At 38.7% G+C, this 57,329-nt stretch overlaps 1 protein-coding gene across 1 annotated transcript; it reads left to right on the forward strand.

Moving 5' to 3' along the window:
* Nucleotides 1–8,923: 8,923 nt before the first annotated feature.
* On the forward strand, nt 8,924–38,739 carry LOC122069628 (26S proteasome regulatory subunit 8 homolog A). Its single transcript, XM_042633686.1, has 9 exons — nt 8,924–9,271; nt 9,623–9,720; nt 16,297–16,521; nt 16,990–17,052; nt 17,164–17,327; nt 17,672–17,828; nt 17,954–18,052; nt 37,939–38,049; nt 38,429–38,739. The coding sequence occupies exons 1-9, from the start codon at nt 9,073–9,075 to the stop codon at nt 38,567–38,569; spliced, it is 1,257 nt and encodes a 418-aa protein (XP_042489620.1). The 5' UTR covers nt 8,924–9,072; the 3' UTR covers nt 38,570–38,739.
* Nucleotides 38,740–57,329: the final 18,590 nt, after the last annotated feature.

A 57,329-nucleotide genomic window follows, 5' to 3' on the forward strand; every position in this document is an offset into this window, starting at 1 on the left:
GGCAATCTTGGGGCCCATTTGATTTTGTTTCTGTTGTTTCTATGTCTAGAAACAACAGAAACAGGTTTTTCTGTCTATGCTCCAAGAAACAATTTTTGTTTCAGGAAACGTTTTCATTAGACATTGGTATTTGATTTCACATGTTTCTGAAATAGGTTTATTATGCATGTATCATTACTTATAGTTATGACATTAAAATTTTGACAAAATGGAAGACATTTGATATAGGATTAAAAATGAAAAACACAATGTGATAGAGGTTCAATAGGGAATATCTTTTTAAATGTGACACAAGTAAATGAAACATGGAGTTGCCTATTACATAACATGTACTCTAACAACTAACATAAAATCATTAACAATAGTAACTAACATAAAGTCATTAAAATCAAAACATCAAGGTCCATCACTAGGAATCATAGGCATTCCCTTCGGCCTTCGATATAGCCATTTGATTTGCTATATTTATCCTCAACATTGACATATGTTTTGCTCTTCTTTGATTTGTACTGGTAGTTGGAGCAATGAAGCCTTGATGATTAGGATTTAGTTGATCAATTACATTTTGTTCATAGCCATATTTATCAAAATGGTCATATATTAATAGCTTGTTCTTTTATATAGTTGTAAAGCCCACAACATGCTACTACGATACTGGCTTGGTCCTCGATACAATAATCCTTCATTTTTTGTAACATTTGGAATCTATTCTTCAATACGTCAAAGGTTTTTTCAATAACATTCCATAACGAGAAATATTTGCGGTTGAACAACTCCTTCGGCGCTCTTGTACCATTTCTCTCCCCAATAAAATCTAGGAGGTGATACCTTTCTTTTCGAAAGAGTGTTGAATACCCAAGTTGACTTGCGTAACCTATGTCCACAGCATAACACTTGCGTTCAAGTATTATGGATAACATTTACGTAAGTGAGTATATTAGTTAAAAGAGACACTTAACATACAAGTGATTTGTTTGTTGTGAATTGTCTAGAAGAGGATGAGGAAAACCTAAGGTAGCATTTGATCTTACCTCTTCAAAAACCCGAGCATCATGTGCACTGCCTTCCCAACCCGTGTATACAAATGTGAAACGCAAGTTGAACGAACAAGTACACATAACATTCTATGTGATCAATCCCTTCCGATTTCTATATTGGATTTGCTATGATTTGGATATTGTGGCACTAATATGAGTGCCATCAATAGGACCAATGCAATCCTAAACGAAACACATAGTATGGATATCTGTTAGAATTCATTAATTAACTAGTAACCAATAATATTTGCACTTAGCATATATCATACAAGGTTACCTGGAATCTCTGAGGGGAATACATCAAAATTAGGTGGCCTAATTGTTTCATTTGCTAGTTGAAGCATAGCGTGCAACACTTTCTGAAATACGACACTAATTGTCTATCCAGATCGCTAAAATTTCTTTGCAACCTATCTATTACTGTTACCATGCACTACTATCACAATAAAAATTGCAAGTTGTTCATCTACCAATATATGACAACTATCATCTAACCATCCTTTATGTATCATCATATCATGTAGATTGAGGAAGACATGTCTTTCAACTCTAAATTCAATGTAGCAAAGATTTGAATGCTCATTCAATGTCTCTGCAATCATGATAGCTCCTGTGTAGTAACTATCCATACATGGTTCTCTAATCCGAAGGTAATCTAAAAACATTTAGAACGTATGTAGGATGATATCATCATCACTGGATGAATCATCTTCAAAGTTGGTAGGGTTCATTGTATATAAATGAATATGGATATCAAAATACTACGTAGGTAATAACTAAAAAAATGCATTCATCATTAAGACAATAACAAATATCAATGTTATCCTCAAAAAATCATGTAAACAAATCAACATATGGAAGAAACTCCCATATCCTACTTTTAAATCAAACCATCCATTAAAATCAATCAAGCAAACAAATATCCATGTCATCCTCAAATAAATTCTCATATCCTACTTTTAATTCAAACCATCCATCAAAATCAAACAAAAAAATATCCATGTCATTCTCAAATTTAAAAAGAAACCTATTGTTTTCAAGAAAGTCCTAAATTCTACTTAAATGCTTTAATCATCCACATCCTTTTTTCAGCAACAACTTCTACTAATGATATTCTCCAAGTAGCACTCCTATGCATCTTTTGTTGAGCTTTCACCCACATCTCTTATGTTAACGATGTCACGTTGTCCAACAATATCTGACATGTTTTGATGCTGTACATTCCATCCACCAGATTATTGACAGTTGAAAAAACTATTATAGAAGTGGGAGTGCTACTACCCCCCTCCCGGTTCCATTTTCCAGGCCACATATGAGCTGAAGTCATGTGCAGATTTAGTAATGACTTTTGTAGTACTTTTCTTCCTTCGGTCTGTGGGAGTTCTATCAAGCTTCCGCTTTGTTGTGGAATGGTTGACCACTTCGTCAACATTTGTAGGCTCTATATCATTCAGTCCTACTACATCTTTAGGGGAATCATGTGTATCGTTCTCATCCTCAAAGTCAAGATCAATGTCGATGGACTTTTGCTTTCTAGTAGCACTTTGAGATACTCCTCTATCACCCCGAGCACTTGAGTCTGAGAAGACCTCTAACAACTCTGGCCACCATATAAGTCCATTATTTCAGAATTTGACCCAAGTTGGATTTGCATATAATCCAAAATAACCGATATTTTACACTATAGGGAAAAAAAAAAAAAAAAAAAAAAAAAAAAAAAAAAAAAACGTATATATATATATATTGACTATTACTTCGAGGAATGGATTATCTTTATAGCATTTTCCCAAACAGAATCTTCAGCTATAGTAGTCATGGTATTTGAATCCTAGCCAAATCTCGTAGTGTCGAGCAACCGCATGAAATTACTATAGCCACCTCGTAGCTTATTCATCTTATTATGTAACTGCTCTTTTCCAAATGAACGCTGAAAAGTTGCTTCTAGTCCTACTTTAATGTTAATCCACCCAACCTTATTGAATGTGGAGTTGGACTTCTGACCATTCCTTACAGTATCAACCATTAAGTTAATGAATTTGTTCAACTCAGTAGAATTCCAAAGGATTGTGGTTGGAGTAAGAGTAGGGTTTCTACTATATGACATATTGTCTACACGAAGGAAACATTAATCATGTAGAATTCAATAATCATCAGCTCACAATCAGGTATGCATATTGACATTCACAGATTGACATTCAATAATGACAAAAGGAAATCTCTCAATAGAAATAAACAAAATTTCCAAAGTGAGTGTAAACAGTAACAATAAAATGGAAACAAATATCAGCAAGAATCCTATTTACTGCAATTAATATAAAAGATAACTACTGCAATCAGCCTAAGGTGTAGGGTAGGCAATCAGTGATTTTATTCCTTAACCATAACTGAATTACAATGAGTTAACAAATTGCTTTTATAGGCCACTAGTTCTTTTGGGAGGAATAGTGACAACTTCCTTGAGATTATTTCTCTCATTGGTATTTTATTACCTTTTGTTTCCTTCTATGAAGTAAACCTGCTTCCCAGACTTGCCTCATCCCATAAACCAAAATTCTCAATTGAGAGGGATACAAAACCAACATTCAATGATAAACATTTACTCATGCTATTCATGAATCAGATATAGCCATATAGGAGAAACTGCACTTTTCACACTTGTTACATTCCAAATATAAGCCCTAGCCTGTATTGTCATATTTTAAACACTATCTAGGAGGTCATAATTCAAAATTGACTCTTCGTACAATTATTGCTTGCAGTAACATTGTGTGCCTGCAACCAAGAAGCCCCATCAGTTTCTGTGTGGTCCTGGAACCACATCAACATTTAATGCACTGCAAGAGCCAGTGAGGTGTGATATGCCGCAACTTTATGCAACCAAGAGGCCATAAAAGGACAGGGGACATTGTGAAGTCCAATGTTGAAGTGGAGAACAGATAGCCTAAGATAGGAGGTATGGTTGAGCAAGATTCATGTAGTCCATTGAAGAAATAACAGAATAAATGATCTTTGTAGATGCTTAAAACTTGCAACCACACTAACCCTCTAGGCCTCTACTTCTCACAGAACACTTGAACATAAGAAGTTGAGCGTTCCATCAATTATACCCTAACAAAGAAAGCATTTACTACTCAAAGTCATCAACAGAACTTTTAGCAGTTCTGATCAATAGGCAACAACCACACACTCAAAATAATAAGGACACATTGCAGTCATTGTTAGAGGTTATTATTACAATGTTGAGGCAGCATAAAAGCATCTGATTAAACTTAAAATGATAAAATTTTAGATCAATACTTTACATCAGAAGTTGTTGAATAATTCAAATTTCTAAGCAATTGGTATCTCTATTTGGCACTTGATTGTCAAATTCAAAACAAGGAAAGAATATAGGTATCCAAAGAGCCACAACCAGTTTCCCTGTTAAGCTACACATGGAACTTTAGCTCAAAGGTTTTGAAAGCTAGCTTTTAATTAAAATCGCGGTGCAAATGAAAATCTAATGGAAGAATGTTTAAGTCCTCATGAACAAATAACAAGTGGTCTTTGGCACACTTCAATTTGCTAACCATTTTCTAAAAACAAGGGAATTAAAAAACCATACCTATGTGTTGTGTACTGCTGGGCTGAGGCAAGTCCAATATGGAACTATAAAGTGGATCTCCAAACAACAGAACAAAGTTTTTACACATCATAGAGAGGTATATTAGTTAGTTGAGAAAATTATAAACATAAAAGTGTGAAACACTAGGGCACCATTTGATAACGTTTCTGCTGTTTCTATGTCTATAAACATCAGAAATGGATTTTCACGTTTTCGGAAACAAAAACATATTTTTTTGTGTTTGATAAACCTATTTCTCGAAACATTTTTTGCTGATATAATGCCACTAAAAAACCCATTAGTATAATCGGATACCCAAAAGGGAGAGAGCTTTCGGTTGCCTCTTTTTAGGTTTAAATAGTTGAGAGATTTATCAGGCACAACAACCTTTTTTTCTTTCTCTCAAAGTCGTTTCTAAAAACGACGAAACAAGTCGGACTTGTTTCATCAAAGTCGTTTCTAGAATTGTAAATAGGCATAAATTTTGATTTATGTTTCTAGAAACAGGTGAAACAAAACAACTTTATCGAACATTTTTAGGCTATTTTCCGTTTCTGGGAAAAAGAAAACACATAAACAGAACGTTGTCAAACGGTGCCCAGAAAAACAATAGAGCTCCTACCGTTTTTGCAGAATGTCAAAGAGCTCCTACGGTTCTCAGGTCTATGTATAGAACCTTATCCTAATGCAACAAACAATAGTTAAATTGGTTCTTTGAAAATTTATAAAAAATTAAGAAAGATGGTTGTACTAGCTGATAAAAAAGGAATTCAGAATTTTATTCCTGCAAGCACTTAAGGATTCAAAGCCCTAAGCTCATCATTTGGGGGTTAGCGAGTGAGCAATCCCCAAATCTTTAGATTCTTAGGGTTTGATTCTACCTTAGAAATGAGAGATCAACAAGAAAACCCCCAATTCCCCACGTTACAGAGATGAAACTAGATTTGTGAATTAGTGCTTGAAAATTTTCCTGAGCTTGACAATCGAGATTGTCGCTGCAATGAGAGTTTCAAAGAGACCGTTGCTTGACCAGAGAGAGAGGGAGAGAGAGACAGAGAGAGAGGTGCCTGAGAGCTTTGCGAGAGAGCAGAGAGACAAATGCCGAGCTTTGTGGAGAATTGCAGGGAGATAGGAGAGTTGGGCTTGGGCAGGGCGTTGGGATTTCATGATTTTCCCCCTCACTTTGTTTCAAGAAATAGAAAAGCAAGTAATATGTGTTTCTTCATTCCTGTTTCTGGGAACAAAAATAGATATAAATTTCAATTTTTATTTCATTAAATAGGTGAAACGGAAAAGAGGATGTTTTTCTGTTTCTGAGCATAGAAAAACAGAAAAACCATTTATGGAAACAAAATCAAATGGGCCCTTTTGGTACTTTAATAATCATATAAGGTTTTAGTTAATTGATAAACTAATTGTATAAGAAACAATATAATAACTTTTAATAAGATGAAATTGGTATAATAAAATCTAGGAAAATTTTCTTGTCCCACCCATGTATCTTTTTCGAATGTCATGTACCTCCAAATTTTTGAGATATATCTACCATAATCAGTTTTGATAATGGTGTTAACTTAAAATAAAGAAAAAGGAAAAAAAACCTTTTACCCCTATTATATTATTTCATATAAATTGGGGACAATTGTTTGAAACCACGATCATACCGTTGGACACCCAAGTTAAAATCTAGAAGACCCAAAGTGGTGACATGAAAGTCCCACCATAACGGCTACCAGAGCAACCATTGAAGGAGCTATTTTATAGGGAGACAAAGGTATTAAACCATTCCACTATTCTCGTTGCAAATATTATCTTTGTTTTCCCACAAACTTGCTGATAGGAAACCTCTATTTTACCAAAAAAAAAAAAAAAGGAAGAGTGAAGCACTAGTAGTTCGCAAGCTATGAGTTTCAAACCAATATCAGTAGTGTGAAGAATTCATCATCGTAGTCCAACACCTTACGAAGGAAAGGTCTTCTAAAAGCAAGAACCTACATGTTCACACATTATCGTATGAGTTCACGACACTGAACAAGCATGATCAAACAACACCCCAATAATAATAGTAGCAGCATTAGAAATTTAAACTCCGAAACTCTCAATAAAATTCAATTCTTTTTTTCCTCTTATGGAAGCATATGATCAATTTTTGAGACCTCATCACACCAATAATGTGGAATTTTAAGCAAAAAATGATTAACTGATAAAAGAGAGCAAACAATTTGCAGTGGTTGATGAAAGCAGAGAAAAATGGAAAAATGTTTAGAAGTCCTAAACAAAGAGGAGATGGAGAAGCAAAGTTAGACGAAGGGGATGAAATAATTATGCCGGCAAAGTAGGTAAAAGCAGCCCTGAGACTGGCGGGAAGTTGCTGAGCCGTGGCCATTACAGAAAGTGGGGCGAGTTCCATCCCCTCCCACCTAAAACATCTTTCACTTTCTATACTCTCTCTCTCTCTCTCTCTCTCTCTCTCTCTCTCTAGCTCGCTCGGTCGCCTACTAGTGTCTTTGCAAGTCAGTGAAATTTAGAGAAGATAGCTCCAACAAGTTTCTATTTCACAACTTCTTGCAGGGAAGAAGCAATTGTGTGACTATAGAATGACCTAACATTCAGAAGTTAGAATTTAGAAATGGGCAGTGATTGCTAGTTATCAAGATCAAACTAGGGGATATTGCTTTTAAAAGAAAATTTTGTAGGGTTAGTCATAAAGCCACCTTAACGTCTAATAGGTGTAATAGGCAATCTCTATTGCAATTTTGCTTGGATTCTCATGCATCATAAAATTGAAATCATTATTGAATGAGAGTTCCCATTGTTGGAGGTACTTGATTGGAGATTGAAGGGGTTGACATGATCGTCGTCGTCATTATTCATCCAAGGTTTGCAACAAAGAAGAAAGTAGGTTTAATAGAATTGGGGGTTTTGCAATGAAGGCTATGGGGCCATAAGGGTAAACTTACCTCACTTCAGGGGGTAGTTTGGCCATTAAAAATTTATAACATTGTGACATAATCACTTAATTGGGGATATTTAAAAATAAAATGGCTTCATCACTATTAGGAACTGACAAACATATTGAAGGTGCAAGTAAACTTATCAACTACTAAACATTAGAGCTCAACTCCTAAACATATAAAGACCCTAGTTGTTCGGTTCACCGAATTATTAATGATTCGTCCAAACTGATTTTTTTACACTTTTTATAGCCGAATCCAAACCATTGGCAAAAGTCAGAAAAAAATCCCAGTCTTTTCACCTTATTTTACAAACCGTATTATATTCGATAAAACCCAAATTTAATATGATTTATTTGGCATTTTATTAAAATGGAGTGTAGACTTTCATCTTTTCTCAGCCATAGTTTTGCACGATACTCTTCATCTTTAAGGAGGAGCAAGAGTCTTTTATACGATCTTTGCTACTCTTCATCTCTCTCTCTCTCTCTTAAAATCCTATTATTTTTTATGAGTAATTTCCAATGTCACCCCTAGAGAATGCCACAATTAAAAAGATACCCCTGCATACCGTTTGGCTCCTTGCGAGTATAACTCATATCCAAACATATGATTGGGAAATGGGGCAATGCACATGAAGCTCTGGTGGAAAGGGAAAGCCTGCCAAGCCGTATGCCTATGGGTGCAAGATTATTTGAAAAAGCGTGGGCTGACTTGGAGACCTTAGTAACGAATGAAGGGAAGCTCTTCAAGTCTTGCACCCCTGCCATCAGTCGTTGTTAAGTGAGGAGTTGAAATGACGGTTGTACCTTTTTGACTAAACCATATGACCAATTCATATTTCGCCCAAGTCTCTCATTACCCCCTAACCTCCACTCACCTTCACCGTGGGGGTTCAAGGAGGGTTTTCTATGCACAGGAGATGTAACACAATCTTTCATCGCCGCCCGTCACTACTACTCTTCACGGAGAGTAAAGGCTTTCGGATGAAGAGCATAGCTTTGAATTTATTATTATTATTATTATTTTTTAACTTTCCCATAAGACTTAGGCCATTCAATCAGCCACGTGGCAAATATTTAAGCAGTTATTATTATTATTATTATTATTATTTTTTTGTTTTGGTAATGGTTAAAAAAAAATTACCCCATAGAACCTATACAAATACTCCTAATGTATATTGCTGAAATATATATCTAAAAATAAATATTTCTAAAACACACTGAGATACCTCTCTTAACCAGCGAATTGGTTGGCCAGTCACTAGCAGCCCCATATGTACCATCACCCGGTCACCCGGGGGTGTCACAACGATTATACATTCCCCAAAATTGAAAGGCAGAGGACACGGGAAAGGGATTAAAATTCATCGCAGGCTCAGCAAGGGCCATTCCCGGAGGCGGTGCCACTACCATTTAAAGAGGAAGAAAAAGGAAGAACTCCTTAAGACTTTGCTTCGAGTTTAAAGAACAAAAGAATGGCAACGGCAGCGATCGAGACGAAGCAAGCTGAAGCAGCAGCAGGAGATGAGATGTGCACTGCAAAGACGATGAAGCAGGGAGAAGGTCTCAGACAGTACTACCTTCAACACATACATGATAATCAACTACAGGTTCGCCAAAAGACTCATAATCTTAATCGCCTCGAAGCTCAACGTAATGATCTCAATTCCAGAGGTATGATGGCCTTTAACCTCAAAGCCCTAGATTTCCGGTATATATTCCTTGAGAATTATGTTTTTTTCCGAAGGCATACTTCTAGATTTCAATTTTTTGTGCTCGTTACCGTTGATTGAGCTTGTCTGTACTCTATTTTCATTTAAATTGGTGTAGGGTTTGGGTAGAATAGCGGATCCTTATCCGCAAATGGTGGTTTTCGATTTCTATTGGGCTTTCTTGCTCTGCGTTTTTTTCCTCGGGGATTCTTTTTGGTCCACCCATTTGTTTTTGTAAATTTTAGTCAAGAACCTTTTTTATTTTTGAAGTTGAATCAGTTGGTGATGTTATGCGGATTTGTGAATTGGACAGTGAGAATGCTTAGAGAAGAACTGCAACTGCTTCAGGAACCTGGATCATATGTTGGAGAGGTGGTTAAGGTCATGGGGAAATCAAAGGTTTTAGTCAAGGTGAGTCAGTGCGTTTTGTTGTAATCAAAGTATGCGAGTGGAGTCCCTTTTTGTTGGTTGCCTATCAAAAGCATGTTCATCTCTATTTGGTTCGAGCTGTTCTATTATGCGTTCTTCCTCTTCTTGTTAAATAATTGCTCTACCATATTCCATAAACTGGAAGATGGATTGCTACACTTAATGAATCAATGGGAAGATTATATTCCATTTCTATACTCAATACTGATAAAATATGCAATTTTTGTGATATTTTGTTCTCTCGATTCATTATTCTTAGGTTAGTTGTTTTGGGCTTCTTATTGTAAAAGTTACTTTCCAGGGCATTGCTTGGTGAGTAGTAGCTCTTAAATTAAATGGAACTTAGTTTCAGATATAACATGGTTTTTTATTTTTGTAGATAGTTAACAAAGAACGAACTGCTTGTTCTGTTGTCCCAATGGTTGGGCCCTTTCATGTGTTTGGAATTGGAAATTGAAACTTAATTGGATACTTTAGTGAGTTTATTCTTTGGATGAGGGAAGTACCCTTCCTGATTGAGTGTTCATGTTAAAATATATTTGGTGATGTATATGATTATAACATGACAATAAATTCCAGAAATCGATATCTGGAGTGTTAGATGGGGTAATGACTTGTGTCTAATATGATACCAATCCTCTTTATTTATAATAATAGAGAGAAAGTTCTAAAATATTACAAGGATCATTAAACCCCTTAAGGACCTAAGGACCCGTTTGGAATCTGACACTTTCCCTAAAACCTATTATTATAATACTCTCAAGTTGGTGTATAGATATCACATATGTCTAATTTGCAGATAATAGGATGAAACATCTTATTATTAAGACCTTTAGTAAATACATCAGCCAGTTGTTCACCACTGGGAACAAAAACCACAGTGATAAGACCCATATCCAGCTTCTCTTTGGTGAAGTGTTGATCGATCTCCATATGCTTGGCTCAATCATGCTGGATAGGGTTGTTAGCAATGTTAATGGTAGATTTGCTATCTCAAAAGAGCTTCATAAGAAGGGTGGCAAAGACAACCAAATCTGTGAGAAGACCATGAAGCCATAGTAGCTCACAAATGCTATAAGCTATAGCACAGAACTTTGCTTTAGCATTTGAACAGGGAACCATGGCTTGCTTCTTGCTTCATTATGTATTAAGGTTACCACCAACAAAAGTGCAATAACTAGTAGTAGACTTGTGGTCATTAGGGGAACATGCCTAATCAGCATTTGTGAAGGCCTCCACCCTAAGGTGATCATGAGGAGAAAAAAAAATGCCAAGTCTTGAGGCAGATTTCAAGTAATGGAGAATATGCAGCACAACTTCTATATGAGTCGAGTAGGGATCATGCATGTACTGACTAACCAGGTTGACGGCGAATGCTGTGTCAGGGCGTGTATGAGAAAGATAGATCAAGCGCCCCACTAATCTCTGATATCTCCCCTTATCCACAGAGTCACCTTCCTTGCTACTCAGGTGACTGTTAGCTTCAATAGGAGTGTTTGCCGGCTTACACCCCAACATGCTTTGTAGAAGGTCAAGAATGTCTCAGAAAGAAGTATGTGTTTGACCTTCTTTCTGAAACAAGTATATCCCACGAGAAGATCTAGCGACTTCAATGCAAAGGAAGTAACGAAGCTGTCTTAGATTTTTGATCTCGAATTCCTCACCCAGGTATCTCTTGAGGCGAGAGATCTCTGCCATATCATCACCAGTAACAACAATATCATCTACATTGACTATTAGGATAACAATCTTCCCACCATGTGATGCAGATTAATTACCAAAATAGGCTTGTTTTATTAGGAATAAGCCTAAGGTTGGGTTTCATACATGATAGGCATTTGATCCTATGTGTTTTGAGTGTAATATATCACTTTTATGAGTCTAAAAGGGGGGCTGTAAGATTGAGTACGGGATTACTAGTTAGTTTTCATTTTCATTAATTTCCTTTTTAATTGGGCTTGATTTGAGTTATATTTGTTTCCTTAGGAGTCAAGTTATTAATTGAATCAAGTCATTAGTAGTTAGTTTCCTTTTTTAACTAGTTTTTAATTTTAGTTTTTAGTAACTATTATATTAGGAGAATATTTGGTTTCCTTTTTGAGGAACCTTCTATTTTGTAATTCCCTCCCCCATTAACATTATAAATAAATAAGAGGAGGCTCCTAGAAGCCTAGAATGATTTTGATAAAAAAAAAAAAGGCTGTTGCTATTGTCTTCTTCATGAAGAGTTGTCTTGTGTTTGATCAAAGTTGAAGGAATTGGTGTTTGATCCAATTGACTCTTTGCGGCGTGAAGTCCAAGAGGTCTCTTTAACTATTCTTTCTTTCTTTTCAAAGTTAATTGCAAGGTTCCTCAAACCAGGTAAGGGATCTGAACTGCTTTTGATTTCTGGTTCTGGAAATCTCAAGTTTCTCTCCTGCTGCCCCTATATTGTTTTGAAGATCCAGCCAGCCGATGGCCCTCCCCTTTTGATTGATTGTTGGGTTTATTAAGAGGGAGGTTTGACCTTAATTTGAGACCAATTAGACCATGGGTTTGTTTAATCTGAGGTGTTAAATACTTCTGGCCGACTGTGTTTTTGCCCAGATTTCAGATCTGGTTTGACTTACCTGCTCCTGTGGTATTTGTTTCTGATTGTGGCTTATCTGGTACTTTATACTTGCTGCTGGTTAGTCTATTTGTTTGGTGTAATCTCTGTTTCAGAAATTCCAAATTCTGGGTTTGAAAATTCTGGTTTACAAGGACTGTTTGACTCATACTTCTGGACTGTTGTTCGCTGCCTAATTTTGGGTGATTATTGGTTGTTCTCTGGTTTATAAAATCCTGCAGTTTTGGGACTGGTTTGGTTGTCAAATCCATTATTACATTAAGTGGTATCAGAGCATGGCTGAGAACACCCCCACCCTAGCTTCTATTATGGAGTTTCTACAAAAATGGAGAACTGAATTGAAAGCTGAACCGTAAGCTTTGCGGACTGAACTGAATACAAGGTTGTTGGCTGTAAAGACCCAACCACAACAACCTACCGGTGATTTACATACAACACCTAAAGTGGAAGCTCCATTGAATGTAGCTGCTCAGTTGGCTAACAGGAGAGCAAACCATAATCTGAGAGCACCACAGAGGGTTCCTGTAGTGCAACCTACTTTTGAAGAATATGTAAGGTGTTATTTTGAGATTGAATGCCCCACATATCAGAGGTACTCTGGAGATTCACAGAAAGTCAAGCTCGATCTGAAGGAGTTTGATGGGAGATATGACGGCTCAATTGTTCTATGATTGGGTAGCTGCTTTGGATGATTATTTTGATTATTATGACTTGCCTGAGGAACGGAAGATGAAACTAACTCGTGCCAAGCTAGTTGAGACTGCCTGTGATTGGTGGAGAACCTATGAGTATGAACTGGAGGACCGTGGTAGAGAACCTACTTTATGGGAAGAGATGAAGCAAGAACTATCTGATAAGTACTTGCCACGTAATTTTAGAGCTCGTATACAAGACCAGCTGAACTCTCTTCGTCAGGGAAATATGACTGTGGTGGAGTATATGAATAAGTTTGATGCACTTTATTCTTGCACAGACATTAAGAAGAATGAGAGGCAAGTACTTTCTCGGTTTCGACTGGGATTACGAGCTGAAATTAATAGGGGAATTGGTTTTGCTGATGTGTATACAATGAGAGATTGCTTTGTCAAGGCTCTTCGAGTAGAGGAACTTATGGCACAACCAAGTAGAAGGTTTGGTTACCAAGCTAGGGAGGTCAAGAAAATTTTTTCAGCCACTAAACCTAACACTTTAGCACCCCCAAGAGCCACAACTCCTTTATGTGAAGTGAAGATACCTCTATTCAAACCAAAAGAACTTGAAGTTGAGGTTCACATTGAAGAGATGGTTCTTGAAGCTTCAAAGACAGAAGGTCAAGAGATAGAAGATTCAACTGAAGAGTTCTACATTGAAGAGAGCATAGTAGACAAGATTGAAACCATGGAAGAAGACTCTAGTGAAGGATTCTACATTGAAGAGAGCATAATAGACATGACTAAAGATGTGGAAGATGAGGTAGTGATTGAAAGAACTCCACAACAAGTCTTTGAGATTCATGATGAAAAGGAAGCGTTTGTTCCAATCCTTGATGAAAAGGTTACCAACATTGACGACTCTAAGCATACGACTTTCACAGTTGGTATTGATTCAGAGGTTGAACATATAGAGTTTGTTATGCCATCATGGTTCTTTGAAGAGAAAGCTTCACACCTTGAAGACTACCTTCCAAAAGTCTACAAGCAATCAGAATTTTGTTTGGGAATGGTTAAAGCTGCTACGCACATGTTGTTTCCTCCTTATCACTACAAAATTCAAGGACGAATTTTTTCAAGATAGAGAGTTGATGCAGATTAATTTCCAAAATAGGCTTGTTTTATTAGGAATAAGCCTAAGGTTGGGTTCCATACATGTTAGGCATTTGATCCTATGTGTTTTGAGTGTAATAGACCACTTTTATGAGTCTAAAAGGGGGGCTCTAAGATTGAGTACGGGATTACTAGTTAGTTTCCATTTTCATTAGTTTCCTTTTTAATTGGGCTTGATTTGAGTTATATTTGTTTCCTTAGGAGTCAAGTTATTAATTGAGTAAAGTCATTAGTAGTTAGTTTCATTTTTTGACTAGTTTCTAATTTCAGTTTTTAGTAACTATTGTATTAGGAGAATATTTGGTTTCCTTTTTGAGGAACCTTCTATTTTGTAATTCCCTCCCCCTATTAACATTATAAATAAAGAAGAGGAGGCTCCTAAAAGCCTAGAATGATTTTGATAAAAAAAAAAAAAAGGCTGTTGCTATTGTCTTCTTCATGAAGAGTTGTCTTGTGTTTAATCAAGGTTGAAGGAATTGGTGTTTGATCCAATTGACTTCTTGCGGCGTGAAGTCCAGGAGGTCTACTTCAAGTATTATTCTCTTAAGCTTTTAAGACTTATTAGGGCTGCAAATACTAGGTACGATTCCTTCTATTTCTGCCCAGAATTTTCTGCAAAACAGAGCTTTCGGCCCTTGCTGGTTTAGTTAGTTCCAGCTGTCAGAATGACCCCATTTTTGGTCGAAGATCCACCTCTGCCCAGGTTAGGTTCGACTCAAGTTGGAGCCCTATCTGACCTCTGAATAGTGAGATATAAAAAATCTCCTTTTTTTTCGTCTTTTAGTGACCTGCAGGTTCTGGATTACATTCTGTAGAGTTAATGCCTGCTGCTGGAAGTTTCTGAACTGCTGAATTTAATTACTGTTAGTATGAAGTTGTTAACATTCTTAGCTAGTCTCTGTTTTGGTTCTAAGTACTGTTGCTGTTTTTATTCCCATTCTGTAATGTTATTTCTGGTGGTCGAATATATTCTGGACTGTTGTTTGAGGGTGATTTTCTGCTAATATATTCAAGACTGGTTTTGGTTGTTCTTTAGTCTAAAAGTTCTTGCAGATTTGGGTTTAGTTGGGTGTTCAATCTAGTCCTACATCACCATGTCTCTTGATGAACAGAATGTGGTCGGCATTGCTTTGAGAGTAGCTTGTAGCAATCCTAGCCTTGTGAAAACACCTGAACCAAGCATGAGGGGATTGCTTTCGCCCATACAATGCACGTTTAAGTTTGCGCACCTCAAAGTAATGAAATGAAGTTAGATTTGCTCATTTGCATCACATTAGTCAAATAAAAGTATAATGCTCGCCAATAACTACTGTTGTAACATCACAACCTTTTATAAACAATTGTTTATAAAGAAAAAAGCCTCACATGAATAATACATTTGCTGTTTCTACATTCGAACATCATACCAAAAAAAAAAGAAAAAAAAGTCAGTTTTCTATATTACCAATTGCAGAAATCCTCAAGTTTAGATTGTTAGAAGACCTCGGGGGAACTTTAGAAGTATTTGGGGGGGGGGGGGGGGGGTGTAAAGTGTAAACATAGTCGTCAGGCCACATAATTGGTCTCTTGTGGATTTTCCCTTGGTGTTTAGTTTGTTTGATTTGAGTGTTGGCAGAATTTGAATTTGCCAGACTTCTTTGTTTTTCTACTTGTGCAAATAATGCCCCCCCCCCTTTTAATGATTTCTTACTTTGCTTTTTTCCCTGGTTTCCTGTTGATGTATTTTTTCTAAAGCGCCTTTGTGTTTAATGTTATATAAAATTGCAATTCCCTCATATCCTTAAAGAATTGTACTTTGACGGTAAATCGAACAAATATGTTGAATATAGTGTTTTTTTTTTTTTTTTGTTTTTTAATTATCTCAGTGGGGAAAACTCTCCATCCATTTGTAATTAGACAATGAGGTTTCTTAAAAATGGAAGGTAGCTTTATGTAGTGCAAATTGAAAAGGTAAAGGAGGAAGTGGTGTATCATCCTCTCATTGTCATATTCATTTGGAAGGATGCAAGGTGGAAAGAGTTCTTATGTTGATTTTGGATCTATTTACTGCCAGTAAAGTAGTGAAACTTCGCTCTTCTATTTGTAGTTGCAATATATGGATCCTGCAGTTGTGGTTTAATTTACTGTTCCTCCTTTTCTGTATTTTAGGTGCACCCAGAGGGGAAGTATGTTGTGGATATTGATAAGAACATTGATATCACTAAGATCACACCATCAACCAGAGTTGCTCTTCGTAATGATAGCTATGTACTTCACTTAGTCTTGCCCAGCAAAGTAGATCCTCTGGTGAATCTTATGAAGGTTGAAAAGGTTCCTGATTCAACTTATGATATGATTGGTGGTCTTGACCAGCAAATCAAAGAGATCAAGGAGGTTTGTCTGCTGAAAAACTGAAATCCATTATCGGCATTGAAATTGTTATCGTTCTTATTCTTGGGGAATGAAATTTGTCTGGAAGGGTCTTTCTTTTGTGGCTCTTATCATCATCTATACTAGTCGTTCTGAGTTCCGTTGAGGGTAAGAGAAATCCCCCAAATGAGGCTCTTTACTGTACAAGGCCCAAGTGTTCCCCAAGATCACAAAAGCCCAGGGGGTGGGGAGGGGTAGGTAGGGGTAGTGTCTTCTGCTCATTCAGGATGGGTGTGATCCCAAGATTGCTAAAGTTTGTACTGTTTTGTCCTAAATAACTTTTGCTACTTTTTTAATTTAACATTGTTGAATTTTGGGTTGGTTAAATATATGTACTGATGTCCTATATCTTGATGCATTTCATTAAAAAGCGTCTCTTTAGGCTATGGATCTATTAAAATTGCTATGTTTGCTGTGTCTTGATCTTAATAGGTGATTGAGCTTCCAATCAAACACCCTGAATTATTCGAGAGCCTTGGAATTGCTCAGCCTAAGGTAATTCCACCTTGCCAAAGTTTTTCAACTTTGCACTTATAAATTTTTTATGACTTCATGTGCTTTTAGAGATCTAACTAATTAATTTTCATGGTGAACTTGAGTTGATAGGGAGTTCTGCTTTATGGGCCACCTGGTACTGGGAAAACACTGCTGGCAAGGGCAGTAGCTCATCATACTGATTGTACGTTCATCAGGGTTTCTGGTTCTGAATTAGTTCAGAAGTATATCGGTGAAGGTTCTAGAATGGTCAGAGAGCTTTTCGTTATGGCCAGGTTTGCTTGATTCCTCTCCTTGGACAACTTTATATATCTAAAACTAATTTTAAAAATGATTATTCCCAGCAGCTGTTGACAATTCTTCTTCGTTGAAGTCTTCCTGATTTGACATCTTTTAGTTTTTAATGGTTTTTTGTTTGTTTATCTGGTTATAAGATAGTTGAATGTTATAATGCTTCCATTTCTTTTAGCCACACCTCTGCACCAAGAGAGGCAGTCTTTTTGAGAGTGGTTCTTTCTATCTTTCCAATTGAGTTGCCAATGTTGACGTGTATGCATCTGCTTGACATGATTGCTCAAGTTTATCTTATTTGTGGCTTGTGTGAATCTTGCTTTCACAGGGAACATGCTCCATCAATCATTTTTATGGATGAAATTGACAGCATTGGATCTGCTCGAATGGAATCTGGGACTGGAAATGGTGACAGTGAAGTGCAGCGGACAATGCTGGAGCTTCTCAATCAGCTGGATGGGTTTGAGGCCTCAAACAAGATTAAAGTACTTATTGTTTCTTTAATATTAGATTCTGAAAATTGTTGAGAATCTCAATACCATGACGTAAGAACCAGAATTCATCTGGTGGACCTGACGACCTGTTATAACTAGTGTTTTTCCCCACTCAGGTTCTAATGGCTACAAATCGGATTGATATTCTGGATCAAGCACTCCTTAGGCCTGGAAGGATTGACAGGAAGATTGAGTTCCCAAACCCTAATGAGGAGGTAAGTTCCATGTTCATCATTAAATCCCAATAATGCAGGCCTACTCTCTAAAAAATTCCCAACTTCTAAGGCATTTGTGATTGGTTTCTAGAAACCTAAAGTGAGTAGGTTCTGAAATCCAACGATAAACCTGAATCCCAAAATAACAGAGATATGAGGGTCTGATCTGAAGATATGATAGTATCATACTGAAGTTAGGACACTAGATCAGGGTTTCCTGAATACAATATAGATCTCATATTTTAATGGGATCAAACCAGTGAATGAAGATGATCAAAACAGTAAAGAATCCAGCAATATCAAATTATCAATAGGACATCAATCTGAAACAGAGTAATGCAAGCGTAGATTACAAGAACCTACCCTAGCAATTTATAACCCCAAACAAGACAAATAGGACAAAGAAACAAGAAAATAAGACCATCAAATAAATAAATCTCCAAGGATACAATACCCATATAGGAGCAAAACTAGCCCAAGACATAACCCGATAGGAGAGAGAAAGACCTATTATAGAGCTAGAGAGAGAGAGGTGCGGCCAGGGCTATTGGAGTCCGATTGAGTTACACTCTTTGGCGTAGATAGTCCCTAGGGAGGGTACAAAAACCCCCAAAGTTGGGAGGATTCTGACGGCTGGTTGTGAAGTTACAAGCTTTCTTTATTTTCTGACCTATGAGAGAAAACTGAGAAAAACCTTCAAGAACAGCAGCTGAATGCTTCCAACAGTGACTAGGTAAGGATAGTGGGACCCTTATGAGGCTTGGAATACCCTGATTGAAGATCTGGCTGAACAGAGTACAGAAGAGAGAAAGAGAGGAGATCGATCTCTCTCCTATTCCCACTAGGATTGCTGATCGGTTCTGACTTCTGGAGACTTTTATCAAAATCTGAACTATACCTCTTGAATGTTACAGCAAATAAAATAAAAAAGAAGAATAAAACAGATGGGGGATTGAGAAGGGTGAAAGAGAATAAAGGAAGTGGCTATCTCAGCTTGGGTTTCTCACCTACAGCTATCTCAGCTGCTCTAAGCATTTAGTTGCAAATTTTCTTTCATAAATGCAAACTTTATTTCATTCAAATCTGTCCAATAAGGGTACATATGCCTCTCTATTCATAGAGGGGAAGTTTACAATCATACTAATACTAGGAGCTAGTTTCCCAATAGGACTAGACACTCCTACTACAACTAGGAGCTAGTTTCCCAATAGGACTAGACACTCTTACTACAACTAGGAATTCAAAATAGGACTAGGACTTGTGACTTTATGACTCCAACATGGAGTAGGACTAACTAACTAATAGTCCATATAGGACTTTACAACCAACTAATGGCCTAATGGGCCTTTATTGAATTAAATAGCAATTAATTAAACTAATGAATAAAATCCCGTTTTTCTATTTTCTATCCATATTTTAGGCCAATTAAAGTGGCCAATTTCAAAGAAAACCCATGGGATCAAAGGCCCAACACATACATAACACAACCCAAGGCTTATTTGCAATAAAATAAGCCCAAGTGACTTATCTACATCACAGAGACTATTAACCGATTCACAAATAAGTTAAAACTGAGAGTCAGACACAAGGTTGGACTTTGGGAAATCAGTAGCAAGATTCAGTTTTGAAACCAGAGATCAACTCATCACAAGGTGTGATGGCTATATATGAAGTTTGATTTGAAATCTCAGATCTAATAACAGAGAAATCAGATTCCAGAAAATTAGAGTTTGCACAACAAAATAAATAGTTTTAGAAACTGACCTGGTTTGCTGGAAGAATAATCACGAAGAAGATATGAACCAAGCCTCTCGCCTGGAACTAGATTGGAATTCCACCAACCTGTCTAGGCATCCCACCAAGAGCCTGCGGCATCTCCCAACAGAATTTTGATTCACACTGTTATAAGCAAAAAGCAAGCTTTCATTCAACTAGTAAAATCTCAAGGGAGACTGTATGGCCTTACATTAATATATACGATTGTCTTAGACTGAATCTGTATCAAAAAAGGAAAGAAAATAAACTAAATCAGACTAGGAAACACCTTCACGCATGATAGAAAGAAGGTGCCCCAACAGTCTTGCTCTATCTTATTAAAATAGAAATTGACTTGTACGATGAAAGAATTTGAAATAAAATAAATAAAGTCCTAATCTAATATCTCACAACTGGTTTTGAGTGATCCAGCTAACACCCAATCCGTATGGCTTGGCCTGAACTAGAATATGGTTCAGCTGGTTCAGTTGAACCAAAACTAGTTCTAAGGAATGACAGGCTTATTTTTAGCCACTGCATGCCTGTTTTTAGCTTTGAAGTACCTCATCTAATTTACATCAGTTCTTCCTAGCTTGAAATCATTCGTCACCAATGAATGAATAAGGAACATGCAACGTACAAATCTTGGTTGAGCATTTTAAAGTTGTTGGTGTGTATCCATGTGATGTGGATCCAGGGGGGTAATCGGATTGCTTAGGGCCCACAGTTAACAACTAAAACAGTTTTTAAAGAAGTAGGGGCATTCTTGTAAATTCAGGCTCAACTCTACCACTTAAAAGAGAGGAAAATGGATAATAGGGTCAAACTGAGATAGAAATTAAAAGAGGAGGGTATTTTGGTATTAGTAAAGGAATAAGGAAATATTAGAACGAAAGTCTTAAAAAAGAGGGGGTTAATTGTAAATAGAACAAACTAAGTTACTTAAGAATAAAAGAGAATTCATTTTCTACCTTTAGGTCACGTTAGGGAGTAAAAACCCAACGGTAAGGAGAGGCTTCAGATCGATGGAGCTCAGTTGACAGGTCTCGGTCTGGTCTGAGATTTCAGGCGAAGCTTCTCAGGAAAAGGCTCTATCGATCCCATGAGATAATCACCTGAATTTGCAAGCTGGGAGGCTGCGGGAAGGACCAGAAGTAGAACCTGGCGGTAGAACAGAGTCGCTCTCAGTTGCAGGTATGATAACAGATGATAAAGGAACTTTTCGGCAGCTGAAATCTGATGATTTGTGTCGCCTAGGGGAGGGCTTCTTGCGATCAAATCCTTGGCCCAAACAACTCACATATAAAGGAGCTCGAAACACCTCAGTAGGGCAGCAACTGTCGCCCAGAACAGGGGCTGGGAAAGAGAACCAGCAAGAAGAAGAATGAAAGAAGAAAAAGAACTGTAGGAGAAGAAGAACAGAGGGAAGAAAAAAGAAAGTCAGGGGAGGGGAGAACAACTCACGGCAGCCGTGGTTTCATACCAAAATTCCTATTCTTCAAACTTCAAATTCTAAAACTGAAATTTCTCATCGATTACGTGTCCAATATAAAGAAAAAAATCAAAAAAATTGATGGAAACTAATCTAAAATTAGAAACTAACTAATTTCAAAGAAATTGTTTGTAAAACAAAAGAAAATCAAATCAAAAGATTTTTTTTTTTCCTAAGTCCATCGTGCAACTACATCACCATGTGCAGTCAGTTCTTGGATGGCCCTTCCACTTGACAAGGAAGGAATGGTAATCACCTCTCTTCCTAGTGATATTGTATTTGTTTACGACATCCTCGATCTCATCTTTAATGGGTGGTGTGAGTTGTAGCAATCTCAAGATGTGCTGTATATCTCCCTTGTCTGAGTGATGATCCATGTATACCGTAAGATCAACCACGTTGAAGATATTGCTTATGGCCATATCAACAGGAAACTCTGGCACATGAGCATTAGGTTAAACCTTCTTAAGGACCTTATAGGGACCAATTTTGCAGTGGTGGAGCTTCCTAATTGAGTTAGAAGGAATTCTCTCTGGGGCAATGAGAACCATAAATCTTGTTGATAGGATGAAACTCCACAAATTGACGATAAGAAGAATCATTGCTAAGGGCTATATGCAGTCATGCATTGGCATGGACCTCGATAGTATTGTGTATGAATTCATTTACTTCAATGTTGACGCGTGCTTGAGGCTGAAGGGGGACAAGATTGACAGGTCGTTTAGGCTGATTCTAAGAACAATCTTATCACTAACTGTTATACATGAACTCGGTAATGTCAAGAATGGATGATCGAGTTTTCTCATCATCACGAACAAGGAGGAAGTTGCCCAAACTTTGGTTAACAACCTTCGCCTGACCATATGTCTGTCGATGGAAAGTTGTGGAGAACTGAAGGTTAGTGGTTAGTGTTGGTCTTCATATACTACTGTCCTCTAAAAATGGCTCATGAACTTGACATCCCTATTAGATACAATCGACTTTAGTAAGCAATGTGGCTGGTATCAAATGTCTTGTGGCATGGTATAAAGTGTGCCATTTTATAGAACGGATTGATCACCATGAATATGGAATCGTGCTTTCCCTTGTAGGAGGCAGACCTAGCACAAAATCCATGCTGATATGTACCCATGTTGCATGTGGAACGACAGGTAGTGCCGTAGTGGGGAATATAAACCCATGTTCTGCTTGGTCCCTTTTGCTAACTAACAAATGCGACACCTTTTGATCATGTGCTTGGCATCCTTCTGCAAGTGTGGCCAATAGTATTTGTTGACTACTTGTATATGGATCCTTGCCATCCAATCAGCTCTATTCGAGGTCATACTTGATACAAGCTAAGCTATGCATGTCTTTCCTCACCACTTCTCCTAGAATCATTTTAGGTTTGGCTTTGGCTCTTTTAGTTCCTTCAATCTGAATCATATAACTCCTCCGACTTTGAACATGGCCGTGCCACCTCAAGAAAATTTCTTATAGCTTATCATGTATTGGAGATACTCCCAAATCAGCTCTAACATGATCATTCCTTACTTTATCGAACCTAGTTTTGCTACACATCCATCTCAACATCTTCATCTCTGTTGCACTGAGTTTATCAACATGATGCTTCTTAACTGCCTGACATTTCGTTGCTCTGCACCACAAATCATTAGCCTGGTTGTAGGACTGTCCTATAAAATACAGTGCCTGCGCCAATCATCACCTTTAGTTTTAGCAATCAGAATGCGACTAACCATCATTAGCCTCAACTGTTGCAACTACATCATTGCTACCTTTTTGTCTCACAGGGCAGAATTTTGCAGAGTGTCCATATTTATTGCAATTATAGCACTAGTTGTTACTGCTACTGATATAGATGCTTTACCTTTATCTGTAGGGTGCCTGAGGCGGTAAATTGTTGACCCCTAGGTCTTTCAACTGCAGGTGGTCTTTGGTTCTCCCCCGGCTTGAGAATTAAATCTCTTAGCAGGAGTCTTCAAATTTTCTTTTGCTCTCAATGCCCTCAGAAAATAATCCTGAACTTTGTATGCATAATGAACATCCAACTCCTTCAGAATATCACCATTCAATTCTATTTTAAATGAAAGACCAGCTGTGTGTCATCTTCCTCAATCCCTATATATTCAACAAGAGCATCAAACTATTCCATGTACTCTTCCATTGATAAGCTACCCTATCATAGAGTATTAAGTTTATTGTGTAGTCGAGCTCTGTAAGTTTTGGAAGATGCTTGTTAATGCAGGAGTATATTACAAGTAACTAACTCCGCAGTTTATAACCCCAAACAATACAAATAGGAGCAAGAAACAAAGAAATAATACCATCAAATAAACCCTCAAGGATACAATACCCATATAGGAGCAAAACCAGGCCAAAACCCAATCCGATAGGAGAGAGAAAGACCTATATAGCTGGAGAGAAAGGTGCGGCCAAGTCTGTGGGAGTCCGATTGAGCTGCACTTTTGGGTGTAGATAGTCCCTAGGGAGGGTACAAAAACCCCCAAATATGAAGGGTTTCTGACGGCTGGTTATGGAGTTATGTGCTTTCTTGATTTTCAGACCTAGGAAAGAGAATGTGAAGAATTCTGCAGGAATAACTTGTCTTCTTCAGATAACCTTCAAGAGGATCGATTGATCTTCTTAGAGTATAGAACCAGTCCTCCAAAGGATCTGCAGATCAGATCTCAAACTTGGCAGCAATGAGGGTCGATTGGCTTCAAGAACAATAACTATTTGGCTGGCTGATTCTGATTTTGTATGCTTTAACAGGTCTGAACTTCTAATAACAATAAATAGAAAATAAAAATAGAAAAAGAAGAATCGATGGAGGGTTGAGAAGGGTGAAAGAGAATAAAGGAATGGGTATCTCACCCCTCAGGTTTTGGGTATCACACCCCTCAAAGGTTTAGGCATCTCACCTCTTAATAACAATTTTTTTAGCTAAAGAGTAATCACTCAATAATTCATTCATTCAAATATGAAATTATAAGTACATAGACTCCTTTATTTATAGAGGGCAGAATAGCAATCAAACTACTACTAGGAGCTAGTTTCCCAATAGGACTAGACACTCCTATAACTAGGAGCTAGTTTCCCAATAGGACTAGACACTCCTACTACAACTAGGAATTCAAAATAGGACTAAGACTTGATTTATGATTCCAACATGGAGTAGGACTAACTAACTAATAGTCCGTATATGACTTTACAACCGACCAATGACCTAATGGGCCTTTATTGAATTAAATAGCAACTAACTAAACTAATGAATTAAATCCCGTTTTTCTACCTTCTACCCATATTTTAGGCACATTAAAGTGGCAAATTTCAAAGAAAACCCATGAGATCAAAGGCTCAACACATAACACAACCCAAGGCTTATATACAATAAAATAAGCTCAAGTGACTTATCTACATCAACTCGCCCTCTTTTAGAAAAAATTCATTTTCGAATTTCGTAGAGTGTGAGGGTGTTATATCATGGTGCATGTCCCTCTTCAAGCCGTAGAAAAATTCAGGTAGCTCTTTGATAATAAAGATGTCTAGAATGTGAGGAGCTCGATCTTCAAGATACTTTAATGGGATGATGAACTCTACATGCTCAATTTCAATATCTTTGGATGTATCTATATGGTCATTTACATATGCACCTTTGATCTCTTCTAACTTCAATGCAACATAAAGCTCTTTTGGTTCATCTACCTAGTGGTTCTCAATCGGTTCCATTGATGGTTCAAACACTTCATTCTTGAACCCCTTAGGATCTTCTTCTTGGTTGTTCACAATCATCACAGTTGTTGTAGTGTCAAGTTCTTCAGTCTCAACCTCATTGTCCATTGTGGCAACCTTGTTGTTTTCGACTTCTCCCACATGAGTCTCGTTGATGGGAACATCAATGATTAGTTCTTCCTCAACAATAGGAATGGCTGGAAAAATTTTAACACTAACCTCAATTTTTGACTCTAGTTCACTGGTCAGAGGTGTCTCTCTTGTTGTTCCTTCGCAATAGAGGCCGATGATTCATTCATGCTATTGTCAAGTGTGGGTGGCTTTTGGACATCTGGTGGAAGGAAGTACATGTTTCGTTCATGCTCAGATAGGTACATGCCTGCCAATTCATACTGCATCTTGTCCCACGTTCTAGGCTTACGTCCTTGAGCTTGAAGTTGCATTTCACACTCTCCATTGCATTCGAACACAATCACTCATCTGGGAACATGTATATTGGCGTTTTTGCGTCTCTGTTAAGTTGTTGTCAAAGTACATCTCCAATTCCCGTATCCATTTAAGGAATTCCCTACGAAAATAACGTGGCTGACCATTAGATTGGGCAGCAGTAGCCTCCTTCAATTCTTCAAACTTTAGGTCTATAGATGTATTATGATGGGAATCCTGTGGGGGGAAGAGCCTTCTTTGGAAATATACAGGGAGATATTGTGTCACTAACTCGTACTTTATCTCTTCCCAAGTCCTAGGCTTATGTCCTCGAACTCGGAGTCACTTTGCATGGACTTTCCACCAATCTCTAGCATGACCAATCAACTGGAAGCAAACAACTTGAAGCTTTGTGTCTGTCAAATTATAGGTGTCAAAATATTTCTCCAGAGAATCTAACCAATCAAGGTTGTAGAATGTATCAATTTGTCCAGCGAAGTAATGAATTGATGGAACCATCTTCGGTTAGGCACTGATAGATTGTTTGGAGCTTTTTCAACCGTAGTTCTGATACCACTTAATGTAGGAGTAGATTACAAGTAACTAACTTCGTAGTTTATAACCTTAAACAATACAAATAGGAGCAAGAATCAAAGAAATAATACCATCAAATAAACCCCCAAGGATACAATACCCATATAGGAGCAAAACCAGTCCAAAACCCAACCCGATAGGAGAGAGAAAGACCTTCTATAGAGATGGAGAGAGAAAGTTGCGACCAAGTCTGTGGGAGTCCGATTGATACCATTTTTATCAAGGATGTGTGAACATTAACCGGGCTCTGATACCATTTTTATCAAGGATGTGTGAACATTAACTGGGCTCTGCCCAACCTTTCATTGATAGGGGCTTTATATAGCCAAAGATACAAGGGACATGTGAGACCAATGACACATGGCCTTCACATGAACGTGGGACCGTATGTCGAGAGTGTCGGCATACATACATACATACACATCCATACATAAACGTGGAACCGTATGTCGAGAGTGTCGGCATACATACATACTGATACACATACATACACATCCATACATACATACATACATACATACTGAGAGAAAAAACACCCTTGCGAAAATGCTCACACTATTCTTTACTCAGTTTCAGAATTAGACGAACTGCTGTCTGGGTAGTAAGCAGCTTTAGCAATGAGTGTATGGATGTGTATGTATGTGTATCAGTATGTATGTATGCCGACACTCTCGACGTACGGTCCCACGTTTATGTATGGATGTGTATGTATGTATGTATGTATGTCGACACTCTCGACATACGGTCCCACGTTCATGTGAAGGCCATGTGTCATTGGTCCCACATGTCTCTTGTATCTTTGGCTATATAAAGCCCCTATCAATGAAAGGTTGGGCAGAGCTCGGTTAATGTTCACACATCCTTGATAAAAATGTATGTATGTATGCCGACACTCTCGACATACAGTCCCACGTTCATGTGAAGGCCATGTGTCATTGGTCCCACATGTCCCTTGTATCTTTGGCTATATAAAGCCCCTATCAATGAAAGGTTGGGCAGAGCCCGATTAATGTTCACACATCCTTGATAAAAATGGTATCAGAGGCTCGTCCTTCCTCCTCCTTCTCCGGCTAAGGTCCGTCTCCGGCGGCCTTCTCAGGTCGGTTTGAACCTCTGCTAGTTAAAGAGATGTTTTAGGCCACGCCCTATTGCAGGTTACTTCTTGGGTTCTGGTTCTCTGGTGTCGGAAAAAGTACCCTTTGAGCGATGGGTTTGTCAGGCCCTAGAGGCCGTTTTTTGTACCCTGTAACGGCTCGGGTTGATCCTCCACTGAGAACTAGATCCAAGGGGGTCCTGATCGGCCTCGACTAGTCATCTTTTTATCTATCTGAGTTTCGCCGGTGAGTTGTGCTGTTCGGATTTTGGACTTCATGCCCCTGTTCCGGTATGTCTCTTTCCCATCGTTCAAATTTTTCTCGAAGTTCGGCTTCGTCTTCTCCTTCTTCTTCCCGATCTTCTTCTTTTTCTTCTGTTGATTCTCTGTATGAGTTTGATTACTTACCTGATGAACAACTCATCCCTGCGACTCCTTCTCCTCTATTGAACCCTTATACTGTTTTTCCAAAGAAAAGATCCCCTTCTTCTACATGGAAGACTCTTATTGCTCCTCGAAAGAAAACCCCTCCTCTGAAAGAGTTGGTTCAGGCCTCTCGATGTGACCAGTATCACATCCCTGCCACCGATAAAGAACAATTGTTTACCCTAGAGATTCCGTCTACCCTTATTCCTTAGTGGAAATCTCAAGGTTACACCCATCTCCACTTTGGTGCGATTAAGATTGCTCTCTCTTTCCATGGCAGGAAAGGTCTTCCCGTGACTTCCCGGATCGCCCTTCTTGACAGTCGGTTTTTACGGTATGAACATGCCGTACTTTCCACTATTCAGACCACTTTAAATGCAGGAACCATATTCCTTACTCTCTACCCTAATTTCAACATAGCTTTAGCAGATCCCCATCTTCCCACTGCTTTGAAGTTCCAGATCCAAATTTCTGGTACTCCTCAGACTATTACGGCTTTAGCAGGAACTCTCTACTACCAAATGGCTTACCGATTACAAAATCATGCCTATGACTTAACTACAGGTCAGCAAGAGGATGCTCTTTTCCTCTCTGTGGACTCTGATCATGTTCCAAGCCTTACTCATGTACCCAGACAAATACCCCGAGACGAACTTCTTCGTCTCCTTCCATCTTCTTGGGTTACGGCTTATGAACAACAAATGGCTACAAGCCAACCTGCTCCGATAGAGCCTCTCCAGTCTACTGATCCTCAGTATATCACTCATTCCTCCGGTGAAGTTGAGATCAGGTTTCCACCTCCTCTGGTACAACCGTTACCTTCTCCTTTTCCTACTCGATTTACAGGAATGATTTAAGAAAAAATTCCTGTCAAATCTTTTGATACTCAAGGTAACCCTGTGTACTATTTTTCTGATCCAGTTACTGGTCATAAGTATTTTGACCTTTGTGACTGTGAAAATTGTCTCCAAGACTCCGATGATGAATGCTCTTACACTCCCAAAAGAAAGTCTTCCCAGACTATTCTCAGGGACCGTTATGAGTCAGGAGATCCTACTGTCGGACCATTGAGTACTGAAGCACGATATCCCTTTATGGTCAAATATGGTGTTTCTAAGGAACTCCCTTATGTTCCTCCTCCGACTCCGGTCTGTAAACCTCCTCCCCTTGTCCAGGACCCTTCTCCTATAGTCCCTCCTTATTGTATGTATGCTCCAGGATCTTCTTCCTCTACTCCTTTGCAGAATTTCCCTGGTCCTACTGATTATGGTCCTAATTCTCATGGTGTGAGACATGTATGGAAGGTCAAATCTCCTGTTTTACCCACAGGCCAACAAAAAGACATTTCCCCAGCTGAAGCAGCTTTAAATTGGCAAAATGAAAATGCCATTGTTCAAAATCAGTACCTTGAACGTATCCTTGCTACTACCCAGCATACCCAAGGCACTGTTGGACGGCATACTCATTTACTCCACTCCCTTAAAGCTGAGATGGATCAAGTTCATACAGAACTTGCTGGTATTGCTTCCTCTAGTGCTGATACGGCCCAAGTTTTTGCCCTTATTGGACAGAAAGAGAAACATCTTAAGTTTCTTGAAGCCCAGTTACACAGTTTACAAAAAGCTCCACCCCAAGCAGCAACATCCAGTAGACAACAACCTTTACCTTTGGCAGTTCCAAGTCTTTCCTCTCAAGATCCTTTTGCCATCTATGCTACCCCGGCTCCTCCGGTAGTTGCTTCTCCCAGATCCTTCCCACTTGAAGAACTAAAAGCACTGCAGCGTCAACAATGCAACCTGAAGCCCCGGCAACAACCCAGACCATTAACACCAGAAAAACCTTTTCCTCCACCTTTTCAGCCCTATCCTATGACTGTAACCTACCCTGCACCATCACCTCCTATCCCTACCTATCCATCCCCTTCGCCTTCACCTCCTCGAACTAAGGCCAAACATCCTCCCATAGGTGCCATAACCCCTTCCGGTGATGATGTGTTATCTGACCTTCTCACTACCCTAGCTCTTCATGACCCTAAACCTATTCCCTCTTTTATGAATACTAGCCCAGATCCCCCTCCTGTCCCTTATCTTGCGCCTCCGAATGTTGAAGAGATGGATGGTGATCAGGATGACCCTATGGTCCATAATCCTGAAATTCCTCAACCTCCTAGTCCAGCATATGCTCCTTTTCAAAACCAAGATCCCAAGCAGTTTTTTACCTTGGATGATGTCCCTGTCTCTAAATGGGCATCCAAGTTTGCTGATTTTCATGCCTGGATCAATGCTGAACTTCTTCAAGAAGGTGCTACCTCAGTCAGTGTTCTGACTAAGTTTGTTGCCCGATTACAAGGCAAACTCAGGGAATGGTATTTGGCACTTGGTGGCTACAGACAACTACAACTTGTTCAACTCCCTGAAGGCCAATTCATCACAGTTCTATATCAAGAATTTCTTGGTCCTGTCTCAAATGATATTACAAAAGCTCGTGAAGAGTTTTTAAAATTGAAGTGTTGTTCTCTAGCTCGTCCAGATCTTGACAAGCACTTCTCTCGCATGACAGACAGATTCCATAAAATTGGCGGCCTTGATGATGAGAACCTTAAGCAGATCTTTCTGAACTCACTTCCTGAACCTCTTGGTGCTGATACTTTGCAGTTCTTGAGAAATCAGAATATCTCCCTGGCATCATCAGTATTGGTTCGTTATACAGTTTTGCTCTTACAGCCCTTGACAAGCTTTGTAATGTCAAAAAAAATTGGAAGGAATTACAATCCAAATCAGATAAGGTCTCTTCTGCATGTGATACTTCTTGGATGAAAATTAAGTGCAAAGGTTCAGATCCCTCGTGTGATTGTCCTACAAAAAAGCCTTTTCATAAGAAGTTTTTCCACTCCTCTCACAAGCACAAGAAGCAGTTTCCTTTTAAGCCTTCTCGGTTTAAACGGTTTAAACCTCACTGGAAATTTCTCCGTAAGAAACAGTTTCGAGGAAAGAACAAGTCTACTTCTTGCTTTATTTGTGGAAAAAAGGGACATTTTGCAAAGAACTGTCCTGATGTTCGCAAGAAAGAGAAAGTTCTTCATATGCTTGCTTCACTTCATCATGATGATCTACAAGATGCTGATCTTGAGTCTCTGTACTCCCTGGATGCAGAACCCACTGATCTCTCTCTATTTGCGATTGACTATCCTGATGATGCTGTTGATCCAAATTTCCTCACAGACTCAGACCCAGAGTCTTCTCTCTCCGAGTCCGAGGATTTTGATCCCCTCTACCAGGTAGTCCCTTTCCTTTCTCAAAGACAACCACCTCTTCCTTGTCAATCCATAACCTTACCTCATGCTGCGGTTACCTTAATCCCTGAACCCTATGCTAAACCAGTTCGTCTAATTGCTTTCCTTGATACTGGCGCAGCTACAACCATTTTGTCTCCCAAGGTTCTTCCCAATCATTCTTGGAAACCCCAAGAACCCCCTCTGCCGTTTTTAGCAGCCAACGGTGAAACCTTTTATATCACCCTTGTCACCAAACACCCCATTAAAGTTCAACTTCTTCTAACCCTTTCATTTACCCATGTTATGTTAGGTTCCCACTGTCCCGGTAAAGACCTTATTATAGGTTTTGATGTTCTTAGTCATCTTCCCCTTAAATGGACACCTCTTAGTCTTGTATATAAACAACAAGTGCTCCCCTGGTCCCCTTTTTCTAACCTATTTCTTGCAGGTACAGGTCCTACACTATTTGATGATTTTAAAGGAAAACTTTTGCAGACTTCCTGTGCAGATTCTCATACTGAGTTTTTGACAAAGTGTACTCATCCTCTTTGGCAAAATTCAAAGTTCTTCATCTCCTTACCTTTTAAGAAGAATGAAGATGTAAATCTAACAAAAGCCAGTCATCCTGGAATGAATCCCGAACATTTAACCCTTGCAGTCCAAGAACTTTAACAACTCCAAACTCAAGGATTGTTAGAACCAACTGTGTCCCCATGGGCTTGTCAGGCGTTCTATGTGAACAAAAGAACAGAACAGATCCGTGGTAAGATGAGAATGGTGGTCAATTATCGGCCTCTAAACTTCTTCTTGGCTGATGATAAGTTCCCTTTACCAACTCGCCCCGCACTGTTACTCCAGTTAGCCTCTACAACTATCTTTTCCAAGTTCGATCTGAAAGCAGGATTTTGGCAACTTGGGATTGTTCCTGAAGATAGACCTAAGACAGCTTTTTGTGTCCCTGGTCATCACTTACAGTGGACAGTTATGCCATTTGGATTAAAGACGGCTCCATCAATATTTCAGCGTGCCATGATGCTAATCTTTGCTCCTATTCAAGATCGCGCCCTGATTTATATTGATGACATTCTTCTGTTTTCATCTACACAGGATGACCATCTCCGGCTTCTCCAACACTTCCACCAGATTGTTCAAGACTATGGAATCATGCTTTCCCCAAAGAAAATGCAAATTGGTGTTTCTACCATTGATTTTCTTGGTGTTACTATTACCAAAGGAACATATGAACTTCAGCCTCATATTGCTACATCTCTACAGCAATTTCCTGACGGTCCTCTGACAAAGAACCAGGTCCAACAATTCCTTGGTATAGTCAACTACATGACAGAATTTCTTCCTCAACAAATCAGACATACGTCTGTGCTTCATCAACTCCTGAGAAAGAAAGCTCCTCCTTGGTCTTCTGAACACTCGGCAGCCATCCAAGCTCTGAAACAGCTCTCGACACAGCTCCCTTGTTTACAGATTCCTTCTGATGGACGTCGTATCCTACAAACTGATGCTAGTGATACTCACTGGGGTGCAGTTTTACTTGAAGAAGCTCTTGATTCTACAAGAACTATCTGTGGTTATAAGAGTGGCTCATTTAAACCATCTGAAGCTCACTACCATTCTACATTCAAGGAAATTCTTGCAGTCAGACGTGGAATTGAAAAATTCCAGTTTCATCTCATTGGACATAGGTTCCTCATTGAACTGGACATGTTAAGTTTTCCTCGCATGCTTGAGTTCCGGCAACACACTCTTCCACATGCTCAACTTCTCCGATGGGCTCAATGGTTTTCACAGTGGTCATTTGACATCAAACACATCAAAGGAAAAGAGAATGTTTTGGCAGACTTCCTTTCTCGTTCGATCTCTACTTTTTCTGTAATCCCAATCCTTTATCCTTTAACCCTATGTGCCTCTTCCTCATCGTCTTCTCAACCCCAACCTAGCCATAACCTTTGCTGTGCCATACCTCCTCACCTTCCCCCTGAAATCCTTCATACCTTAACCTACAAAGCAGTCCTTACCTATAGCAAGATCACCGCTATTCAACTGTTAGAAATTGCCCTTCGACATGAGGGTCTCTTTCTTCCTGGTTCTACTTTTCACCCAGACTTCCCCTATCTTACAGTTTTTACCTTTACCTCCTTCCATGATCTACAAGAATTACCCTCTATCTTTAAGTGCATTTTCTGGCACTTATGCACGGCCTAGTCCATAGCCCTATGTTTTCCCCTTCAGGCCATCCAGTCCATGTGTATGCGTTGGTGTACACCTCTAGATCCGCATCGCCCTAACCTAACTATTTTCCGGTTTCTACAACTCTTTGCTCCTATGGAAACCTGGTTTCACCTTTTTACCTCTCTACTCCCACAGTCTGATCCCCCTGATCCAACTATGCACTACATCACTATCCTCTTCCATAGACCGCCAGCTATCCTCCAAACCACTAACCCTCCAGATCTCCACCCATGTCATTACATTCACTACACAACAGACTATCATGTGTATGGAACAAAGCCCTATGCACTCTTCACCACCAGAAGNTAGGATCTTCCTCTTGGCTGTTCACAATCATCACAGTTGTTGTAGTATCAAGTTCCTCAGTCTCAACCTCATTGTCCATTGTGGCAACCTTGTTGTTTTCGACTTCTCCCACACGAGTCTCGTTGATGGGAACATCAATGACTAGTTCTTCTTCAACAATAGGAATGGTTGAAAAAATTTTAACACTAACCTCAACTTTTGACTTTAGTTCACTGGTCAGAGGTGTCTCTCTTGTTGTTCCTTCGTAATAGAGGCCGATGATTCCTTCATGCTATTGTCAAGTGTGGGTGGCATTTGGACATCTGGTGGAAGGAAGTACATGTTTCGTTCATGCTCAGATAGGTGCATGCTTGCCAATTCATACTGCATCTCGTCCCACGTTCTAGGCTTACGTCCTTGAGCTTGAAGTTGCATTTCACAGACTTTCCATTGCATTCGAATACAATCACTCATTTGGGAACATGTATATTGGCATTTTTGCGTCTTTGTTAAGTTGTTGTCAAAGTACATCTCCAATTCACGCATCCATTCAAGGAATTCCCTACGAACATAATGTGGCTGAGCATTAGATTGGGCAGCAGTAGCCTACTTCAATTCTTCAAACTTTAGGCCTATAGATGTATTATGATGGGAATCCTGTGGGGGGAAGAGCATTCCTTTGAAATATATAGGGAGGTATTGTGTCGCTAACTCGTACTTCATCTCTTCCCAAGTCCTAGGCTTGTCCTCGAACTCGGAGTCACTTTGCATGGACTCTCCACCAATCTCTAGCATGACCAATCAACCGGAAGTAAACAACTTGAAGCTTTTGTGTCTCTGTCAAATTATAGGTCTCAAAATATTTCTCCAGAGAATCTAACCAATCAAAGGATGTAGAATGTATCAATTTGTCCACCGAAGTAATGAACTGATGGAACCATCTTCGGTTAGGCACTGTTAGATTGTTTGGAGCTTTTTCAACTGTAGTTCTGATACCACTTAATGCAGGAGTAGATTACAAGTAACTAACTTCGCAGTTTATAACCTCAAACAATACAAATAGGAGCAAGAAACAAAGAAATAATACCGTCAAATAAACCCCTAAGGATACAATAACCATATAGGAGCAAAACCAGCCCAAAACCCAACCCGATAGGAGAGAGAAAGACCTTCTATAGAGCTGGAGAGAGAAAGGTGCGGCCAAGTCTGTGGGAGTCCGATTGAACTGCACTTTTGGGTGTAGAGTCCCTGGGGAGGGTACAAAAACCCCCAAATATGAAGGGTTTCTGACGGCTGGTTATGGAGTTACGCGCTTTCTTGATTTTCAGACCTAGGAGAGAGAATGTGAAGAATTCTGCTGGAACTGCAACTTGTCTTCTTCAGATAACATTCAAGAGGATCGATTGATCTTCTTAGAGTATAGAACTAGTTCTCCAAAGGATCTGCAGATCAGATCTCAAACTTGGACAGCAATGAAGGTCGATTGGCTTTAAGAACAAGAACTCTTTGGCTGACTGATTCTGATTTTGTATGTTTTAACAGGTATGAACTTCTAATAACAATAAATAGAAAATAAAAATAGAAAAAGAAGAATCGATTGAGGGTTGAGAAGGGTGAAAGAGAATAAAGGAATGGGTATCTCACCCCTCAGGTTTTGGGTATCACACCCCTCAAAGGTTTAGGCATCTCACCTCTCAATAACAGTTTTTTTTAGCTAAAGAGTAATCACTCTATAATTCATTCATTCAAATATGAAATTATAAGTACATAGGCTCCTTTATTTATAGAGGGCAGAATAGCAGTCAAACTACTATTAGGAGCTAGTTTCCCAATAGGACTAGACATTCCTATTACAACTAGGAGTTAGTTTCCCAATAGGACTAGACACTCCTACTATAACTAGGAATTCAAAATAGGAATAAGACTTGACTTTATGACTCCAACATGGAGTAGGACTAATTAATTAATAGTCCATATAGGGCTTTACAACCGACCAATGGCCTAATGAGCCTTTATTGAATTAAATAGCAACTAACTAAACTAATGAATTAAATCTCGTTTTTCTATCTTCTACCTATATTTTAGGCACATTAAAGTGGCCCATTTTAAAGAAAACCCATGGGATCAAAGGCTCAACACATATATAACACAACCCAAGGCTTATATGCAATAAAATAAGCCCAAGTGACTTATCTACATCACTTGTTCTTCAGCTTCTTTCATCTCTTCCCATGTGGTAAATACTGTACATATGCCTGTAACCTATGCTCATGTAATGTAGGACTGGGTTTGACAAGCCAGACCAGTCCCAAAACTGCAGGAACCAGTTCCAAATATATATATATATATATATATATATAAAATCAGACTTCAAATATCATTCCAGAAAAACTGCCCACCTCCAGGAACCATATTACAGAAAACAAATAAGAACAACAGTAATTCTTAGAACAACAGTAATTCTTAGAACTAAACCAGGGACTGAACAAAGTTATTAACAGATTCAAGTGGTCAGAATATACGAACAACAGTCAAGAAATCATAAACTAAGCCAACAAAAGTATCGATTTTCGAAGTAGAAATTACAGATCACCAGAAGACAAAAATATAGAGATTTTGAATATCTCTCCAAAGGCAGCACAGAATCAGGCCTGCTTTGGGTCGAACCCTACTTGGACAGAGGGGAACCTTCGACCCAAAAATTGGGACATTCCGCCAACTGGAACTGGTTCTTCCAGTAAGGACCGAATGCTCTGTTTTTCAGAAAATCTGGGCAGAGTCTGAAATACACATACCTGATTTAGAGCAGTGCTAAAACCTTGAGAATAGAAAGAAATTAAAGGAATAGGAGAGCCTGACGAAGAACTCCTGGACTTCACGCCGCAAGGAGTCACTCGGATCACACACCAAGTCCTTCTTTGATCATACACAAGTAACAGCCATGGAAAAACCCAGCGGCAGTAGCATAAGAGCTGTCTTTTCAAATTAAAAAATCGTGGGCTATGTTGCTGCCCTTCTCTTTATTTATAATAATGATGGGGAAGATTACAAATAATTGTAACTCAGATTTTAGAAACTAACAAGGACTGAGTTACTAAAAACTAGTTACATGAAGTTACTAAAACTGAAACTGCAGAAAGGAAACTAGATCTGAAACTAAATTTAGAAACTACTTAGGACATGACTTAGAAACTAAATATATGGCTAAATTAGCAACTAAATAATATCTAACGTCTCCCCATCACTAGCCCAAATCGTGGGCTAACTAAGGCAGATCTGGTCGACCCAGTCAGCCACTTGGGTTGACCTTCTTGGTCCTTCTCTTGTAGACCCTTGTTGGTGCTGCATCATCATGATTTTCAACCACTTTCTGGATAGTTCTATCACTTTAGCTTGTGCGAGTCTCATTTTCCAGTCATCTGGCAGAATAAAACAATCAAAGTAATTGTTCAGACAAGTAAGTCAGTTGTAGAATACATGTTGGTCGAGTTTCGTATTGTTCTCTTTCAACTCAAACTTTACCTTGTGGGTATCATCAGTCCTCCTATTAAACCATTCTCTACAAAAGTGCAAGGTGTCCACGAAAGAGGGCTGATTTGTAGGAACTCTCTGTGGTCCTTTCCCAATTTTGGAAAAAAAAAAAATTTACAGCAGATTGAGCTGGCATCCCCTTGTTTTCTGATATTTTCAGAATTCTCAGGTGTGGAGGAAGGATTAGAATCAGCACAGTGCTGTTCTAGAGCATTCATCCCATCAGAATATCAGATAGTGATGGAGGGTAGGTAGGATGAAAACCTTAGGTTCAGATTACACACCCCTTTTAATAAGATCCCAAGCAAAACCCCTGACCAGAATTTAAGTAAACACTATGATCAAAGTCCACCTTTTCTGATGCAGGTCAAATGAATTTGACCAAAGTTCACAAACCAAGATACTAACGCAAACCCAAAATACTACAGTGTTCTAATGGTTGGATTGAAGTTAACAGTCAGAAGTAAAGGGGCATATTTTTGAGAAATCTTGTATCTCCAGATCGGCAGACCTGATCTGCAACAGTCCTGGTCGAAGGCCTTTCTTGGGGAGGTCTCGAATATTTCAAAGGATGGGGATGATCTGCTGGTCAGATCTCCCTTAATTACCAATGTCGATATCAACAAAAATAAGTTGAAAACAGGGCTGCCGCCAGAACAGAATTGGGAGAATCCTCTGTGTTTGCTGTGACTTGATTCTCAGCAATAACGGTATATTTTAAGCACAAGAAACGGAAGATAATCCAGCCCAAAACTAGTTGGCTGAAGCTTGAATAGAAAACAGACGCAATAACACTTATTATAGATGGAAAACAGAGAATAGAGAGAAGATAAAACAACCAATTTAACCCCTCCCTTGCACCAATTTTTTAAAAGCCAATTTTACAACATGTGGTCTAGATTGGCAGTGTCACCTTCCATGGGATCTAGATGATTGTTGCAAAGCTTTTCCTAGCTGTACATGGTATTTGTAATATGATGCGAGTTCTTTTGCCAATTTAGTGTCTGATCTATATGTTTCATTAATTTCAGTCCCGTTTTGATATCCTAAAAATACACTCGAGAAAAATGAACTTGATGCGTGGCATTGATCTGAAGAAGATTGCCGAGAAAATGAATGGTGCATCTGGTGCAGAACTCAAGGTGTGTTTTTACCAGTAATGATTATTTTTATCTGTTTGTTTTCTTTCACCATCATTTGCATGTTAATTTACTAAGCCCCGAGTTTCTCCCTCACCCTCCCCCAAAAAAGGGTCAAACATTGAACCGATTTAGTTTTTGTTAGGTAAAAAGAAGTCCGTCTGGGAGCGTGGCCTATGCCAGCACTCCCATGAGCCTATATCTCTCCCCTACCATGTGAAAAGACATTTGCCTTTATCTGGGGGAGGAGAGAAAGAGACCAGCACTCCCGGATACAGAACCATTCCCTTTTTGTCATTACAATTTCTCTCGACTTGTATTGGTACTGGGTGAATTTAAGCAATGTATTCTTGCAATTGAACTGTTCTGTTCCTGTCTGCAGGCGGTATGCACAGAAGCAGGGATGTTTGCTCTGAGAGAAAGGAGAGTCCATGTGACGCAGGAGGATTTTGAGATGGCAGTGGCCAAAGTCATGAAGAAGGAGACAGAGAAGAACATGTCTTTGAGAAAACTATGGAAGTAGTTCTTTTCTTTTTTTTCTTTTGGTGGTTGGGAGAGGATGATTCACTAATGTTTTCTGAAAGATACAAAACATGGGCATCCGTTAAGATCAGAATTCTGTCTATTGTATTAAGTTGAATTGGAGATGACAAAGAAACATTTTTACTTTTTTATATCTTTATTCAGTTTCAACACTCTGCGTAAGATTTACTTCTTTTGCGTTGGCTTTCTTTTCTTTATCGATGTCTTTTCTAATTTTTTTTTTTAAAACCAAGATCAAAAGAAAAATAACATATGTATGAAATGTGTTCAGGCTGAAATTTTTGTGGTTGTAATAGATTAATGCTTTAACCATATTTTGTTTCTTGAGTAGCCAATGGCAATATTGTGCGTTTCTCAACTTGCAACCTCCAGACGCATTGAATGATGGTGGGTGGCTAGTCTGCTTGGAAGGCCTCTCTGATCAACCTCTTATGAGGTACATGACATCTAGGGCATTGGAATTTGATGAGGATAAGTAAATTCAAAATTTCAATTTTTTAATGGTAGATTTGTTTCAATCAACTTGTTCACAGGCCTCCTTCTTCCCGACCTGTGTCTATTTGAATAGGTAAATTTGTGCTTAGCTTTAGCTGCTGGAGGCATTTCAATAAATGGTTTTGATGTGCCATTGAAACAAGGAAATCCTTTCTCATTCTGATCTTGTCTTTGGAAGTGCAATAAAAAATACTGCGAGGGAAAGCCCTTCCCTCTTCTCATTCTTTGCACAGATCTGAGGAATGGAACAACAGCCTTAATTTCTACTCAGGCATTAAAAAGGAGTAAACTAGGGTAGGCTTTCGTAACTCTAGAATCTATTTTAATGTGATCCACACTCAGTTTAGTCAGGGACAGATGCAGAATAATTTCCAGAGGGAGGGAGGTGGTGGTCATGATAATTGTTATAGAATTCAGAACCCTTGGGCTATATTTGGTATACATTCCCATTCTTAGAATGTAGAATGCATTCTCGATTGAGAAGGGAAATATTTTTGGGATGCCTGTTTGGCTAAAATGCATTCATGGTGGAATGTCTCAGGCATTTTATCGAAAATCTCATGAACAACATCGACCATTCCAGCAGCAGATAATAACAAGAACTCCATTAAGACGGCTCAAAGTTTGAGTCACTTGGATTCATAAATGAGCTTCATTGTCTTCCACAACCTCCCCCATGTGGGCTTTCTCTAGTGAAGCTAGTTTTTTTTTAATTAATTTTTATGAAAGGAAGAAAATTTCATTAAGAAGAAAAAAATGATATTACATCATTGTAGGAGTTAAGGTTAAAAAAATAAGATCGTTTTGCAATGATAAAAAAAACTATAACTCTCATAAGTAGTAGTAACCGCATCGTTAGTGAGCCTAAAACAAAAATGGGATTAGAAAAAAAATTATATACTTAAAAAAAAAATGCGGTACTTCGCTCAAAGGCCACATTGTGGTGCTATAATCAGAAACTTGGTATTCATGCTCAGTAGAATCACTCCAAATTGCACTGATACTCCATCCTGCATTTATAGCATGCTTTACGCCCATGAGAAGCCCCTAGTACTCGCATCAATGGTGTTTTCTGTCATTATATAGTCAACATGAAATAAGATATCATTATATTTAACAATGAGATAAGTAGCCCATGCAGAGATGTTAGTATTTGTATCAGTGACTCCCACGCAAACCAGAATTGGTAGGTTCACATTAGGGAAAATTGGAGAAAGATGCAGAGTCGTGTGGAATGAGTTCACTCTAGTGAAGCTACTTACTGCGAAATCCTATTAATAATTTTTTCGCTTTCGCACATACTTATTTGTGGTTACTATTTATTGAGAAATTTAGATTTCTCTCTTTCTCCTCAACCAAAGAAAAAATTGTGATTGTTTCTCCTCAAAATGATTTATTAATTCATTGAATTTGGCTAATTTAGCCTTGATGCTGAATTTTTTATAATGACTCTTGTTTAAGAGATAAAATGTCAAAGTATATTGATCATGCACTTACTGATATTGATGCATATCAATTAAGAAAAAGACTATTAAAAATAAATTAAATTCAATAATAGCTAACCATACTTGAGAATTGGTCGATTTGCCTTAAAGCTCTAAAATATTATACACTAAGTAGATATTGTTGGGGTTTCATATGGATGACAGAAGTAATAATCCCACATCAGAAGTAAGTAGCCCGATGTGTAAACTTATAGGTACTCACTTTTATAGTTAGCACTGAAAGATGTATTTTACCTAAGTCCCTAACAAGTGGTATCAGAGCCAATGTTTGGCATGATCAAGATTCTGATAAGACCAGGACGTGGGAATTTGGTATGTCTCCAAGGATAAAATTGGAGAAGATCTTGGTTTCTAAATTTAATGAAAGTGAAGCTACAACAAAACAAACAATATACGACATAGGATTTGTAAATATTGTAGCATCTGTATGCTATTTATAATTCACCAACCAATACTCATAGTACTATACAAATTAGAAACCGAGTCTGAATAGAAAAATAAAAGGTAAAAGCAATTCAAACCCAACTTAGGAAATTGATTTAATTCCTCTATCACTTTAATGAAGTTCGGATGATTATTGACTTTCTTTTCGTGTTTCTCATGCTACTGAGTTTCCCAATGCTTATATGATTAGTATATAACATTACTTATTATGTTCAAAATAAGTCTGAATCATTTTTTTTAATTTAATTTTTTTTATTAATGTTTAGAATTGAAAAAAATGCATATTAATTTATAAAATGTCCATATTACAGAATATATATCATGTGACATTTAAAAAAAAATAAAAAACCATTGGGACAATAATAATTCGTCTTTGTTTTTACTACTTTTCCCTCATTATTTTCTATAAACTGATACAATATCAACTAGGACCATGTCGATAGAAATTGATCAATTCACTAATAGTCTAAAAAAGGCTATTAAAAGTGAACTATATTCAATAATAACTAATCATATTTGAGAATGAGTCGATTTATCTCAAGACTCTAAAGTATTACACACTAAGTGGATATTATTGGAGTTTCATGTGGATGACAAAAATAATAACTTCACATCGAAAGTGGGTAGCCCAATGCAAAAACTTATAGGTACTCTCCTTTATAGCTAGCACTTGAGGATGCATTTTACTCAAGTCCCTAACAAGTGATATCAGAGCCAAGCTTTGGCATAATCAAGATTCTGATAGGACCAGGGAGCAAGAACTCAATGTGCCTCCAAGGATAAAATCAGAGAAGATCTTAGTGGCTCCCACGTGAATGAAGAAATGAGAAGATCTTGAGCTCCTGTGTGGAGGGGGAGATTGTTGTGGTTCTATGTGGATGACGAAAGTAATAATCCCATTGGAAGGTACCCTTAATGACTAGTTTTAAAGATGAGTTCTACCCAAATTACTAACAAATATTTCAGAAGAAATTAAAATTAGATAGATTAGTTGAAAAATATAGAACACGACTTATAGTTAAAGGCTTTAGGTAAATGAAAAATTATAACTATTTTGACATTTTTGTAATAGCAAGAATCACTACTATAAGAATAATGATAATTGTATATAATTTGGTTATACAAAAAATGATGTAAAAACAACATTTTTAAATGAAGACTTTGAGGAAGAATTTTTTATTAAACAACCAGAGGGAGAGGGTTTTATTGTACCTGTACAAGAGCACAATATTTGTAAACTTGTGAATCCCTATATGGGTTGAAATAAACCCTAAGACAATTGCATGAAAGACTTGATAATGTACATTTATTAAATGACTTTCTCGTAAACTAAGTTAGTAGATGTTTATATAGTAAATTTTATCAAGATATATCCTTAGCGGGCCACCTTGAACTCATTAAATCTATTATGTAGAGCTCTTATCTCTAATAATCTGGATTTTTTGGTTTTTCAACCTTCTTATTTCAAGAATTGAGTCAGTTATGTTTTCTTCCTTTTTAAAAAGTTAAAACAATTAGAAATTTATGCATCCGATGAGGTGTTTATCTTCCGAAAAAATAAGGGGGATCTTGGACAAAGAAAACTCAAGGATTTAAACACTGCTAGTATTATTGAACTCATTTGAAGGATTGTCTCCACAAAAAAGACTATCTAGGTTAATTGGATTTATTCATTTAGGTGGCTAATTCATCTACATTTCATCAATTTTTACTTGAAATTTGATGAGATCTTGTGCCCCTAAAGTTTCATGGTCTAGTTCTATCATTCCTAAACACTCAATTACAGCTTGTAGAGTCATTCCTTTTCACATAGGAATTTATTTGTTAGAGAAATATAAACATTCCTAATTGCTGTTTGTGTTGGAATTCCATTGAAAGTATAGATCATTTTTTTTTTTTTTTTGATTTGCATTCTCTATATCTATTTGGAAATAATCCTTGTAAAATTATGGAACATTCCTAGAGTTTTCCTTCCTTTTGCCAAAAGATGAAGGTGAATGTAAAAAAATGTAACAACAAATTGAGAAGTTGGCTTTCAATGTAGTGATTCATCATATTTGGTGGGAAAGGAATAAAGAAGATGGACCTCCTCCTCGCGATTGAGCAGATTAGAGATCCCATTGCTTTTGAGATCAGGAATAAAATTCTCTATAACTATATTATTTTCCCCAATTCTTGGAGAAATAGGCACCTAGTCTATTCTTGGAACTTGCCTCTCATTTTTCCTCCCTTTTAGTTTTATGTAAAGGTGTCAACTCTAGGCCCGCACAAATAAGCTCAACTAAGCCTGACAAGTTTATGGCCTAACCTAGACCGGCCCAATTAATAAACGTGTTGGGCTTGAGCCTGACATGTTTATAAACAGGTAGTACACGGTGTAGTCACCTAGCCCAACGGGTGCCTGACCGGCCTAACACATTTGAGCCCGACCTAGCCCGACCCCTTTAACACTACTTGTATTTTTTTTTTTTTTAACTGTTTGTATTTAGTGCTAAGGCTATGTGATATGTATAGCTGAGATGGAGATGATTGTTATCTGAACATTCATCTTTTTCAGGTATAGTTTAATTGATTTGAACTTGCTAAACTTGGGTTGTGTAGGCATAGTTTAAATTATTTGAGTTACGTGGGTTCAAGATCAAGTACCTTAGTAACTTAGCTGCTTTTCCCATCTTTGGTATAATCTATTTTAACTATGAGATTTTTCCTTGCTGTGTGCATCTTTGCCTCATTTTAATGGTATTCCCCTTCAAGCACATTTAAGAGACCAATTTAAAGAGGATCCATTTAAAATTAAATAGGTCTATAGCATGGTTAAGGCCTGATTAAGGTCCATTTATGGCAGCCCAATTAGATCCCGAGACCGACCGACCCGTTTATTAACCATATCATGCACGTCCTAGCTAAGCATGTTCAGCTAAACGGGCATTCACGGTGCAGCCCTTGATAATAGCCGAGCCTGACTAAGCCCAACCGAGATCGGCCCGGCCTGACACTTGACACCCCTAGTTTTATCACTTTTTGGTATGTTAAAACACCTTTGAAAATATGATGTCAATTAGAAAAGAATTTGGATAAACTAATATTAACTAATATCTCAAAAGAAATATTCTCAAATCATTGGTTCAATTTCATATTTAATGAATTGTACCAGGCTAGATATAGTTGAAAGTTTGTAAATTGAGTTATCATACTCATAACTCAAGTAAAGAACATTGTCATGCCATTAAAATATTATTAAGATATTTGAAAGACACAAGAAGTTATAATTTTCACTATAATAGAGCTCCAGCTGCTTTAGAAGATTATTATAATGTTAATTGGATTTCAGATATAATTAGTCATTAGCAACTAATGGGTATGTATTTACATTAGGGATGGAGTGATTTCATTAATGATCATCATCTCCTATTAAGGATTCTGCAGCGGGTATGAGTAGAAAAGAAGCCCCACAAAGAAAAAGAAGAAAATGATGCAGCTTACAATAAATGGTAAAGCACTCATAACATTAAAGTTTTATCTTTTTTTTTTAAGTGTTAGAAGATTTGGAATCTAGAGTGGAAAGCACTCGAGAGAAGGGAATCGACAACAAGATATGTAATTCCCTTTCTTTGATTTGGTAAGAAGCTTCTTCAAAGATCGGAGGAGGAAATTGTTAGACATTTGGCGTTGCCATTGTGGTGAAGACTGCATTGAGTAGAGTAATACATGGTGCTTCATTGTTGTCATTGTTTGCAACATGACTGTGTCGGGATGCATTGAATGAGCTGGATAGGCGTTCCAATTGAGTTCGAGCGTTTCGAATCGTGTTTTGATGTTGATGACTTGACTCGATAATACAACACGTTCTAATTGAGTTTGGGTGCATTTGGTTGAGTTTGCATATTTGTATGCTCTATTTTGATCGAGTGGCTGATGATGAGGCTTATTGTATATGAGATGACATTGATATAATGGTTTATGAATTTATGTGTATAAAAGTCATGTGAATGATGATGCATTGATGGCAATGATGTTGAGATGGTGATGCAAAAACATAATGCATGGTGATGATATGTTTGCATATAGATGATGAATATGTGATTTCATATATGTGACTTATAATATGGTGGCTGTTAGAATATGGTAAAAATATAAACCCATGGTGGCCATGGCTTGCTAATGGTTTTAATTTCAGAATTTCTTTTTTAAAGTATGGTGACATGAATGAACTGGGTATGCGAGCTTAGAACATGGGGGGTTATGTGGCATGAGATCCAGCAGGTATGGCTGGGAAGGACAACATGCGTAGGTGTTGAGGCTACAGGTTGCTTCACCAAGGTTGTTCAAATGACCAAAATCCACTTTCTTCTCGGGAGCTTGATCTCTAAGATGTGGTTTTCACGCATTTAAATTCTGAGAACAGAACCGTGAAGGCAATTAGATGGGTATCGAATATGTAGTTAAAACCTTGTCCTTTCAATGTCTCATTTTTCATTGAATTTGATACAAGATTGAAATTTTGATCAACAAAGGCAAATTTCAATAGACATGTAAATAAACCAGCAAATTGGTTGCTAACCGTCTAGAAACCGTGTGGATAAACCGTGTAAAACCATGAGATCGACACCATTTAAAAACTGTGTAAATTGAAACCATTTATTGAATGATTTTGGTTTTCGAAAATGTAACCATTTAGTAAACAATTCAATTTTGGTTTCAGCCAAATAAATGAGAACTTAACCTAATCAAACCATATACACCGGAACTGAACCAATTAACACCCTTAAGTATGATTAAGTCATTTATGTCCAATTTTTTGCTATTCAACTTGCTGCTTGTTCAGAAAAATGAGAGGAATCATTTGGGACTGATGGAGATGAAGACACACCTAATGGGTAGAAAATAATTGAAAAATCTCTTCCACACATTGAAGGCATTAGGATTACATTGAAAGCAATGAAATTCAACATTTGGATCTTCAAGAGCTTGTGGAAGATGGTGGTGATGATGAAGAAGTTTGTTATTCAAGTGGTATACCCATTTAGGTAATCCCTTGTAAGACCTCAATTGTAATTAGCTAGAGTTTGATGATTGATGTGTTTGCCTAGCTATATATTTTGTTATGAGTGAGGGGTTTACTTTTTGATATTATACTCCATTGTAAGGGACCTAAACATGGGTGCTCATAGGGTGTTTGACAATTGGTCAAAGTGAGAAGTGAGAGAACTTACAGGTGTTTGTGTGTGGAAATGGGACATAGTCAAGTTGTCCATTTGGATAATCTGTTGAAGGGAAATTGTATGTGTGAGGCTTCCCAAAGTTGAAAAGCTCCAAGTCTTGGTGGAGATTGGAAGGTAGTGGTTGTGGAGAGCTTTGAAATAAGAGGCACATTGGTGGTGACATCTTTGCATCTACGACAATGAAGTTGTGATCGGATTATGCCGGGAAGGTAATTCAAACTCTTACATTTTTCTATTTTGATTGTAAAATTAACTATAGGCTAGGTGTTCGATAAAATGCAAAAGTCAATGTGTGTGTAATTTGTTGGAAAATTTGCTATTATATATTATTACTCATTATAAGGGACTTGTGAGCGGGTGCTCAAAAGGTATTGATGTTTGCCTAGTATTATCAAGGTTCCTACAGTTGTAGTTATGTATAACGGGTAGTAGCCTCAGTTTTGTGTTAAAAAAAAATCAAACCAAGAGAAGTGTATAGGGGAATATACGAAACCCCATGTGGGTATTGCTCTGTGGTGTAGGCATGTTGCTAAACCATGTAAAACCTCTTTGTATTGTGATTGATTGCATTTTACTTTCGACATAAGTGCTATGCTTGTGTTTTTGCAGAGTGTGTGTGCATTCCTAGTAGGCCTGAACAATCGTGGTTGAAGGTGAGAGTACATACAAACTATATTTGGTATAATTGGGATTACCTCAGCCGATGATGTTTGTCAGCGTGTCAATCAACAGTATAGTTGGTGCCAAGACAGTGCCAACATTTGTGGTTATGAGCATCGAGATTGCAAAGGAGTTCTTGGGTGAGCTAGTTGTGGCCAGTTGTGATGTATAGTGAGTGCCTTTGAGTATCAGCAGTATTGAGGAGTGAATTTGTGCCAGGTGTGAGTCATTGTTCGGTTAGCCAAGGGGAGTGTTGGGTAGAGTGTTGAGAAAACTTTGAAGACCTTGAATCCTCTCTCGTTTCAGCTTGAGGTTATCAGAAATTAGAAAAACAATGTTGTGGAACAGCATCCACTATGGTGGCATAACTTATTACTTTAGAAAAATCAGGGAATAAAGCTGAATGACTCAAGAATCTAATGACGAATATATTATTGTGGAAAAGACTGGTTCTTTCTATATCAATTCATTGATAATCAGGCGGCAATTGCTAAAGTCAAAATCAAGGTTTACAATTAATGAAAAAGAGACATTCGCTTAAGACGTAAGCTTGTGAGACGTACATAAATGGATGAATGATAACTAATCTACTTTGTGAAACCAGAAAGCAAACCTACTGAAGTATGTGTTTTTGTTTAGTGACCTTAGTCCCACATTGGAAACTTGAGAAACTTAAGGCTGGGTATGGATGATGTGGATTATTCTCTTGCCTTTTGGACATTGTTTGTGTTATCTCATTTGAATTTAAATTTGGCTCCAAAATGAAACTCAATAAGCTCATGTAAGGCACATTATTCAATGCACCAATTATACATGCATTCCATTCATACACCTTATGTACATAGTACATAGCACTTACTTGTACATACACAAATACATATAAGTATTTGTATGTACCCTATAAGGCAAGAGACATACCCATACATATAGGTACGACTAGACGTACATGTGTATATATACAGGTACAATCCATGCCTATAAATTAATACCCATTAGCTACAAAGAAATAATGTTAGAAAATAATAATATGTGCACTTTTTTTTTTATTGAGAATGTATAGCATACTGTGATAGGGAGCACTTCCAACATACTGTGAGGCTAATCCGTGGGATTACTCTGGTTCTCTCAATACTTGCCTTATTCATTCAAAGCAGTGTTCTGTTATTTATTCTGTTCTGCTCCTGGTTCTATTCGCTTGAGTCACTAAGTATAGTTTGCAGACTCCCTGTGCAATCACACTTAGAAGGGCAACACTTGTGATTAGTGGGGTGATTTTATCTTGAAGGTATAAACGTTGGTCAACCCAGTTTGCACTAATAGGGGGTGCTTAAACCTTAACGAAAATATTCAATATGACTTCACCCTATTTACTGGATTTTATCTACATCAACAAGTATTATTGTGCTGTACCAAATTTGTGTACATAAAACAGAACTATTCAAAGACATCAAGAATTTACTTTAACAAGGAGACATACTGTTCAAGAGGTTCCTATCTCTACTATACATTACATTTGTACTACATTCAGATAAGTTTAACATTGCCCCTTAGGCCTTACATATTACATTTACACTTGTCTTCCTATTTTGCTAAGTGCTCCTCTTTTAAACTAAAGAAGCTTAACAGTATAACTGATTCCTTAGCAAGGCAAGCACTCTAATTGACGTGTCGCACAGTTTGGTCCCATTCTACCACCTGGTTCCGTGAATTATGTGTCCAAGAATTCATGGGTTCGACATTCAGTTACTATCAATAAATTTTATTTAACAGAAAAAAAGAAAAAATCAACGTGTTCTCAACCTTGACTGCAGCATACCAAACACAATCTTAATTAAGTTCACAAACCATTACATGTAAATGGTTTCTATGTTTTACAAAATTGTGTAATTAGTATAACAAAATGCATGTTATGAGCCTTGCTATGTGTTTTTTCCCCTAAAACTTTAAGCATTGTCTTGACCTCTATCAGATCCTTGTACTTATTTAAAACTTGATGAAATCATCTACAACACATACCCACTGATATCTACTCCATTGCTTGCACCAGAGCAAATCAAAGCACATTCATACAGGTCACCATGTACCCATTGTAGACATCCAATTTTGTCACCCTTCTCCGGCATTGACGATACAAGGACGGTGGGTGCGAACTCTCACTTCCAATCAACGGAGATCGCTTGACAGTGGTAATCTACCCTTAACCATCCCCAAACCTACCAAAACCCTGATTTACCCAAAAACCCTAAAACCTGATGCGGGAGGAAAGAGAGTCCAGTTTTGACTTTTCATATACAAAAAAATCCGGTCAAAAGTGACTGTACTAATGGATAGTACTCGAAAATATGATTCTAACAATATATGGTGCATCAAAATCGGACTTACGGATCTCCCGTAATCATTCTCGGCACTTCCAAAGATTTTTTGATATTTCAGTATTTTTTCCAGAAATTCCCCTGACAGTCGGGTTTTTTGCTAAAAATCTCACTTTTGAGAAAATATTCTATTTGCTAGAAAATATCTTGTCCACTTTCACAAGTAAGAGAAAATCTTCACCATTTTCAAAAATGTCACATCACACTTTATGTCATGTAATATCACACTTTATATCATGTCATTGGTCTTTACCCACTAGGTAAAAATTAGGTTTTATCACATTGATTAAAATTCTCCCAACAGTCGGGTTTTCTACTAAAAACTCCACTTTTTGAGAAAAACTTCTATTTGTCAGAAAAGATCTTGTCCACTTTCACAAGCAAGAAAATATCTTCACCATTTTTAAAAATATCACATCACACTTTATGTCATGTCACTGGTCTTTACCCACTGGGTAAAAATTAAGTGTCATCACCTCATTGATTTCAAAAAACTATAAATACCACTTGTGAGGGGACACCAAAGACTCTCTTAAGAGTAACCCCTTTCTTGTAAGAGCTCTGCCCTCTCTTCTCCTCCTTCCCTCCCCCTTTGAGCTTCTTCGGGCCTTTGAAGCGATCTTCGTAAAGATTCAAAGTTCTGCTCGGATCTTCGAAGTGTTCTTTGGGGTTTTGAAGAACTTCAATCCAAATTTTAGTTCGATCCATTTTTTACCAAAATGGAAAGTTTTTAGCTTTTCCCTTTGAGTGCTTTTGATTTTTTGTAAAAAAAAAAAAAGTTTCAAGCCGAAGCCTTGTTCGAGTCCGACCTCAACCTAGCCTTCCATAACCCATCCCCAGCGGAAGCTCTACCCGAGTGCCCCTAGAATCTTTTCCAAAAGTAGCTAGTCCCATCAGAAGCTCTGCCCAAGTGCCCCTAGAATATTTTCCATGAGTGCCCCTGAAATCTTTTCCAAAAGTAGTCGGTCCTAGCGGAAGCTCTGCCCGAGTGCCCTTGAAATCTTTTCAAAAGTAGCTCATCCCTAGCAGAAGCTCTGTCGGAATCAACAGTCAACAAACAAGCCAATCCTAAGTTGGACCTCTGTCCATAGATAACCACAGTCACCATCTCCTGAAATTGGAAGTTGGAGTTCAAGATCATCTTCCCTCGAGTTGGGAGAATCTACGAGAAAAGTCAGCATCAACCAGGGGCCCACCCTTCTTTGACCCAAAACAGGGATCAAATTCAGGTATAATCTCTCTCCTCATTTAAGCATAATGTAGATATCTAATTAATCTTGCTTTAGTATACATAAATAGTTGTTTTTATTTAATGAACATATGTTTGACAATATAACCATGCATGCGGAATAGGAATAAATTATGGAAAATATTTGTTTTTAAGCATCTAGTAGGAAGACCGGTTGAACCGGGTAGAGTGGGTGCATAACACGTTCCCAACTCTGTAACCTGACTCTTACCCTAAATCTCTGAACCAAACTAATTTCTGGGCCCTTTTCTCAGGAGTCAGGCCCACCCCTCGAGTCCTAGGCCTATAACCCTAGGTGGCGACTCCACACCCTTTCTGTATGATCCTAATCCCCCATATTGGACCATCATCAAACTTCGTCTTTATGACAAACCTAGTACACCTACGAAATAGGCCTCCACGTATTTTCGAGCGGTGATACGACAGTGTGGGGCCCACAGAAGCACATACGAAAACATTCCCCACCTTATCCACCAAAGGATATCAAGAGAGAGGAGAGAAGGCTCGAATCTCAGAGACCTTCCCCCTAACGGGAATATCTCCAATCCGAGGCCCGCTACCATCACAGTGGCGACTCCACTGGAGAGTTGTCAAGCTTCCGATACTTAATGCTACCTTTAAATCCTAGAACATTTTCCACCACATCTGTATGAAAACATGTTTGACTAACCCCATGTTTGTAAATTGTATTCACTAACTGCACCATGCATCATGCTCGCAGTGAAATCATTTGGTGATGGTACTCCCTGTCATGCCCGCACCATCGGAGAGGTTAGTGGATGACATACTAAGTACTCTGAGAGCAAATGATAGCCGCTTCTTGTACAAGAGTGGAAGGTATCGTCAAACGGTGAGGATGTTGTAATTGTGCTAGCACCCTCGGGGAGGTCTGTGCACTTTATGACATTCTGAGATCGAACGCATCATCAAACGGCGAGGATGTCCGTAATTGTGCCAGCACCCTCGGGGAGGTCTGTGCACTTTATGACATTCTGAGATCGAACGCATCATCAAACGGCGTGATGGTTATCCTACACTACACTTCACACACGTTCACTCATACTTCCACCAACCCGGTAGTGGTCCTTACCATCCCCTCGTGTGAAGTCACGTAGAATGGGGTAGGGAGTTACACCCTTGGCCAAGTACCCTTGAGGTACGTTAAAGGTTCAATATCTAGCGTATATCGATCTTGTCAAGGCAGCCTTGTCGGTCCTATTGCATCCATTGCATACTCATCATCATGTAGAAAATAGATAGAGAAGCTAGGAGTGCCACAAGTTAACTGTAAAACTTATTTTCGGTCTTAGAAATGAATTTTCCTACATTATATTCCCGTCATAAAGAATTGCTTTCCTAAGTGGGTTTTGGATAAAAAGTGTCCCTCCTCCTTGAGAAAACCGTCCAGACACGTGACTTAGGGGCAATCCCATCAAAGTCATGTAAAGTCCTGAGAAGTCCCGAGGAAATCGGGAAGAAGGACACTTAAGTGGGAAAAAGAGCAAGGAAAGCATGACTTTATTACATGGAATGTTTTATAGGAATGTTCTCAACAAGCCATTTGTATGAAATTCTCACCAATGATATCAAGTGGACTGGGGGAACGTTCCCCTATCCACTTTTTATCATATAGTGAACTGACTCTGGATGAATTATTGATTAATCAAAATGGATGAATAATTGAACATGGGATGGGGTGTCAGAGATCTAAAATAAACTGCCTTTTGGTTCATGCTTAATTCCACATCTCAAGTACTCACCGCAGTCCATTTGGACACGTCAGGGTAGTAGGTTGACTCGTTTAAGTCCAGTGTCACCTACGTTGTCTCTTCGAGACTGCTTACTGCCAAGTGACTGCAACTTGAAAGATATGGATCTAGCAGACGGTGAAACTCTAGTTCAGGCATGGGTACACCCCGTTGAGGCATTGCAAGCTGAAATAAAGGAAGTAAGGATCGGGGTAGCACAAGTACTCCACATACCTCAGAACTCTCCCAGAGTTGATCCCACTCCGACTATAGGAGAGCAAGAGCATAATGGACCTATGGGACATCGGAGAACTTCCCCCACTCGTCAGAATGGTTAAAGAGGAGTCTACCCTCAAGTCTCCCTCCAAGGGTGGTGATCGAGGACGAAGAAGAAGAATTTACAGCACATATCAGAATAGAACCTCTTGAGACGGAGAGAGAAAGAAAGCTCCAAGAATAGCTGAAGAAACTAGAAGATTTGATCCGAGTTGGAAAGAACTAAGAGAGTCAGATGGTAGATTCTGATGATATGAGCTTCTTCTTTGGTGCAAGGACCCCTGAAAAATTTAAGTGGTAAATTAATAGGTTTGATGGATCAGGGGATCCTAAAGCACACTTGAAAGTCTTCCTCAGCATTGCCAAGTCATGGTAACTAGCAGACAATCAGATGGGTCAAGCATTTATGTTGACATTGTCAGGAATAGCTTTGAGATGGCTCATGCAGTTGGAGCCAGCGCAGACACAGAATTGGGCAACAGTGGTAAAAGCGTTCACCATACAGTATTCATATAACACTGAGGTAGATGTGAAGTATCAAGAGCTAGAAACCTTGAGGCAACAGCCTACGGAAGGGTTCACTGCCTTCATGATGAGGTTCAAGGACAAGGCCATCAAGATGGCAGAGCGACCTTTTGAAGCAGAACAAGTAGAAATGCTGATCGAGAGTATGTCTAAGCCCTATTATGATGTCCTTTACTACCAACACTTGCAAACATTTGAAGCATTGATAGCTATAGGGACACGCATTGAGAATCGGATTTTGAGGGAAGCACAATATCTAAGAAAGTCTTAAGATGCCACGAAGAGCTCTTAGGTTGGACGGGGAAAGGGTCCTGAAACCAATGTTGTCAGTTCAACCCAATAGTCAGTGGCGGCCATATCTCCATCACAACCCTTTGTGATACAAGCGGATCCTTCGGCTCAGAGGCCCCCTCGTCAAAGAAGGCAGTTTTCAAACTTGGGGATGCCAATCACAGTAGTATATGAAAAATTGAAGAACCAAGGGTTATTAGAAATAGTGGCTCTAAGAGTGATGTCCAATCCTCTCCCAAACCGGTATCAGGACCTTGAGTATTATGCTTATCATACCCAGAAGGGGCAATCCACTGAAAAATGTCTAGGGTTGTAGCATGCAGTTCAAGATCTGGTGGATAACAGGACGATTGAAGTCAAAGTCAAGAAATCTCCTAATGTTACTATCAACCCACTTCCAGATCATAGTACAGTTGGTAATCTGGATGATGATGAGTTGGAAGAAAGTGACCCCACTCAGTTCATTCAGCCTAAGAAGCAGAAGGGTCGTCTGACTGCCCATGACTATCGGAAGATCATGGTACAAAGAACAAAGGCCATAAAACTTCCCTGTGTAGAAGAATCATCAGAGTCATCAGAAGAAGCAGAAGGGCAGATGTCCACCTTCCCTCCTTCATCCAACCAACCATTTCCTCCCTATTGTCCGGGGATCAAACCTTCCATCATCATCCAATCAACCTTTACCTCTATCCAACTACCCCGAATATCCACTATACAGTCCTCTACCTCTATAATATTATCACCCTCTACATCACTAACAACCTTTACCTTATCCTCAAAGAGAGGAAACCCCATCGCCCTCTCATCATACACCCACTCCATCTTACCATTCACCATCTCCATCAGGATACCCTACCTCTAATGTTACATCCCCATCATACCACCCTGCTTCATATGCCTCATCAACTTCTTATGAATCCCATTCCCAAGGTTCAGTTCATAACCCAACAAACCTTTACCTTATCCTCAAAGAGAAGAAACCCCATCTCCCCCTCATCATACACCCACTCCATCTTACCATTCACCATCTCCATCAGGATACCCTACCTCTAACGTTACATCCCCATCATACCACTCTGCTTCATATGCCTCATCAACTTCTTATGAATCCCATTCCCAAGGTTCAGTTCATAACCCAAAGGAAGGATGGTTTGGTGGGTGCGATTGGAGGAACATGCAAGAATTTTTGGATTCTCCGAAAATGACTTCATAATTAGGACCGGTGAATGCTCTTGAGGAAGACCAAGAGGTAGATCCCACACCTCTGATTCAACCAATGGCCTCACTATAGCATAAGTCAGAAACATTTGAGGAAGTGTTAGATGATCTCTTGAGGACAGTGATAACACTATCAGTAGGGGAGCAGATTAAAAAAGATGCCTCCCTAATCCACATAGGGAGTGACATAGAAGAAGATGAATAAGATGAAGGACCCATTGAGGAGGAAGTCACTGAGGAAGAAGACACTGACAATGATGACAATGATGATGACAATGATAGTGCTCATCCGAACTGGGATGACTACCTTGGGCTATGGGAGCAGGATGTAGAAGATGAATCTGTGTACTATTCCCCCAGGGATCCAGGAAGTTACTCAGTGTTTGCCATCAGTAGTGATGACCTGGTACCAGATCCAACTGGTGGTATTTAGCCTTCTCTCTACATAGAAGAAGGTGATTCCACGTTAGATTTAGATGATGATGGGTCTGAAGACGAAGGAAGGGCAACAGAGGTTTACATGGAAGAGCAGACCCCTCTATTTAAGATGGAAGAAAAGATGTGTGAGATTTATTCAAACACACTAGAAATACAAAGAAGGGTGGATGAAATCAGCCAGATGCTAGGCAAAGTGACTGTTAGGGAATAGTACTATAAGGAGCAGCTTAATGACTTGGAAGAAATTGGGCGACAGGATACATTTGTAGAGGCAGTGGACGCTGCATTCCAAATGCTATCCAATGCGGTTAAGAAGATGAGAGCTAGGGCTCTTGATATCTGTGGAGGACCCCAACTCCCTACCCCAAGCCGAGGGGGGGAGTCTGATGAAGATGATTCGATGATAAGGATAATTACCATTATGGATAATGATGATGAAGATCAGTATCCCAATGAGATCATTATAAAGAAGCCCATCACAGTGATGGAAACCAGGAGTGGTAAAGACTATAAAGGCAAGGCTCTAGCAGTAGAGCAGTCCAAGAATTATGAGGCAGGTTTTAGCAACTTGAAAAAGGAACCAGAAAATTCAGTGTTAGCTCTATTGAAGAAGGCTCAAGCCAAAATTTCCATCTGGGGATTGCTGATGGCTTCTCCCTCTCATTGTGAGTTAGTATTGAAATCCCTCACTCATATACAAGTATCGATCGAGATTGACCCAGTGCAGCTTTCCCACATAGTAGGGGCAACATACGCAGTACAATCTCTGGTACTCTCAGACGTTGATATTCCTAAAGGGAGGGGGGCCGTACAACAAGGCATTGTATATCACGGTGGATTGCCTCGAAAAAACTGTTCCTTGGGTCCTCATTGACAACGGGTCGGCCTTGAACATCTTGCCTTTAAGATCAACTAGCAGCATTGGCGTCAACATGAGTGAAATGAAAGCAACAGGCCAAACCATAAGGGCCTATGATAACACTAAGAGGGAAATTCTGGGAATAGTTACCTTGGCTGTGATGATCAGCCCAGTGAAATTTAACGTCAACTTCCAAGTCATTGATATGCTGGCTTCCTTCAACATGCTATTGGGGAGGCCGTGGTTACATCATGCTAAGGTTGTGTCATCTAGCCTCCAGAAAGTTAAGTTCATACATGAAGAAAAAGTGATTGTCGCCTCAGGGGACCTGGAAGTAGTTAATACTGTGGCCAGTATAGAGAAAGGGGAAGAGAAGACAGAAGAGGTCCGCCTCGACGGATTTGAGATAGAAGGCACTTGTGCTGTGATTGCAAAAGGGGTGGTTGAAGCAAACACCCAGTTGACTATGAGGCAACATTGAGCCCTCCTGTGGGCCAAATGATGAAGAACATGAAGTACTTCCCTGGTATGGGAATGGGAAAGTATGCACAAGGTGTATCCAAGTTACCAACTTCAGTTGTCAACAAGGGCAAGAATGGATTGGGGTATGTTCCTCCAAGTAAGGGCAAGGCCAAGATATTAAAGAGGACTAAAAAAATATCCGCTACTTACTACCCCACTCTCAATGGGTACTTTGTAAGAGAAGGAGAAGCTTTCTCGTTCTGTGGAAATGTCGAGCTATGGTTTGATGAGACTGCCGCCAAAATGTAACCATGATTCAAATTTTTCTTGCAGGATGAGTTCAACTGGGTGACATATAAAGTAAAATAGTTGCAAGTTTAGAAGAGTGATCATGAGAGTTGTATTACTGGAATAATTGAAGTTTCTTGCATTGAGAGTGAGTCTTCCAGTAGCAATCTCGTAACTTTGATCCGGTCAAAAGAGCCACCAAGCCTTAGGATGAAATGGGAATGGGAAGAGAAGATAAAGCTCACCTAGAGTCTACCTTTTCTGAATGATTTGAAGATCCACATCTGCTCTCTTTTACAAGAGCCTCAAGCACAAGAGCTTCATGACCTCAAACCAAGGCCGTTCAGGGGAAGAAGTGTTTTTGCCAAGCCAGAGCTTAGAGGATGATGGTTTGCATGTGCTATGTTACAACCAATTGTAATGGGAGATCCCGTGAAGGCGGTCAAAGATGTGATTAGGGAGCGGGGATGGCTTCACTTAACAGGATGATGAATCTGGACTATATAGAAGAGGGCTTGAGCAGCCTCGACTATCACTCTTCCCTCAGTAAGTTTGGTTTTAGAGACCATGAAATCAGGCAGATGAAGTATGGCCCAAGGGAGAAGTTGGACAAGTACACTGCTGCTGTCAAAGAGGTAGTAGTAATCAGCCTGGAAGGAGAAAAAGATGGCCCTTTGCCTCACTTACT

Source organism: Macadamia integrifolia, chromosome 2 (assembly GCF_013358625.1).
Source record: "Macadamia integrifolia cultivar HAES 741 chromosome 2, SCU_Mint_v3, whole genome shotgun sequence".
NCBI lineage: Eukaryota > Viridiplantae > Streptophyta > Magnoliopsida > Proteales > Proteaceae > Macadamia > Macadamia integrifolia.

Coding starts and splice junctions, on each gene's coding strand:
- LOC122069628 (XM_042633686.1), top strand. CDS start 9,073: ATGGCAACGGCAGCGATCGAGACGAAGCAAGCTGAAGCAGCAGCAGGA. Junction 17,328..17,671: donor GAGCTTTTCGTTATGGCCAG/GTTTGCTTGATT, acceptor TTGCTTTCACAG/GGAACATGCTCCATCAATCA. Junction 38,050..38,428: donor CATCTGGTGCAGAACTCAAG/GTGTGTTTTTAC, acceptor TCCTGTCTGCAG/GCGGTATGCACAGAAGCAGG.